This window comes from Juglans microcarpa x Juglans regia, chromosome 6S (genome assembly GCF_004785595.1).
Source record: "Juglans microcarpa x Juglans regia isolate MS1-56 chromosome 6S, Jm3101_v1.0, whole genome shotgun sequence".
Taxonomy (NCBI): Eukaryota; Viridiplantae; Streptophyta; class Magnoliopsida; order Fagales; family Juglandaceae; genus Juglans; species Juglans microcarpa x Juglans regia.
This window is the reverse complement of record NC_054605.1, coordinates 9,205,904-9,277,291: the sequence shown is the minus strand read 5'-3', so window position 1 is coordinate 9,277,291 and position 71,388 is coordinate 9,205,904. Positions and strand designations below refer to the sequence as shown.

The following is a 71,388-nucleotide window of genomic DNA, read 5'->3' as shown; positions in this document are numbered from 1 at the left end:
ACTAGACTCGTCAATAGGGCTAACCTTGGTACGGGAAGGAGGAATTTTAGCGCGAGCCTTCTTTCCCTTCTTGTTCCTGATAGTCAAGGATCATCACCTTTTCTGTCCTCGAGGCAACAATGGAGTGCCCAAAAACTGGTGACCAAACACATGCGCCCTTTTAGGGGAGACCATAAACCTATTAATGTTGGCACAAGTCAAGAGATTTTCTATCAAAGTTAAATGGTCATTTGCTTCCACCCAAGCGTGTATCAAATGAAGACGAGCCTCCTCATAGCCAGAGAGAATAATCTCAAAATTTTGGTCATCGGGAATGTGGCCCTAAGAAGCTCAGATCGGGAATTCACAATGGCTAGCTTCACCTGGGGGAAATTCCTAACCTTCACCAAAAATAGATAAGAACTTTTGTTGCCAATCTTTAGCGTGGAAAAACCGATGCTAAATTTGGGCCACTCGACTATCGGTATGAGCTCGAAAATTGCAAAGATTCCCCCCAGACGATGAATGTCGCGAATATGGAGAAAGTCACAAGCTGTTAAGTTCATATATTCATCGCCCGTGGGCTTAGAACCTACCTCCAGGCAACACAAAAACCCATCAGTATCCTCCAAGCATTGGGCACCAACTGGGCAGGGGCAAGCCCTAAAAAGTCAAGCACATCTCTTACTGGGCGACAAAAGGGCAAGCTAAGCCCCATAAGAAACATAACAGATTAAAGGCGAAAACGGCCAGACCCCCAACATTAACAGCTCCCCTACGTGGCTCAAGTTGGTTTAGCATTACTAAATTTGGGATTCCATAGTGATCTGTCACGGAGTCTAGGTCAGAACGAGTTGTTGTCAAGACCCACTAGTGGCCCTCGAAGACTAAACAACAATTGGCTTCATTTTCCTCAGCACGAGGAGGAGAGTCATGGGGTCGCGAAGAACCGCATGAGAAGCAAATGAATGGGAAGACTTGTGTGAAGCCATTGGAGTGTGGTAAGAAGTAGTAGAAAAGGTAGAGTTGGACGGGAGAGAAGGATGCAGATGAACGAGGAGTAGCAAAGGTAGGAAGTGTGGTAGGAGAAAGAGGGCTTTGAAGACGGAAAAGGCCACAGGTAGTGTAACACCCCTTCCCGTAGGTTAGGAATATTACGAAACATTCATAACATAATGCCCGGTAAAGAAATTCATATCCTAAAGTACCTCATTTATTGAAAAGCATCATTAAAATTGAACTGAGCATGATTGATTTGAAACTGAGCTTAAAGTAAAAAGGACATAAACTAATCCTACGAATGACATAAAAGAAATCTAATTCTTGTGTGAATGACACTTATTCCTTCCTACGTCTTTGTACTAGATCTACTCCTGGCCATCCAGCACTGCATCATCATAACCAGCATCTGAGAGAATTAAACATAGAGGAAAATAGAAAGACAAACAAAAATGAGTCGAATACTCAGTAAGTAGCACATCATACCGTAAAATATATCTTAGCCTAGCATAGACTTAACTTTTGAAAGACTCCTCATACATACATACATCATCATAGATTCACATAGCATATCTATTCATCATTAACATGAGCGGAACAAAAATAATCATGGTAAACATCTAACTTGAATGCATAAATAACTTGTTTATCTTGTCTTTCACTTATCATGTGGTGAAACACGCTTGGGTCCGTGTTTCACTTAACTTGCATAACATGGAGTGAAACATGCTTGGATCCGTGTTTCACTTAACTTGTGATTAACCACGCTTGCGTCCATGTCACCTTCAAGCTTCTTATCTTTCTTAATGCATGAGAATTTATTAGGCTTCATTAACTTTTCTAACATGGCGTATTTTTGTACATGGCATAGCATAACATGGCATATTCTTGTACATGATATAGCATAACATGGCATGACATAACATGATCTAAACATTTTATGACATTTCATGGCATACATGGTCTAAGTATTACATGAACATGGCATACATGATCTGACTATTTTATTACATGGCATACTTAAGTTACTACATGAACATTTCATGGCTTCCATGTGATTTTAGTAACACTCAATCCATCAAACAACAAATTCATCCATACAAGCATAATGTCATAATTCATCAAAGATCAAGAAAGGAATCTAACCTTGCCTTAACTCTTAGCGTAGCAAAAAAAACCATCAAAGCACATCATATTTTCATACATGACAATAATATTTACAGTACACATGCATTTATATGATCATACTAATTACCTGTAACGCCCCAAACCCGGGTGGCTTGGAGAATTACTACCTGTCACTCATAAACATGTCTCCCAACACATCCAAAGGATAATCTCCAACAACTTCATAATGAAAATCAATCTCAAATCTTCTCAATAATCTCATTACAAACTCCACACAATCTTTAATGCAATAATAATAAATCAAAGGGGGTCCATAACTTCCCGATAGTCATAACAAACCAACTAAATATTTCATAAATCCTACTAAACTCAAGACATAAATAAAACCCAAAGATAATAAAACTAAGAACACCAGAAGTCCTTCTTCTACCAACATCTCCTCAGCTTTAGACACAAAGAGCATTCTAATCCAGGTCCTCATTTAGACTCACCACATCATCTGAAAAATATTATAATGAATAGGGGGTGAGTCATCAACAACTCAGTAAGCAGAAATCATATGCTAGCGTGCAAACATGAGCATTTATCAAGGAGAGTATGCAGAACAAAATATTTTTCCAGAGTTATCATGCAGAACAGAACATATTTTCAAAATAACAGAGCGATGGTTTTAAAACAAATAAAACCCATGGTACTTTGGCATAACATAAACTGAGTATCATCATCAAATCAAAACAGAGCATCAAACAGAGCAGAGACCATGTTTCACCCCCATGGTAGGGTTGTGCTAACCCCGGTGGCCAAACCAGGCAGAGACAGAGGTGAAATCTTTCCTTTATTATTCTCGGAGCCCCGAGTGTGCACACAGGAAAGACCACAATAAAATCACTTTGTTTCCAAAGTGGGTGCACTCAGAGACAAAGAAGTTGGTACCAACCCAAACAGAGCAGAGCATAACAGAGCAGAGCAGAGCAAAGCAGAGACAGAGTCAGATACGAAAACCAGTACACCATGCCAAAGGTTTTCAAATGTTATATCAAAATAATACAGAGTACCGAAACAGAACCAGACAGTTTACCGACACTGAACACAAAAGTCAGAACATCTTTCTAAATAAATGTACAACTTTTCATATTCTCAATATCGCTCATTTTTCAGATTTCAGAAACCACATGACAGAATTTAGCTCATGTCTACACAATGCATGCCTGAACATATTTTTCCTTTTTCGTACAGATTTCATGAGTATGCAGATGAGTGACCGAGGTTGATCTTTATTTTCACAAGTTCTCAACACAACACAAAATATGCAAAGTTTTCAGAAAATCAACCTCAGTCTTATTAACTTGTATAAAACCTAGCATAGGAACCCCGCTTACCTGACTCCTGCAGCGTATTATCTATGACTTGAATACGATCTCTATCCGTTTCGCCACCTATTCATAAGATAATATAAACTAAATATTAAAGTCCAACAATACACAATTGGTCTTAAACAACTCGAGAACTCAAACTCTAGACCATAATTCAACGAGTTTAATCAAACTTAACTAGCCAAATAACAATCCGGACAGCCCACACTTCGACCCAAAATATTCTATACTAAACTCAGTACGTTGGCTTTAAGTGGAGACTGATTCGGAACTGAAAAAGTGTTTGCTGAAAGTTGGCTTGACAGTTGGCTCGAGCCAAGTTCGCTCGACAGTCCGCTCGAGCGAAGGCAAGTCAGAGAGGTTCGCTCGAGTCTCGCTCGACACTCCGCTCGAGCTAAAGCAAGACAGAGAGGTTCGCTCGAGTCTCGCTCGACACTCCGCTCAAGCTAAAGCAAGACAGAGAGGTTCGCTCGAGTCTCGCTCGACACTCCGCTCGAGCGGATGCAAGTCAGAGAGGTTCGCTCGAGTCTCGCTCGACACTCCGCTCAAGCCAATGCTCATTTGGCTGTTCGCTCGAATCGCGCTCGACAGTCTGCTCGAGCGAAGTACGCAGATTTTGCCAACAAAACCAGTTTACACTACACAAAGCACTCTTCTTTCCATTCCCAACTCCATAACATAAAGTATAAACTAACACTTCCAAATATTTTCTCCACCACCAGTCCAACAATTCCACTACAATGAAACTTCAAATAATCCAAACCTAGGACAAAACACCAACCCGAAATACTCACCACGCAACAACCAGAAAACTCACAAAAACTACTCAAACTCACAGCCAAAACAGATATTGCATCAAAAAGAAGATAAACCAAACCCAAAACTAAGAAGCAGAAATCGCACGGTTACAGAAGGAGAAACCGATACTTGGATGAGAAAGAAACCCTTACCAATCGAAAATGGAGGGGATGCGAATTGATGCCCGTGAGTTGCAGACGGAAACCAAAATGCAGAAATGGAGGAAAAACAGAGTATAGCAGACGGCAACACTCGGGAAACCAGAAGCAACGCAGCAACAGAAATCCACGTGAGGAGGTCTAGGGCATGGGCTTCGGAAACTCAAACTAATGCCAGTAACCAGAAACAAAGATGAAATCGAAAAGAGAAGAGGGAGACGTGGGAGACGAGAGAGAGTTGCTGGAGAAACTTAAATAATAACTGAAAATGCGAAGAGAAAGGGAGAAAGTGACGGAGATGGAGGAAGAGAACTACTAACCTCCCTAAACGACGCCGCTTGGTGGTCTCACTAAGCACTGAAATGGCTGGGCCATTTCCACGCACGGTTCCAAGCCACTTTGACAAAGAAACTGGGCCTTACATCCTCCTCCCCTTACAAGAATTCCGTCCTCGGAATTTTTTTACAAGCTATAATAATTTCCTTCGAACAAGTGAGGATACTTTACTCTCATCTCTTCCTCGAATTCCCAAGATGCTTCATTGATAGCATGATTATTCCACAATACTTTAACCAAAGCAATAGTTCGATTCCGCAATACTTGCTCTTTCCTGTCCAGAATCTGCAATGGTTCCTCGGTGTAGGTCATGTCCTCTTGAACCTGCAAGGGTTCATGATCTATGATGTGAGTGGGGTCATGGATATACTTTCTCAACATGGACACATGGAACACATCATGCACTCCCGAGAACGCCGGTGGTAGAGCCACCCTGTACGCCACCGGTCCAAACCGATCAAGAATCTCAAACGGCCCAATGTATTTAGGACTCAACTTACCTTTCTTTCCGAATCTCATAACTCCTTTCATTGGTGAAATTCTCAAGAAAACCTTATCTCCCATCGCAAATTCTAACTGACGGCGACGTTTATCTGCATAGCTCTTCTGTCGACTTTGAGCTGCTTTCATTCTAGCCCGAATGATATCTATCTTTTCGGTGGTCTGCTGAATAATCTCTGGCCCTAGAAGTTTCCTTTCACCTACTTCATCCCAATACAATGGAGACCTACATCTCCTGCCATACAAAACCTCGTAAGGTGCCATCCCAATGCTAGCCTGGAAGCTATTATTATATGCAAACTCAACCAATGGTAAATGTTGCATCCAAGATCCCTTGAAATCCATCAAGCATGCCCTCAACATGTCTTCTAAAATCTGAATAGTTCTTTCTGATTGTCCATCTGTCTGAGGATGAAAAGCGATACTGAAACTTAGCTGAGTACCCATTGCCTCCTGTAAGCTTTGCCAGAACTTCGAGGTAAAGCGAGGATCTCTATCCGACACAATGGATACCGGTACTCCATGCAACCTCACTATCTCCCGCACATACAGTTCAACTAGTTTCTCTAGTTTATAAGAAACTTTAATGGGCACAAAACGGGCGGTCTTCGATAAGCGATCCACGATCACCCATATAGCATCTTGCCCGCTTACGGTCCTTGGTAGACCTGTCACAAAATCCATGGAGATATGTTCCCATTTCCACTCTGGAATCTGAAGTGGCTGTAATAATCCTGCAGGTCTCTGATGTTCCGCCTTCACTTGTTGGCAAGTCAGGCATTGTTCTACGAATTTAGCAATTTCCCTTTTCATGTCATTCCACCAAAAGGACTCTCTCAAATCCCGATACATCTTGGTACTCCCTGGGTGAACAGTATACAAAGAACGGTGTGCCACAACGAAAACACAATCCCGCCCCTTTTCTGCACTCTCCGGAGTGCACTTGATTGCATGTCCTACACTGGTAGGGCTGTTGATTACTCTGAACCAGCCTTTTCCCTGAACTACTACCCTCATTCCTCTTTTTCCATGGTCCCTGATCCATGCCAGACTGGTACCCAGTAGGAGTAGTCCTTTTCCTCTGTTCATGCATTGCAACGCTTCTTTGAAGGGTTCTTTAAAAAACTGTTGCTTTATCCACCAATTCTGAGAAGTTCCGAATCTGGAAGCCCACCACACGCACATACAGTTTCTCATTCAGTCCTTGCTCAAATTTCCGTGCCTTCTTTTCCTCATCGGGAATCAAATAAGTAGCAAAACGGGATAACTCAGTAAACTTAGCAGCATACTGATGTACCGTCATTGTCCCCTGAACCAAGGTGGCAAATTCCATAGCCTTGTCCTCACGGAAAGAGCTAGGGAAGAAGCGCTCAAGAAAGATCTGCTTGAAGTGCAGCCAACTGACTATCTCTGTCCCCTCTGCTTCCCTGATAGATCTTTCAGAGATCCACCACCTCTTCGCTTCCCCAGTAAGCTTGAATGTGGCACGCCACTTTTTGCTCCTCAGTACAAGTTAGGACTCGCAAAATCTCCTCAATGTCCTGAACCCAATCCTCCGCCAAAGTTGGATCGCCTCTCCCATCAAATAAAGGAGGGTGCATACGATTGAATTGCTCAACAGTACAACCCCCTTCATTGAAATTACGCTGGCGACCCGTGGGATTTTGCACAAGGTCATCAATTAATTGATGTGCAGCTGCTCGTAACACGTCGGAAGCACTCGGGTTCGCTTCCCTTTCGTTCTCGATCGCATTCAGATCCGACATGCTTCGTTCTCTACGACGAGGTGGCATCCTGACAAAATAACTAGAATTTTAAAAAAAAATCGCTTCGAAAATAGAATTTATAAGAACATAGAAAATTAGTGGTATTTGTAAAAACAAAACGTATATATATATTAGAATTCAAAAATATACGAATATCTATAACAGAGACAAAAGAGGAACGCACAACGGTAGTAATAGTCAATCTCTCCAAATTTAACATCTTACTCCATCTGAGTATTTAAGAAGGCTCCGCCACTAAACTAAACCTTAATCAACATGAATTTAGTTCATAGACCTATGAAATACCACACTTCATAGTTATTCGCAAAGCCTGCGAATTCTAAGACTTCCCACTTCCACAATATTCAATCCTATGCACCCACAGAAATCTAAACCTCCTAGGTTTATAGTATGCAGAATTCTAACCTGTCTCTGATACCAAATGTAACGCCCCAAACCCGGGTGGCTTGGAGAATTACTACCTGTCACTCATAAACATGTCTCCCAACACATCCAAAGGATAATCTCCAACAACTTCATAATGAAAATCAATCTCAAATCTTCTCAATAATCTCATTACAAACTCCACACAATCTTTAATGCAATAATAATAAATCAAAGGGGGTCCATAACTTCCCGATAGTCATAACAAACCAACTAAATATTTCATAAATCCTACTAAACTCAAGACATAAATAAAACCCAAAGATAATAAAACTAAGAACACCAGAAGTCCTTCTTCTACCAACATCTCCTCAGCTTTAGACACAAAGAGCATTCTAATCCAGGTCCTCATTTAGACTCACCACATCATCTGAAAAATATTATAATGAATAGGGGGTGAGTCATCAACAACTCAGTAAGCAGAAATCATATGCTAGCGTGCAAACATGAGCATTTATCAAGGAGAGTATGCAGAACAAAATATTTTTCCAGAGTTATCATGCAGAACAGAACATATTTTCAAAATAACAGAGCGATGGTTTTAAAACAAATAAAACCCATGGTACTTTGGCATAACATAAACTGAGTATCATCATCAAATCAAAACAGAGCATCAAACAGAGCAGAGACCATGTTTCACCCCCGTGGTAGGGTTGTGCTAACCCCGGTGGCCAAACCAGGCAGAGACAGAGGTGAAATCTTTCCTTTATTATTCTCGGAGCCCCGAGTGTGCACACAGGAAAGACCACAATAAAACCACTTTGTTTCCAAAGTGGGTGCACTCAGAGACAGAGAAGTTGGTACCAACCCAAACAGAGCAGAGCATAACAGAGCAGAGCAGAGCAAAGCAGAGACAGAGTCAGATACGAAAACCAGTACACCATGCCAAAGGTTTTCAAATGTTATATCAAAATAATACAGAGTACCGAAACAGAACCAGACAGTTTACCGACACTGAACACAAAAGTCAGAACATCTTTCTAAATAAATGTACAACTTTTCATATTCTCAATATCGCTCATTTTTCAGATTTCAGAAACCACATGACAGAATTTAGCTCATGTCTACACAATGCATGCCTGAACATATTTTTCCTTTTTCGTACAGATTTCATGAGTATGCAGATGAGTGACCGAGGTTGATCTTTATTTTCACAAGTTCCCAACACAACACAAAATATGCAAAGTTTTCAGAAAATCAACCTCAGTCTTATTAACTTGTATAAAACCTAGCATAGGAACCCCGCTTACCTGACTCCTGCAGCGTATTATCTATGACTTGAATACGATCTCTATCCGTCTCGCCACCTATTCATAAGATAATATAAACTAAATATTAAAGTCCAACAATACACAATTGGTCTTAAACAACTCGAGAACTCAAACTCTAGACCATAATTCAACGAGTTTAATCAAACTTAACTAGCCAAATAACAATCCGGACAGCCCACACTTCGACCCAAAATATTCTATACTAAACTCAGTACGTTGGCTTTAAGTGGAGACTGATTCGGAACTGAAAAAGTGTTTGCTGAAAGTTGGCTTGACAGTTGGCTCGAGCCAAGTTCGCTCGACAGTCCGCTCGAGCGAAGGCAAGTCAGAGAGGTTCGCTCGAGTCTCGCTCGACACTCCGCTCGAGCTAAAGCAAGACAGAGAGGTTCGCTCGAGTCTCGCTCGACACTCCGCTCAAGCTAAAGCAAGACAGAGAGGTTCGCTCGAGTCTCGCTCGACACTCCGCTCGAGCGGATGCAAGTCAGAGAGGTTCGCTCGAGTCTCGCTCGACACTCCGCTCAAGCCAATGCTCATTTGGCTGTTCGCTCGAATCGCGCTCGACAGTCTGCTCGAGCGAAGTACGCAGATTTTGCCAACAAAACCAGTTTACACTACACAAAGCACTCTTCTTTCCATTCCCAACTCCATAACATAAAGTATAAACTAACACTTCCAAATATTTTCTCCACCACCAGTCCAACAATTCCACTACAATGAAACTTCAAATAATCCAAACCTAGGACAAAACACCAACCCGAAATACTCACCACGCAACAACCAGAAAACTCACAAAAACTACTCAAACTCACAGCTAAAACAGATATTGCATCAAAAAGAAGATAAACCAAACCCAAAACTAAGAAGCAGAAATCGCACGGTTACAGAAGGAGAAACCGATACTTGGATGAGAAAGAAACCCTTACCAATCGAAAATGGAGGGGATGCGAATTGATGCCCGTGAGTTGCAGACGGAAACCAAAATGCAGAAATGGAGGAAAAACAGAGTATAGCAGACGGCAACACTCGGGAAACCAGAAGCAACGCAGCAACAGAAATCCACGTGAGGAGGTCTAGGGCATGGGCTTCGGAAACTCAAACTAATGCCAGTAACCAGAAACAAAGATGAAATCGAAAAGAGAAGAGGGAGACGTGGGAGACGAGAGAGAGTTGCTGGAGAAACTTAAATAATAACTGAAAATGCGAAGAGAAAGGGAGAAAGTGACGGAGATGGAGGAAGAGAACTACTAACCTCCCTAAAACGACGCCGCTTGGTGGTCTCACTAAGCACTGAAATGGCTGGGCCATTTCCACGCACGGTTCCAAGCCACTTTGACAAAGAAACTGGGCCTTACATTACCTCTTAGAGATGCTTCCTGATTTCCAACTTGTAACGCATTACCTATACGAGGTACTTGACTTTACTAGTATGAATAAAAGTTGTTGGGCTAATATCTTCATCTAATTAAACTAAGCCCAACTTAAAAGTTAAGCTTATCATAGGACAAGGCCCAAGTGGTGGATCAGCCTACTTGACATAAGGTACCAGAGTGTTTTCTGAAAACCAACCCAGCCCAACCTATTATAACATGTAAAACACGTCCAACAAGACTCAGCTTAATAGGAGGGCATTTTGGAAAATAAGCATAACTGGTCAGTGGCATTTTGGGAAGGTTGAAGGCAAAGGAAATAAAAGAAAACACAGGCTTATGGGGAAGACAACAGGTCGAGCAGTTGGGACTTACTGAGAGAGGTGGTTGGGTGCGAAGGTGGCTCTGGGTGTTTGAGGGTGGCCGGCGACGTAGATGGGTGTTTCTGGTGGTGGTGCGACACCGAGAGAGGGAGATAGAGAGAGAGAAGGAATCTGTCAAGCTGAAAGCACTAGGGAGAGAAAATGGTGGCCGACGGTAGTGGGCTTACCGAAAGAGAGTGGGTTCAACGAGGTTGGACTGGTCGGCGATTTCTGTGGCGGTGTGAAAAGTGGTCCGACGAGGTGGCTGTTGGTTGCTGGGAGGAAGGTTGTGGTGGTGTTGTCTGCGACAAGGGGCTTGCTATGAGAGTGGGTTTTTCTCAGTTCTTGGTCGTGGGACTACGGTGGTTTTGATGAGAATATATTGTGTGTTTAATACAGAGGCTTCATGGGGTTTTCTATAGATGATAAGGGGATTTTGTGGTGGGGTTTCTAATATAAGTTGGTCTCCCAATAGGTTTTATTTAATTAGTAGATAACACTGAACTTGGGTGGGGATAGTGGAAGCAACACTGATGTTTAAAAACAAAAGGAAGAGAAGTGGTGGTTGTTGCAAATCTAAAAGGTCAAGAACTGAAGGGTCATTGTAATATTTTAGCAGATGAAAATCTTGGATGTTACAAGTAAAGTTAGAGAGGGAGATGAAGTGTGCAATATGAAATGGCAAGGGTAAAAAGGGAGGAAGCGTATGGAGTACGAAAAATGAGGAAAGAGAGCGTGGGAAATGGAACGACGCCTCCACTAACTGACACATGAGGCTCGAAAGGACAGAGCCCAGATCACGAAGTGACGCACTGAGTACAAGTCCCTTCATGGCACACGTGAAGAGACTCTGTGGGGTAACTGAATGTAACACATTTGCTATTCCATCTTCAGGGCCCATCACCGTTTCTAAGGGCCGAGCCCAAATAATTGGGACTCAGCTAAAGATACCGCATAGGCCATAAATCATGCCCATTGGCTCACTACAGAGAAAGTGAGAAGCTAACAAACTCTCAACGGCCAGAGTGTTACGATAGCCCCCTACTGACTACATAAATCACAAGCAGCAAGAGGTAAATTCAAATAATAGGCCCCAATCTGGTTTCAAACAGGAGATAAGGTTGTTATGCGTCCTTGAAGGATGCCAATGGCCACTCTATATATATCCAATGACTAATACCAAAAAGGTATGCAAACATTTCTATTCTCATCTACAATCAATACCATAGCAATTCCTTTGACTAAAGTATCGGATGTGTCCCTACGCCTTTGAGCGTTTTCCTTTATTCTTATTGCAAGTTGCGAGTGGTGGGAAGTGCGGAACATGTCTATAACAGTTTCATTCAAAGCCATAAATATTTTTATAATGGCATGTACATGTGTGTACACACCAATATTAATATCGTCTGAAAAGAAAGTTGAAATGATAAAAAATGACATTTTAATTCGAATGTACGGCTCCTATTCTAGCTTTCGTGAGCTGATTTTTTCACCATCTGATGTGAAGCTGCTGCTACCTAACCTTTAAAAATATAAGCACCCTTTCCTAGTCAAACCATGCAATGCAGAAACGTTCAATTAGGTGATAAGCAATGCTGCTCCACCATATATGATTTTAACACTAAATAAATAGGAAGAGTAAGTTGATTATTCTATAGTTGGTGGTTTTATTGTCTATATCATAGCAGATAACAGTGTGAAAACTTCTCAGCTACTTTTTGTCGTTGAAAAGAGGCCCATCCGGGGCTATCTGGAAATCTAGTAATTGGTCTTTCCACGTGGAGTGGTTTGGATTTAAAATTTACTCCAACTCATCTTATCTCATCATTACAATTTGTTTAAATTTTCACAAAATATAATAAACAATTTAACTTTTTCAAATCTCAAAACAATAATAATATTAAAAAATAATATTTTAACAATATTTTATTCTACTATTCACAAACCATCTCAATTCATCTATGAATTCAAACCAGTTTCACAATGTTGAGAGGTCAATAAAACTATGCAACAGCAGGAAGAGGTCTGCATGCAACCTTAAATTTCGTGAACTGCTTTCCTTGTTCTTGAGATCATGGCTCACGAACCTGCCCAAGTTATTGAATTCATGAACTTGTCCCAAGAAAATAACCTACATTATCTTTCAACCGACACCTAAGAATTTACTATTTGCATTACAAACAAAAAGAGTTTTGCTATTTACAAGCCTGATGTGTAACATACGACTTGTTATGGAATCCACTAAGTTACAAAAATAATTAGAACACCAATACTTTTCAAATACTTTTCTAATTCAATGGTGTGTCAAATGAGAACTTTTCTGCTACAAGCTCATTTTCTAGTGATCTTCTGGACGTTTTTGTATCCCGTACATCATTTGACTCGGTCGACATGATGTTTGCCTCCGGATAAATTAAAATGATAAAGATGAAGACTTGTGGGGTTTTCAGGAGAGGAAAAGTGCTATATATAGGACCATTATTCCCAACCTCTGGAGTAATATGCCAGCATCTCATCTTCAGAAACGAAAAAAGTAAAACCCCATTACTTCTAAAAACCAAAAGCCGATTCAGCCATGAAGATTCCATCACGTTCACACGTCCACATGCTGTCATACCTCGTCGTGTTGTTGCTTCTCCCCTTGCTTGCCTCCTCAGCCGACCCCGATCCATTACAGGATTTCTGTGTGGCGGATAAAAGTGCCAATTCTATATCAGTTAATGGCTTCCCTTGCAAACCTGCCTCAAAAGTAACTTCAGATGATTTCTTCTTTGATGGGTTGACCAAAGTGGGTGACACATCAAACATCTTTGGCTCAAACGTCACTGGAGGTAATGTCGATAATTTTCCTGCACTCAACACGCTTGGGATTTCAATGAACAGAGTGGACTTTGCTCCGGGAGGAGTTAATCCACCCCACTCTCACCCTCGTGCAACCGAGAGCGGCGTGGTCATCGATGGGCAGGTACTTGTGGGGTTTGTGACAACTGGGAATGTGTATCACTCAAAAGTCTTGTATGCTGGGCAGATGTTTGTCATTCCTAGAGGACTTGTACACTTCCAAAAGAATGTTGGAGTAGGGAAAGCCTTTATTATCACGGCTTTCAACAGTCAGTTACCAGGGGCTGTGGTCCTTCCCTTTACTCTCTTTGCTTCAACACCCTCGATTCCAGATGATGTTCTAACGAGGGCCTTCCAAGTAGAAGAAAAGGTTGTCGAATCTATAAAGTCGAAGTTCAGTTCTTGAGCTAATTAAGACCATCCACTCCAGATAGTTTCCCCTTTATCTGAAAATTGTGTTGTAGTAATGCTTTTGATTGAGGTTGCCTGCCTCCTATTCTTGTATTGTTATTCATTGTGTTGATTTTAAGTTCAGTTCTTGTAATGCTTGTGTTGATATTCAGGTTGTTTATCTTTATAGTCATGGTTGCTTATGATTAAGCAAGGAAATAAAGGCTTTACAGTAGGATGACACAGTACTCTCTGGGTACTCTTATGCAGTAACTGTAAGGTCTATTGTACTAGGAAGTGGAAGGAATTTGCAGGCTAGTTATAACTAATAATCCACTCTTAAACAAGTCTCCATTTGTTTTCTGTTCAAGGAACTCCAAAATCTTTCTTCATTTGAACTTGGTCATAACACTAATAAACAAAAATCTGAATCGGTTAGCGAACATACTAAACAATGAATTAGAAAATGAAGAATCCTCAAACTACACGGTTCAACACCAATTCGTATCAATTAGTGACTTACTGTAACAATGAATAAGAATTTATTTTTTTTTATAAGTAAAAATATTTTATATATATATATATATATATATATATCAATAGAAGTAACCAACTACACTAGATGTATAAAAGAAAATCCCTAACCCATACTAGAGAGCTCCTATTGCCCCAAAAGCCCGTCAAAAACTACCCAACATACATCAAGCCCGAGATAGAATAAATCACACCTCCCCAACCCCAACCCCATGTTTCCCGTAGCCCAACCTCCACCCGAAATACCCTCTATGAGAAAGACTACACAACATACATCAACCTCTATGCCCTCGACTTGAGCTACCGCCCTTACCTCTGTGCCCTCGACTTGAGCTACCGCCCTTAGCGTCATAGCTGATTGCACAAAAAAGACACTTCAACTCCCTGCTTCTCTTAAAGCTTGATTTGGTATCACACGAGTGGCTTGCCTCAATCATAGTGATTAGAGCTTTAAACGGTCTTCACATCTTCTATGTGAGATTTCCACAATATGCTGAATCTCATTAACCTTTTGCAAAATCCAATCTGAAGATGATTCATCTATATTTTTTAATAGTGGAAGAGATACCAAGGGGACAACGTCTTCCCCTGATGTAGCACCCGACGTAGTTCCAAACAGTCCCAACGATAAACCCTTGTTCAAATCCCGTACCTCCTCAACAACACCAATGGTACTCTCCATTGAAGATTCTAGGTTGGCAGCAAGACCCTTCACCTCTGGCGACCTTGTGTGTGCAACTTCGACAGACCCTACTTTAGACATCAGCGTTTCACCATGATCACGTGACGGAACTAGAGCCAAGGGTCCCATCGTTGTTATCTGTGTCTTCCCATCGTGCTCCAAGCCATCCACAGACTTTGCACATGTCGTGGACTTCTCAGATACCCAACCTGTCGTCTTCTCTGCCATTATGACTGGGGACAAGTCAGAAACCTCCTCCAAGTGTTCCGTAGAAGCTTGCATGCATTTCTGCATAGGAGTTGTTTCACCGACAAAGGAATGCCTGCATAGGGGTCGTCGGGATCGACAATGGAGGTTACCGGCCCCAAGATAAGGGTCTCCTCTAGCCCAGGACTTCCGTTGGACCATAAAACTAGCCCAGAAGTGAAGCCCTTCTCAAACACGAGCCAATGGAGCTTCGGCCTCCATTTTGGGTTTGGAAGGCGAAATGTGCTTATGCGGGCAGCCCAAGTTTGGCCTTCCCTTTGTCTGGCCTCAAACTATTATACCCATCAGCCTTCCTTTTTCCAATTTTTAGAGGCCTCATATCTTGGCCCAAGCCCAGGCCCAAACCTTTAATTATTTTAAAAATTCAAGACATTATCTCCTTTCTAAACAATTTCAAGTCCTCCTTCATGCCCATTACCTCCTTTTTCAGACTATGCAGATACCCTTGCAAGTCGTTTTTGTAAGAAAAAGAGAGTAATGCAAACACAGAAATGCAGACTGTATTGGAGTAGATTTCAGTCATCTACCTACTGAAAGATTCATGTATTTATAAAGTTGTAGTTACAAAAGAATTCAGCTTTACAAGGATATCCAACAACTTATCTTAAAAATCGTTGCAATTCAAATTTCAAGTATTTAAAATTTTGTTTTGACATAGTTACACATTCGGCAACTAATCTGATACTGCTACATAATCGGTGATGTTAACACCCCCTACAACCTGATGGGCAGCAAGCAGATCATCAGTTTGGATCTCAAGAATTTAAACCTTAAGGCCGTATGTCCCTTAGTAAACACATCTGCAACCTGGTCCTCTATGGAAATATGACAAATTTGAACATCTTTGTTCACAACTTTCTCTCTTACAAAGTGATAATCTACTTCTATATGCTTTGTTCTAGCATGAAAGACTGGATTAGAAGCTAAGGCAATTGCTCCTATATTATCACACCAAATCACTGGACACTTAGCAAGAGTAATTCGTAATTCTCGAAATAGCATACGCATCCAATAGAGCTCAGCAGTAGCTAAGGCCAGTGATCTATACTCCGCTTCTGTACTTGAACGAAAGACCACATTTTGCTTTTTAGCACTCCAAGAAATCAAGTTTTTGCCTAGAAAAATGCCATATCCACTGCTGCTACGTCTATCATCTGGATTGCCCGCCCAATCAGAATCACAGTATGTATTTAATTCAATCGTTGATGGTGTATAATAAAGACCACAATCAACTGTCCCTTTTAGATATCGTAGAACACGTTTGAGAGCTGTCCAGTGACCTTCACGTGGGCTATGCATAAATTGGCATAGTTGGTTGACAATATAAGAAATATCTGGTCTGGAAATAGTGCAATATTGAAGTGCTCCAACGATCATTCTATATTTACTAGGGTTTGTAAGTAGGTGGCCATCCTGAGATGTTAATTTCCTGCCAGATACCGTCGGTGATGACAGTGGTTTTGCTCCACCCATATCGATTTTATGCAAGAGATCAGCAATATACTTGCCTTGATGCAAGTGAAGACCATTGGAATCATGACATGCTTGGATTCCTAAAAAATAACTCAAATTGCCGAGATCTTTGAGTTGAAATTGAGTTCCAAGTTGAGCAATAAATTTAGTAATAGTCTGCATACTCGATCTTGTCACGATTATATCATCCACGTAAACAAGGACAAATATTTGTAAGCCATCTCAACCATAAAGAAACAAAGAGGAGTCAACTGAAGACTCAATAAAGCCATATTCAAGCAGTTGCTGGGATAGTCTTCGAAACCATGCTCTTGGAGCTTGTTTTAGCCCATAAAGAAATTTATGTAACCTGCAAACAAAATCAGTTTGAGTTTTATCAAGAAATCCCTTTGGTTGATCCATGAATACCTCCTCATCCAAGATGCCATGTAAGAAGGCATTAGAGACATCTAGTTGATGAATAGGCCAGTGAAAATTCACAGCTAGTGCCAAAATTAAACGACTAGTAGATGGTTTAATTACTGGCAAGAATGTCTCATGATAATCCACTCCATCACGTTGATCAAATCCTTTAGTAACCAACCGTGCCTTATATCTCTCAATGCTACCATCCTGCTTCCTTTTAATTTTGTAGACCCATTTGTTACGAACCACAGGTTTATGAAGTGGTCATGAACAAAGAACCATTGGCCATTAAGAGACAGACACAGCCTGTGTATAACAAGTTGGTTCCTGTTCATGATAAATAGTGGACAACACACGAAGTGGATGTTTAGTAGAAAAAAATGTTTTGAAACCAGGGAACTGTTTGGGCTTAAGTTTTCCAGTCTTTGATCTGGTGATCATCTGCTGAATTGGTTGGGGTGGAGGCAAGTGTATAGGCTCAGCTTGAGAACATTGAGGGAGAAGGGATGGCCAAGTGTTAGTACCAGGAGGTTGAGAGGGAGCAGGGTCCATAGAAGTTGAACTAGGAGTGTTGGTGGTGCTGATGGTAGGTGCAGGATTATGAATAGGTAAAGAGTCAGCATTGGTGGAAGGATTAGATACAGGTGGTGGTTGGGGAAAACTGTCAGAATAAATTGGTAATGGAAGAGATGGTGGGAATTGAAATTGAGAAACCTTACCAGAAAGAATAGAATCATTCTTGGTTGAGGAGTTTGAAACTATATCAGCTGCTGGAAATGAGTCCTCGTCAAAAATAACATTGCGAGAAATATAGACTCTACCATTATTTAAATCCAAACATCTATATCCTTTTTGTTGTCCTGAGTATCCTAACAAAACACACTTTTTACTTTTAAAACAGAGCTTATGTTTTTCATATGGTGAGAGCAATGGATAACAGCTACACCCAAAGATGCGTAGATCACTATATCGAGGGACTGATTGGAGAACATAGAAAGGAGATAGATTGTTTAGAACTTTGGTCGGTAGCCTGTTAATTAAATAAACCGTGGTGAGGAAGGAATCAGCCCAATAAGTAGTTGGCAAATGTATTTTGCAAGAAGAGTTAAGCCCATTTCTCTGATGTGTCTATGTTTTCTCTCGGCAATTCCATTTTGTGGAGAAGAATATGGACAAGTTAGATGATGATAAATGCCATTTGAGATTAAAAATTGTTTAAAGTCATTTGAGAGAAATTCACCGCCATTGTTCGTTTGAAATTGCTTAATTTTACAAGAAAATAAATTTTCAACAAGAGCTTTATATTTCTTGAAAACTGCAAAGACATCAGATTTATGAGCTATGGGATACAACCATGTGAAACGCGAAAAATCATCAATGAAAATAATATAAAAACGACATCCACCAACTGAAGTAATGGGAGAGACCCAAACATCATAATGTACAAGAACTAAAGGACCTTGGGTCTGACGTGTGGAATTGTCATATGGAATTTGCTTGGCTTTTCCTAGAGGACAACATTCACAAAACGTAGACTTATTAAAGGACTCAGTACTAGGAAGATATCTAGAGTGAAACAAATTATTCAAGACAAGCTCGGAGGGGTGGCCTAGACGACTATGCCATTGACCTTTGGTTGTCTTAGTTCCTAACTTAGTTGCAAAGCAATGCCTTTTATTGGAGAAGCTCTTGTTGCCAGTAAGAGGATATAGACCATTCTTAGCCCGACCTTGAAAGAGGATTCTGTTGGTCTGGTTCTGTTTCACAAAGAAATGATAACCAATTAGTATAAAATAGCAATCATTATCTAGACAGAATTTGTTGATGGAGAGAAGATTAACATATGCATTAGGGCAATGTAAAATATTTGGCATTTGAAAGGTATGATTATCAACGAGAAGGGAAGTGTGTCCAGTATTTTTAATTGATAAACCTGCCCATTGCCAACTATGATCATGTCTGCTTCTTCAAACGGTTGCTGAGAAGTAAGATTTGCAGCATTACTGGTTATGTGCTCATTAGCCCCACTGCAGCATACCATATTTGGTTATCAAGTGTGGCATTAGATTCAGCTGCCATGGCCACAAGTTCAGCAGGAGGAATCCTACCTTGATATGCATAATTAAACCTCTCATAACAGTCTAAGGCAGTGTGATTTATTTTGCCACATATTTGGCAAGTAGGCCTATTGGAAGAAGTACCTTGCGGACGAGAATTATGCTGTTGGACATAATTGGATCCACGAGGATTGAAGGCAGCTGGAGCTCAATTTTGTCTGAAAGTAGTATTCAGACCAGGCTTTTGAGGTTTTTTGGCAATGTTTGGCATTTTAGATTTGTTAGCAGCAAAGGCATAATGAGTGTCTGCAAAAATATTTTGACGATGCTCGAGCATGGCCTCATAGCTAAGTAGTTCAGCTTGAAAATCTTCTAAGGAGAGCACATTATCTCCTGTGGCAAAAGTATAGGAGGTAATAAAAAGAGTGAAGTTTATCTTAAGACCCCCTAGGATTTGAGCAGCAAGATCTTGATCATCCATAGGCTTGCCAGCTGCAGCTAGTTGATCGGCGAGACACTTAGCTTCATCAAGATAGGCAGTGCATGTTTTGGTACCTTGAGATAGAGTTTGAATCTGCCTCTTCAGTAATGCAACCTGTGATCGGGAAGCTGATGCAAAACGGGTCTGAAGAGAATCCCAGGCTTGCTTTGCAGTTTTAATTCCATAAAGAGAAGCAACCAACTTCTCTGAAATGGAAGCAAGTATCCAACTTTTAACACAATTGTCCTTCTGAAACCATATTGCATAAGCTGGGTTAGGTGCATCCTGAATAATTTCTTCAGGAGCCTTGATTGTGCCATCAATATAACCAATAAGATCATGGCTATTAAGAAAGACCATGAACTGCATACTCCAAGCCATAAAGTTGGGACCAACCAGTTTCTCAATAACTGGCTGAGAAGTGGCATGAAGGTTTGGATTAGGGTGGGGCATATGTTCTGTGTTGCTAGAAGTAGAAGACGTAATGAAAATGTTGATAGGTGAGGAAGCTTGAAAAAAAAAAAGGATCAGGCGTGAGCCGTTTGACTGGCTGATACCATGTAAGAAAAACAGAGTAATGCAAACACAGAAATGCAGACTGTATTGGAGTATATTTCAATCATCTACCTACTGAAAGATTCATGTATTTATAGAATTGAAGTTACAAAAGAATTCAGCTTTACAAGGATATCCAACAACTTATCTTAAGAAATGTTACAATTCCAATTTCAAGTATTTAAAATTCTATTTTGACATAGCTACACATTCGGCAACTGATCTGATACTGCTACATAATCGGTGATGCTAATAGTTTTCTCCTGGACAACTATCCATTTCAGGTCATTAGTTTCTTGGCCCTTCCCTCTTCAGACCAAGTCCCTCCAAAAGTTCCCCTGCCATGCCTCCTTTTTTGTGTTTTTGTTCAACCGCCAGAGGATGACTTGGAACTACATGCGCTGCCACCCTCTTCCCTGCACCACCCACCGCCACCTTTGCATACGACTTGGACTGCCTCTCCTTCCCCTTCTCTACCTCTCTGTTTATTTGTGTTGCAAGGACTGGAGCCTTCTTAGCCAAACTCTATTTTAACTCTATAGAAAAGCTCTTCCAACCCTTTCCTTTCACTCCTTTCGGGATCGCTAAAAGACCACGACCCCCCTATTACCACCACCATAGTCAGTTACTTCCAAAAATGCCCATAAGAATTCGACCTCCTATGAGCAAACAAAGCTTTGATTCCATCCCTATATATCTTGAAGAGGTCTTTCCTTCCCTCCGATCAAACACATTTTTCCACTGTACTGGCCAACCAACAAGCACTGGCATGACTGAGCACCATCTCCATGGTTACCTTCCAGCCCCTTTCTATGATAAGACAATAATTTCCACCCTCCATACACAATAAACACCTTTGATTCTATTAAAAGGTGTTTAAGAGTCCCCATCGTATAAACACCCTCCCAAAGTTGTATAAACACCTTTCACTAGATCAAACTTCCCATCGTTGGTGTGTCGTCGAAAAAAAAAAAAAAGATATGTGGGCCAAAAAAAAAAACCAGACTGCTCAAAACCTCAGTCGCCGGAGATGGTAACGACGTCGAGTCCCTTGTTGGAGTCGTCGTTCTTGTTTGTGTCGGTGGATGTGCTGGAAACACAGATCAGCCGCCTAAGGGATGGCTGATGACTGAACACAAGGAACACAACGCCTGAACACAAATCTAGCAAAACATCGTGTCACCAGAAGCCTGCCAACACTAGACGACCCTCGGCGAAGTCGCCGGTGGCCGATGATCTTTTCTGTGCCGGCGGTGCGAAGACACTAGCCAAACTAGAGTGGGTATCGGGGAGTTATGACTGTGCCGAGAGTGGGTATCTGTGCTGGGAGTTATGACTGAGAGACGGTGGCGAGATCACAAGGATGGAGGGTTTAGAAAGGTCGACGGCGAGAGTGGGACGGCGTTTTCCCAAAAAGTACAGTTCTTTGCTTACATGCCTTAACAACTAATGTTAACCTAGGAGATTTTTTCTGCATACTAAGGTAATTGTCTAATGTTTATCCAGTTAATAATACATGAGAAGATCAATGCATTTTCTACATAATGACATCATATTAGTTCAAATAGACAGGAAACTCATTTCAACACCAGATGATGAGAAACCTAGGCAAAGCTGGCCATTGATTATGGATGACGAACTGAAGTACTAATCCTGCTCCTGATCCAACTCAAACTAATGTATCGCACCCTGCAATCAAATTAGCACCCTCCATTAAGAGTCGATAGTCCAGATTGTGCCATGTCATCTATTTCTCGCCCTCTTAGCGGTCAGAGGTCAGACTTTGATAAAGAATGCAATTCAAGAAAAAGTAATAGTTGGAGCTGGGACCAATATGTCAGTTTCGGTAGTTCAGTGTATCATATACAGCATATCTCCTCAGCGTATCCAACAAGAAACTGTGTAACAAAAATGTCAGGTAACCAAGCAGTGTACATAGGCTTACATCTTTCGGAGCAAATCCCTCAATGGTGGGGTTCGTATTCATCCTTGAATTAACTGCTTCAAGCTTCATTGAGAGGAACTGCAAAACCCAATTAATTACAGCAAAGGTTCAGGATCAGCAATGGAAATTAATATCATAAAGTGGCAATGGAGATACACACCTCAACCTGCTGTTGCAGCGACTGGACATAATTAATAATCTCACCGAGGACAAATGCTTTTCCAATAACCTGTTCAGTGGGGAACTACGCTAAGTCAAGAAAAGCTGAATTTGAACTCGCCTTTAGATTTTTGCAAAGTCATAATTGGTTTAATCTATTCAGGAGGTAAGAAAAGTGAAATATGGCAAACAAATCACACAGAACCCTTAACTTATTTTCACATGATAAATTGTATATCACTAATCAGAGTAATGACAGTAATAGTACCTATATTAAAAACCAACACAAAACATTACATACCTTGTTGCATCCAGGGACCAAATCTTGGAGAATTTTCATCCTCTCACTGATCTTCTCTCTACTTGCCTGCCGATTTGGGTAGGTAAGTAATATGTTTCCAAATATAAATATGTGCTGTTAACCAGCTTTACCACCACACACGTCCTAGACAACAGTGACCCACAGTAAAATACTAAAGACATATCTGGATCTAGAGCTCCTGTAACAGAACGGAAGTCTAGTTTATAATGTTCGGGAATTACGTAATAAATGGAATGCAGAGTTCAAGGAGACTGAACGGGATTACCCTCTCTGCTAGACTCTGGCTATCAGTAGCTTGGCCCCTTCTCGCTCTCACATGAATATAGTCTTGGTTAGGTGGCTCACAAGGTTGAGAGAAGGGTAGGGGTGTAACGGGTCCGGTCCGGTTCGGTTTTGGACAAAATTTAGGACCGAACCGGTATGTACCGGTTTTGTATTTTTCAAAACCGATTATGCACCGATTACCCTCCTAAACCGGTATCTCCAATTTTACCGGTTTCCGGTTCGGTTCGGTCCGGTTTTCCGGTTTTTTAAAATGTAAGTTTATCATTAAAAAATAAAAATCTGTTAATAAAGAAAAAAAAAAACTACTTCAAAAAATATGTTCTAAAAATCTGTTCCTATTACAAAATCTGTACTACTAAAAAAATCTGTTTTAGTAAAAAAATCTGTTTTAGTAAAAAAATTAGTATTAGTTATAAACTTATATATTAGTATAGCTATATAATATATTAGACTATATAATAGTATTAATATTATACTATTAGTATAGTTATATATTAGTATTAGTTATAAACTTATATATTAGTATAACTATATAATATATTAGACTATATAATAGTATTAATATTATACTATTAGTATAGTTATATATTAGTATTAGTCATAAACTTACATATTAGTATAGCCATATAATATATTAGACTATATATGTAACGCCCCATCCCCGAGGGTCAAGAGAATTAACTCAGATTACCTGATAATCAACTCCAACGTTGCTAATACTCTTCCCAAAAGCTCCAAATCCAACGTAAACACTTCAAATTTAATTAACCACACATACTCGTATATAAAATCCTCAATACAGTAACCCCAAAAATTACCAATATTCATCAAAAGCTTTCTATTCTCAATCCACTATTCTTAAATCATCTCACTCAATTCTTCATAGTCCTGATCCTCAGCTGAAATATCCAAAAATCATCTGAAAATATTGGAGATAAGAGAGGGGTGAGTTATCAACAACTCAGTAAGCAGAGAACATATACTAGCGTGCAAACATGAGCATTTTCAGAAAGTTCAGCATGCAGAAACAAAATATTATATTTTTATATGCAGATCTCATAAACGTGTTATCAGAAAATCAGAGCGACTTTTCAATCTTTTCATACTCCAAAATAGTCAACTGTTCATATTTAAAGCTCCATTTCATATTCAAAAACACTTTGGCATAGCATAACCTGAGCATCTTCTTCATATCAAAATAGAGCATCTTACAAAGTAGAGACCATGTTTCACCCCGTGGTAGGGTTATGCTATCCCCGGTGGCCAAACCGGGCAGAGACAGAGGTGAAATCTTTCCCTTATTCTTCTCGGAGTCCCGAGTGTGCACACAGGAAATACCACAATAAAATCACTTTGTTTCCAAAGTGGGTGCACTCAGAGACAGATAAGTTGGTACCAACCCAAACAGAGCAGAGCATAACAAAGAAGAGCAGAGCAGAGCATAGACAGAATCAGATACAAAATCAGTACACCATACCAAAGGTTTTCAGATGCCATATCAAAATAAAACAGAGTACCAAAACATAATCAGATCATTCTCACATACTGAAAATAAAAGTCGGAGCATTTTTCTAAATAAATGCACAATTTTTCAGATTCTCAATATCGCTCTTTTTCAGATTTCAGAGATAACATGACAAAATTTAACTCATATCTACACAATGCATGTCAGAAAATATCTTCTCATTTTCATACAAATTTCATGAGTAATGCAAATAAGCGACTGATGTTGGTTTTTTCCAAGTTCTCATTTCATCACAAAAATATGCAAAGTTTTTAGAAAGTCAACCTCAGTCTCAATAATTCGTGTAAGGTCTAGCATAGGAACCCCGCTTACCTGGAATTCTTAACTTTTCCAGAATTTTCCTCAAAAATGTCGAGTCGACTATAAATCGTCACCTATAAAAATAATCACGTAATTTCCATAAGTTTACAATCAATCACATATTTCGATATTTAAGCCTAAACTTCTAAAATAACCTATTTTAATTCCTCAAAACTTAAAACCCTCATAATTCTAAAATATATCATCACTTTCTAAAATTATCAATATCCACCGTAACCAACGTCAAACTTAAAACACCAATATTTAAACCCGAAACCGCCAATAAATCTTACATCATAAACCAATCACACAAACAACTACATAATCCAATCCAACCGACCCCCTTACTCCTCGGACTCAGTCCGGCACAACCAACCAATTCACAGTAAATATGAGTTAGCGCAAAATACATTTAAATCTCAAAAGTTCTTTGAGAAAATACTTATAATGCTATAATATAATTTTTGAAAGATCACGGAGGTGTTAGAAGTGACGGCACAGCAACAGAACAGTGAAAAAATGCACTGTGGCCATGGGTCTCAAAAACCCACTTTTGAACGGGGACAAACCAAGACCCGAGATTGATAGGGTAAGGCTTAGGGATGTCGGTGAAGCCAATGGTGGTAATGGTTGGCCGTGGGTGGCGGCATAGAGGGCTGTTTAAGGCCAAAATGCCCAAAACGGAAAATGTAGAAGAATGTGCTTCACCGGTAGCGGATCGGAGCCAAGAATGGGTGCATTAGGTTGCTATGAGGTCGATGATGAAGTGGTGAAGAAATGGTGGCCGGAGGTGGCACGACGGCGGCGCGCGAGCACCAAAAGCCGTGTGGCTTGAAGCCACGCATGGGGAGTTTCGCGTCGCGGGAGGGGCTAAAAACACAGGGGTGGGATCGCCGGCAGGAGGGGAAGAGGTTGGGAGGGGCGGTGTCGTCAGACGGAGGCGCACGGTGGCGGGCTGGAGGATGACGCACGGACGCGAGGAGGGAAGGAGAAGACGTCGCGCTCAGGAGAGAAGCAGGGGAGAAATAAGGAGAGAAAGAAAAAGAGGAAAGAAAAATGGAATGAAAGAAATGAGGTCCAATCCTCACATCTTGGGTCACAAAAATGATACAACGGAAAAGATTTCGAAACAACAAATTAAATAAAATAATTTAAACACAGTGACTAAGTAAAATAAAATAATTAAATCCAACAACACAATAATTTTAAAACCCACAAATAACTAATTTAAATTAAGAGAAATTTAAATGCAAAACAATAATTAATATTAATAAAGCATAACAAAATAATTCTCACAACTTAAAAAAAAAAAATCATAGAATAAACCAACGAGAAATCCAATAAATTTTAAAACAAGAGAACTATTATTTAAATTAATTAAAATAATCATTCAGTTAAAATACACTAAAATACGGGTATCACAATATATAATATAATTTAATATATATATTTTATGTTTAAAGCATATGATCAATTAAATTTTCATCTTCAAGATTAAATTTTTATTTTATAAATTATAATAACATCATCTTAAATAACATATAATCAAACAAATTACAAATGTTAATATTTAAGATTAATATTTTATGTTATAATTTATAAATTATAATATGAAATTATTTCATATATGATATATAATTATATATATTATATATAAAAAATTTACATATAATTATATATTATATATAAAACTTATATATAAAATATTAATTTTTTTCCCAACCGGTCCAGTCCAGTTTCGGAAATCGTAGAACCGGAGCGGTTCCAGCCGGTTTGCATAATTCAAAAATCGGTTCCCGAGCAGACCGGTTCAAAACAGATTCAACTGATCCGATTCGGTCCGGTCTAGATCAATTTTTCGATTTAAATTTACACCCCTAGTAAGAGTGACCGGTGCGCGTTGCACTCAATGTACTTTATAGTGTCCATCCGTCACATTCAGAACTTGACTACCGAAGAAGGGAAAAGGGTGGGCCCCATTTCCTACGTAAAGGGGTTTGCTTTCCTATATTTGTCTACATAAAGTAGCCCGAATTTTTTTTTTTTTTAGTGATTAAGAAAATATTTTTTAATGATATTGTAAATTTTTTATTTTTTTTAAATGTTTATGATGATTAAAAAAATACATGAAAAAAATAATTAAAAAATAAAAAAAATAAAATATACTGTTCGAGACCCAAATTTGGGCCACTTTTTAAGTGGCCGCAGTGGAACTCTTTTGTGAGTGATAAATATCCTTTAAAAATATCAAGGAATAAAGTTATAGCAATCGACGAAAGGCATCGATATAGGTGTTTGGATGAAATGAGTTGAGATAAAAGTTAAAAATTTAATAAAATATTATTAAAATATTATTTTTTAATATTATCATTATTTTAAAATTTGAAAAAATTGAATTGTTTATTATATTTTGTGTAAAAATTTAGAAAAATTATAATGATAAGAAAAGATGAGATGAAACACTTTTTATATCCAAATTGAGCGTAGTTGACCGATTAAATTTTTCTTATTTAGTGATTAAAAAAACATTTTTAATACTGTTGTAAATTTTTTTTTAATATTTAAGAATATAAATATGAGATTCATATAAAAAATTATTTTTGTAAAAGTAGATCGTACATTTTCTAAAAAATAATAAGCAAAATTTAGACAGTTTAAAACTATATATATAGCGTTACTCTTGTTTCTTATGACCCTTTGGTCATGTTGGGCAATCTCCAACATGCCAAAGACTCAGGATCGATTGGTCATAACCGTGTATTCAACAGAAATCACATGGCTCTTTTGATATGACTTTCTTATTAGGTACTTCAATGCCGTGTGTCCTCCAGCAGCTAGTTTGGTCGCCATTTCAGTTTAGTGCAAGTACACCCAAAATATAAACAAATTTCTATACTACAACAAGAACATGTTGTGTAACATCTACGTTAGATTCCACTGAAAAATTAGCAGAAGGCGAGGTAAGATGCCACTCTTTAATAACTCTTTTTCCGGCCGGTTTGGTTAACCCAAAAGGATTATGCAACATAAGAACTCCATGGCTGGCTTCTTAGAGAAACGATGTGAAAATATGGTCTTTTTACAGCACGTGTGCTTACAGTTTGTCTGAAAGCAATATCTGAACGTCACCCAAAAGTACAAAGTACAGCTTTTCATTTGTTCAATATAGTGGATCGATGGGTGGGAAGAGATTCTTTCAGTGAAGAGGTAAAGAGGTAAGACTACTTGAGGAGCACATATTTCGAGTCTACCAACAGATTGAACATCAAACATAAAAGTAGAGATCTTTCTTTCTCATAGCTCGGATTACTTGACCACTATCGTCAAACGGTAGACGACAACATAAAATCTGAATACTACAATAAAAGAATAGAGAGAAAATAACCTCAGCCTCGTTTGTTCAACTCTTTAAAATCTTTCTTTTGTACATGTTGAACCTGTGAGGAGTTTTTAGTTATCAGGGATGGGAAAGAATGATACATTGTTGCTCTGATTCAGCATGGATGTTATAAAACATAACTGTCTGATTTTCCCTCCATACCATAGCAATAAACCCTGGATTCCTGAAGAGAGGCTGTAACAGGGCCTCGTGGCAATCAAAACAAAGAGGTGCTTGACCGATCAGAACTTGACATGGTAGCACAGCTCGATCAGAAGATTTTGTATCTAAGTGGGAGCTGAAAACAGAGCTTGACGTCACATGAAGTATGTTGATGGGATACCTTCTAATTCCACGGACTTGGCAGCCGAGCATCTCTAAAAGTGGAGGTACCACCAGAAGCTGCAGGAGAAGGAGAGGATGCCATGTAATTTGTTCCTGATACAGATAATGTGGGCAGGTTTGCAGGGTTCCCCGGGTGCCCTGTGGGAGCAAAGCGTGATGGACTACCAGTTACCCCAAAACTTGGTCGTGAGGGGTGTGACACCTTCATATAAAATTGACATCCAAAAATGAAAATATTGCACTTTCATCATAAGAGACCAAAAACAAAACTCATAAACTAAAAAAAAAAACCACTATCAGCCACCTATATTGGTGATTGCATTGCTTTAGAAAATATTTATCGACTCATTGTAGGTCTTCTAAGATGTATGGAACATGGTCATATGCTTATCCATGACTTATGCTATTGCAAAATATTAAATAGGTATAAAATTGTGCAATAACAATAACTTAAGGTCCTAAAAATGCTGTTTATGCACAAATCCTAATACAATAACATTAGCAATATGTAGACAGATTCTACAAATGAGAAATATGCAGACAGAGGCTTTGTTTCACAATTCTAACGTGCATGCAACACTTCAATACATTGACAAACAATAATGCATCATTAAATGAGCAACTTCACCATAATCACGCTTTTTTAAAGGAGAAATCAATATGTCCTTCCTGCTGGAAGTTTATTTAGAAATTCAAACAGCTGTATCAGCACTTACTTCTTCATCCTTTTTTTCTATTCTAACTCGAGTGGACAAAAACTTATTCAGTTTTTTTTTTTTTTTATGTTGTAAAACCTCACCAAGACAGTCCTTCGGATTCATTCTCCGGGTATAAACCCCATGCCAGAATCATGCATTAATCAAAGGGAACTATCAGTGTGGCAAATATGATAATCTTTATCAAACAACGATTCCTACTGTTTCTTAGCTTCTTTTGAAAAAAAATGTATTAGAACATGGACTGGGCCTTTTACAACTTATTTAGGACCTAACAACTTTTCTAAGACACCTTAAAAGCCCATAAAATAGGCCTAAGACAATTAAAAAAAATCAACAAAATCTCCATTATAAACTGAAGTCTTTTTTCCCCCTTTTGATAAGTAGGGTGGTGTGACACAATATTCTAAACTCACTATAAGGGAACATCTTTGCAAGCATGGCCATTAGACACAAACAAGGTTACTACTTCAAATGCTAGATGTAGAAATAACCTCAAGTCTGAAACTTCTTTTTTTTTTCTCTGTGATTTTTATCTAAGATTCCTTATTTTCTCACTTAGTGACGTTATCAGATCTATTGCAAACATATATACATGTACCATATACCAGACATAACACTGTCCTCTTTCTTCGTATATTTGAAGGAAGTGCCACTCAAACTATAACTCATTGGCTGCTCTAAAACATTATCATTTTTTTTCTATAGTTTCCATTCTTTAATTTCAGACACTAAATTTGGTCAACAGCTCATATCTCTCTGTTTTTTTTTTTTTTGTAAGTAACAGCTCATATCTTACAGGAGCTAAAGGTTGGGCCTGCCATATGGCACTATAGGTTTTAAAAGGAAGAATGAGCTGAAAATGAGAGTAACTTCTTAGCAGAGCTTCTATTAGCATGTGACCAACTCAGCTCAGCCAGCCCTGATTGAAAGTCCAAGCTAAAACCTCCAGATAGTAAATATGTATACTCACTTTAGAAGTTCACACCAAACTCAAAAAAAAATGAAGAAACAATAACGAAAATAAGAAAAGGTTCAAAAAAGTTCGAAAAGAAAACTAGAGTAAATTAAAGCTGATAAAAGGCAACATGCATAAGTACTTTGCCACATGATACATGTGGTAATTAGTACGCAATACCATGTTGTGTTGATTAGAGGCAGGCCTTCTAAGAGGAGACTCTGAAGATGGTGACATACTACTCATCCGAAACGAATGGCGAGGATGACTGTTATGGTTTAAAGGATCATCAGCTTCTCCCCCTTCCATATCTCCAACAAGATTGGTCTCCGAGCCCGTCCTAGGAGTGGGCTGCCTAGTCAATGACCCAGTGTCATTTGCAGCATCCACTTGAAGTGGAACAGACGGACGAATTGTCATTCCTTGCGTGCTATTTCGCCTCTTTAATTCCTCCTCTGCATTCAAGATCTGCCAACCACAGCCAGTTAATTTTTTATTTATGAGAATCATTTTCAGAGAAAATAGAAACGTAAAACACAAGTCTTATACCAACGAAAAGCATATAGGTATGCCCATAACATCTATATATCTCTTGTCCCACGCTTGAGAAGTACAAAACCAAAGCTTACCTGCTTCAGCGCTTGTACAAGATTATGTTTCTTTGCATTCAGACTTTGTAACTTATCCTCAACTTCCCGTTTCCTCTTTTCTCTGCCATTTAACAAATCTACTTTGTTGGTTACCTAGCACGTAAGATTAAAAAAGAATGGTCAACAAGCGTCACTAAGAGCACGGAAGAATCATAAACACGCATTTAAAGAATCAAAATTGATGGTTAGTTAATGTGTCACGACACCTGTAATGCGATCAAGATCTCAAGGTTAATGGTGATGGAAAACATTCGACCTCTCAACCAAGCTAAGCTTCTTAAGATACATGATTGATATTCATCACCTTCTCTGCATTATTCTTTACCAATCCGTACGAATGAACTAATGCATATTTTCCACCGAATTCTAACCAAAATTATAAATGATTCTTTGATTACTTCCACCAAAACGTAATTGGTTTCACTGCACATCTCCTCTAACCAAAATCACCACCACCAATTAATCGTTTCTAAAAATATGACCTTCATCGACGATTCATAACAAACTTATCATAATAACGGCGTTCTCCATTAATATTTCGAAAATCACAAGCGGATTTGGCTAAGACGAAGCATACTGTATAAAATCATTGATAATCCATAAACATAGCATGAACAGTACCTCCAAATTTGGGGTTGCAAGATCAGCCGGTTTTGTTTGGACGGGCAAGGCTTTCTCATTGGCACCACCATCAACCGCACCGGAGCCTTTCTCAGGAAACGCATCAGCTGCATCAACTTTCACAGGGAAATCGCCACCGCCGTCCGATTCTTTCTGGTCTTTCTGGTGTTTTTCCTCACCAGAAGGCCCTTCTCCACAATAACCGGGATTTTTCGCTTCCAGTTTAGGCTCAATAGAAGACTCATTCTCTTTCATGCATTCACTCAGTTGCTTCTGTTCGGAGATGGGGTTGGGGTTGGGGTTGGCGTTGGCGTTGGCGTTGGCGTTGGCAGTGGTACTGGTAGTGGAAGAATGGAGGCGAGAGAGGGCTTTGGAGCGACGCTGAAGGAGGGATTTGAACACTCCGAGGGAGATTTTAGGGGTTGGCATAAGCCATCGACGAGGCACGTCGGGAACTCTGTGGAGGTTCCCTCTGTACAGCGAAATCGCCCCCATTTTCCCGATTCTGCAATCCCTAATCTTCTCTCTGCTTCTAAATACGCAACACTCACATTGTCCTACAAGTCGTTTGACACCGAACTGAATTTGTCGACATGTCGTCTACATGATGAGCTGTACTACGAGTCGTTTATTTGCGGTTGTGCCTCGATTTTAAAGTATTCTGATTCAGTCATTCAGATCATCTGCTTTTTCATAGCTAAATTTTATTATAATATTCAGAGAACTTTAAAATTTATTTCTACCAATTCAACAAAAATTTCGTACAAACGTTAGGTTTGGATTTAGAGATGAATTGAGATGGGTTGAGATAGTTTGTGAATAGTAGAATAAAAGTTAAATTATTTATTATATTTTGTGTTGGAATTTGATAAAATAATTTTGAGATTTGAAAAAGTTAAATTGTTTATTATATTTTGTGTGGAAATTTGAGAAAATTGTAATAATGAAATAAGATGAGTTGAGATGGGTTTTGAATCCAAACCTCTCCTTAAAGGGGTTTTATTCTTATGGAGGTTCATGTGAGAAAAATTCAACTTGCACACAATTGAGTTTCAATTGAGTTTCAATAATTCAGTGGAGTATAGTCTGTTGGGAGAAGATCAAGCAGTGATTCACCCAATTACATGAACTTATTTTCAGGAATAAGCTATTAGATATCCATAATTGAAACACTGCTAAAAATCTAGCCCTGTGCTCATAAAAGGTTTTTCAGAAAGTGTTAGGAGATACACAGACAGTAATAAAATGAAAAATTACAATTAAATAAAAATTCTAAACGAAACCAGTTTGAACTGAGACACGAAAATCTCGCTCTCGTTAAGAAAATTCAAGTTTTTTGCGATATGTAAAGTTTCAATTAAATAGATGCAGCAAACTTCCTCTTGACTTATATCTTTCAAGATACAACAACACAACTGATCGTCGTATAACTCGAATCAATTCTGCAGAAGTTATTGAGTCCAAAGCTCCTCTAAAAATAACATTTCTCTTTTGTCTAGAAAATTCTCAATAATCTCAAAGTAATATTTTTTGTTTTTTTTTTTTACCACACGTACAATGATGAAAAAATGGTTTCAAACCTTTTTATTTTTCTTTTCTCACCTTCGTACGTACCCACAGTACCAGCCTTTTTCTCTCCAAAAACAGTAGGTTGGTTTTTCACGGAACCTGCCACCAGATTGTTGCATGCCATATTTTGCTCCTAGATTTTAGAAACTGAAAAGATGCAAACGGCTAGCTTTTTTTTTTTAAATATAGTTACAGTTATAAGTATCTAAATCTCATGTAATTATTTTAAAAAATGTAAATAAATATTAGACTCATATAAAAATATAATTTTTAAATAATAAATTTCATTTTTCTTCAAAACGATTGTACGGCATTTACACATTCTATAATTCTATGTAACATTACTCTTCTTTTTTTTTCCATCCGTTAAAACCAATTTGACTATGACTATTTTAACGTGTGCACTTTGAAGCTGCCATTTAAAACATCGATCCTAACAAACTGATTCTTAAGAAAACATAGAAAGAATGTAATGTAGGATTACGAGCTCGGGGTTGATCGGAGTCAAAGATATCGAATCCAAATTGATCACACAGTATATTGCAAAACTTGAATGTAAAATACGTATAATGAGAAAAAGACGATGAAAGACGAAGACATTTTAATACTATCTTATTAAAAAATACCAACAGAAAGTCCTTATTTTTAACCTATTATATAGGTTAATCCTATAGTATTAATCTCATCAATCAACTTAGAGGGGACTTTAGTAGTAGAATGGTTCCTCCAAAAGGTTAGGGAAGTCTAAGAACATTCGATATTCTTGATCTAGCATGGCTTCCACAAAAGAGATTTCAGAGGATGATGAGGGTTGAAAGTCATTGCTTAGGATTTCACAATCTGTTCCTTTAGCTTTAATACATTCTTCTATAGCAGCCTCCTTATTTGTCTCATTTTTCTGTATCACATTTTGGTTTTGGCTTGCAAATTCCTTTGATGAATGCGCAGCCATGATTTCTTGTTCTTGAGGATCAGCTGGTAGAAATTCATCGTCGAGAAGAAAGTCATGCCAACTTAAGTCAAGGGGTGAGTTCTCTTGCGCTGCAGTGGAACAGGTTGGAGATGATGATGACGACGATGACAAGGAATCTTCGAGGAAGATTGGTGGTGGGTGGGTATTGTTGTGGCTGCAATTCGAGACCTCCGTGACCAGCTTTATGGTTTGGAGCTCGGCAAGAAGATCAAATGAATGGTCGTTGTTAGCTTGGTTTCTATTAAAAAAGGTGTCTTGGATTGGTGCTGTTTGGGGTGATGTTGTTGAGGGCACCAATTGACTGCTGATGATTGGGAATCCTTGTGGTGGGAACGGATATGTTTCAGATTTCAACATAGTTACATTCTTAAAATCTTTATTGAAAGATCCAATTCTGCTGCCAGGTTTTCGAAGGCCTCCAATGTTTCCATAATCAGCAAGTATTTGAGAGAAAGGCTTATGAGTGACAGGATCGATTCCCATTTCAGAAAGCTTCTTTCTCAACTTGGTATTCCAGTGGTTCTTAACATCATTGTCTGTTCTCCCAGGAAGTTGTTGTGCTATTATGGACCACCTGGACATATAAACCATGAGAGAGAAGCCATTATATCCCCTAGAGTAATGCTACATACAGTCGCAGAGTGCACAAGTACCGTACAGTCGCTTTGAAAAAGAGTGAGGTCCATTATTAATAAATTAATTTTTTTTCATATCAATCTCGTATTTATTCACTTTTTTTAAAATGATTGCACGTCGCTTAAACACTCACGACTGTAACTATCATTTCTCTATCCCTTAACTAGTAACAGAAGCCAAACAACTAAAATGGTTGGTAGTTGTGTTTGGTATGACTTTTGAGTAATGAAACCACTTTCTCCTACTCCATACATAGGAAATGCAAAATAGTTTTAGGCATCCACCCCTCAACAAGAAGAGTGTGCCGCCGTTTGGATTTTTTTTCTAGGTTTAGTGCTCAATGCTCATCATGGAGAGACAAGGCCAAAACTAATCATAGCATAAATATAAGTGTGGGAAAGTAGCTTTATAATATGACGATTGATAAAGACGTGATTATAGATTCTGATGGATAAAACATAATATGGAAGTATTGAAAAGTGGCTTGGTCTCACTGCATCAATATGCAACTCTTTAGAAGAAGTAAGCCTTTACTCATTGTAAGTGCCGGAAAACAAATATGAATGCCTTGGGAACTGCAAGTGAATGCATATGATAGTCTGCTTCAAGACAGACTATTTCTTTCAAAGCAATTAGATCTGAAAAACTTCAGCAAAAAAAATGAAAGGAGAAAGAAAATGTTGGAAGAACAACAGGAAATGGAAAAAAGAAAAAGAAAAAAAAAATTCCTAGATAGATTAGAGAGAGAGAGAGAGCTTGGGTAGAAGTTTGAGACTAGATCACCTGCTGCCTATGGCTGCATGAAGCCTAACAATCATCTCCTCTTCTTGGGGAGTGAAGCTGTCATGCTTAAGATCAGGCCTCAGGTAGTTAGTCCACCTTAGCCTGCAGCTCTTCCCACATCTTTTAAGACCTGTGAAATGTTAAAACCATCACATACAGCACTCTGATCATCACACAATCCAATTACAACCATGTTCATGTAATCCGGCCCATATCACATTAAGCTAACCTGCTTTTTTAGGAACGGCTGTCCAGTTTCCTGTGCCATGCTTTGAGACATATGCAAGTATCTTTGCATCTTCCTGTGCAGTCCAGAGACCCCTTTTAAGGTTCAGCTTGTCACAGCAAGGAGGTCTTACCATCTTATCTGCTCAAAACACATTGAAAAGAAAGAAAGGAAGTTGATTTTGTGAAAGCTAGATGACAGTGATGCAACTTCAAATAATTTCTTTTGCAAAATGCTCTTGAAGAGGAAAGAGAGGATGGAGGAGAGGGGTTTAAAGGTATAACAAGTGTGAAGGCAAGAAAAGCATGGGGCTTGCTCCCATGTTAACTAAATTTGCATGATGAAAATAAAGATCACTCACTTTTCAACCCCTCCATACTCAAATGCTTGGCCTGCAAGAGCATTTTAGTCAGGTTCGAATCAGGTGAATTATTTGGTTAAACCAAAAGATTAATCTAAGTAAGTTCTAATAAAGTACTGATTTGTTTATATTAGTTAGTTCAGAGTGCAAAGGAAATGACATCTGTTTTAGTTTCTAATAATCACAAGTTTGATGAGAAACACTATACCTAATTATAGAAATGGTATTCAAAATCCATACCTGTATCTTTCAACACGCAAGAACCGTGCTTGCATGAGTACCAAATGTTTACAATCCATGATTTTGAGATCTCCATTCATAAGAAAAATAAAAAAAAAAGCATAGAAATTAATTAAGAGACAAAAGATAAAAACCAAAAAAAAATCAGACTTTGAATTATCAACTTGATAGCAAGGTCTGTAACTAATTTAGACATATTGTCGTAAAATGATGATTTTGCTGTTTTTCCCACATCTTCGGGCCTACACGCCATATTCAGGGACTTGAACAGAAGAGAACGCAGCCTTGTGGGGTGGAGACTGGAGACAAGTACTATCTTGCAAACGAACTCTACAGAAGGGAGTGTATGTTGTATGAAAAATTAACTCGTCATCCTTACATCACACAACATACATGATTTTTTTTATTTTTTTATTTTTTTTTCTTGCCAAATGTGTAATTTATAGATGATGAGTAAAATAATTTATTTAGTTTAGCAAGAATGAAATAAAAAAATAAAAATAAAAATCATATAATGTGTAGTGTATAAAATATAAATGATGAGGAGAAGGGCTCATGTTGTATGTAGTATTTATCAGAACGATAGCATATTGTTTTAGAAAAAATATTCATAATTATTGCCCATGGAGTTACAAAAAGAGTTAATCAAAAAATTAGTTTATGTTTGCAAATCACTCTTTTAAATTTTAAATTTTTTTTATTTAGGCTGAGTTTGGATGTTGAGTTAAGTTGAGCTGAGCTGAGTTTTTTATAAATAGTAGTGAGTTGAGATGGTAGAGTGAGTTTTGTGAGGTCCACCTAAGAAGAGTTTAAGGCCCCGTTTGGTTGTTAAACCAATCTGAGTTCAACTCAGTTCATTCTAATTTTAAGCTAAGTCTAACATTCAAATACCCAACTATCAAATTACTAAACACATCTCAACTCAAAACCTCTTTGCACTTGGGACCCACAACCTTTTTCAATTCAACACTTGTTTACACGTAAGACCCACAACATTTTTTAACTTCCTATAAATATATTTAAACTCATCTTAACATCTAAATACATTTAAACTCATCTTAGGTGGACTCCACAAAACTCATTCTACCATCTCAACTCACTACTATTCATAAAGAACTCAACTCAGTTCAACTCAACTCAACATCCAAACATAACCTTATGTATTTGGATGTTAATATGAGTTTAGATGTATTTATGGGAAGTTAAAAAATATTGTGAGTCTCACGTGTTAAAAAATATTGAATTGAAAAAGGTTGTAGGTCTTATGTGTAGAAAAATTTTAAGTTGAGATGAATTTAATCATTTGAGAGTTAAGTATTTAAATATTAAACTTAATTTAAAATTAGATTAAATCGAGTTGGAGTTATGAACCAAACCGAATTCTTACAAATAAATTCTTTGGCCCATCTCGCGTCAATTCATCCAACAGCGAGGTTGTCACATGCCATTATTATCATGTAGCAGCCAATCAGAACTCAACATGTAGCATTCCAATTCCATGTTAGTAACTTTATAAAAAAACTAATTAAAAATCTGAAAAACAAGAATTTAAAATAGATTAAAAAAATAAAAAATGAAGATAAATATATATGTATAAGTGTAAATATTATTTAAAGAAGCTACAAATATTTAAAGAAAATTTCAAAAATCATTAATAAAAGAAGTATTCAAAAGAGTAGGAAAAACAATATATCATAATAACTTATCTTAAATGTATAATCTTTCAACGTATGTTTAAAAATCACCTTTAGAAATTGATAAAAAAAATTATTTGTATAAATTCTAAATAGCGCAATCCTTTGTAAAAAATTAGACTATATCTTGAAAAAATATAAAAAAAAAAACTATTTTTTATTAATAGGACTAACTTTTTTATAAAAAACTTATATCGTATCTGAAACTTATACCTAATATTAAAAAAAAAAAAAAAAAAAAAAAAAAAAAAAAAAAAACTCACCTTTAGAAAGATGTTTAAAAGTTTGTATCAAAGCTTTGAAATATGCTGAGCCAACTTTGTAAGTATATTTAGACGCAAGATTTTCTTGGAAGTTTTGAGAAAACTTTTAGAGATGAGTTTTAAAAATAAATATTTCCATCCATGTACTTTGAATTTAGATCGCTAGGCCCGTTTAGATGTTAAGTTGGATTGAAATAAGTTGAGTTGTTTATGAATAGTAATGAGTCGAGATGGTAGAGTGGATTTTGTAGAGTCTACCTAAAATGAGTTTAGATGTGTTTAGATGTTAAGATGAGTTTAGATATATTTATGAAAAGTTAAAAAAAGTTATGAGTTCTACGTGTAAATAGATTAAGTTGAAAAGAGTTATGGATCTTATGTATAAAGAAATTTTAAATTAAGATGAATTTAATAATTTAAAAATTATGCAATGTCATATATTTGTTGGCAACGACGTGGCTTGTAAGCCACTGTCAAAGATTCCGTTAGAAAAAGATCAAATCGATTGAAGTTGAGAATACAAAAATGAAATATTTCTTTAATTTACCATTTAACGGTTATAAATTTTGTTGGTTTTCAAATTGCTAAGAAATATTGATTTGCTGAATTCCTTAGACTGGATATTATTACCCTTTATTTTAAGAAAAAAAAACAAAGGTTTGAATATACCATTTGATTAAAGACAGTTGGCTTGATTGCCTTGTTTGAACAGATGGCCAAAGTAGGTAGTAACAGTTTTCTATAATTGATTGGCTCAAATTAATTTCTTCAATTTAGGAAGAAATAATTTTTGCATGTGACTGACTCGATAAATTATTTATCCTAGTGGGAGTATAGTTGAGATTAATTTAGAATTAATTTAGAATTAATCTCCTATACAATATTAATTTGTGCAAAAATTAAGTTAGAAATTAATAACTACGCATTGTGGCGCAAGAGATGATTAAAAAGTATAGCGAGTTTTTGATCTTATGACATGTAATAATTAATTTTGTTCTGACTTAGATTAATGCGGCAAATTTCTTATATGTGTGTGTAATTAGACGCGCATAGGTTAGTAACTTTGAGATAATTGAAAATAAAGCCTAGAGATTATGTATGTGACTTAGTTATCACATTAATTTCTTCTATAAGCAGTAGTTGAAAACGAATGAAAATTATTATGAGTGTTAAATTGTCTTAGACCATCATTATTGTGAAACCTGTGAAATGTCTAGAGTAAAATTAGAAGTGCGTGTGGGACGCATGCACTATAATTTTTATAGAAGTTGATGGGATCAACTGTCAGATAGAGCTAAACCACTATTTTACCTTTGAATCTTGTGGGAAATAACAGAAGTTGCGTGTTGTTTTTGTAACGCAAAGATTAATTGTTCCCATATTTGAGATTGAGCATTATAATCTTGAAGCAACTTAGATTAACTCACAGATAAGCACATACCCTCTCTACTTGCTAGTATGTCTGGCAAGTAAGGACATTAAAATTTGAGTGTGCAAGAGTGTTAAGGACATTTTTGATTGGCACATTCATTTTTTAAAAGTTTTTATTAGTGCACCTCTCTATGGTATTAGCACTGGTAATTTTACTTAAGTTTTATTTCTTTCTAACAAGAACAAATATGTTCTTGCAAATATATAAATTTAAGAGCACCCCTTGAGAGTAATACCAAGCAACTTGGAAGTTTGCATGGTAACTGTGGGAAAAAATCTGAACAATTAGGTACGACTTATTTAAGCCTAACCTAAAAGATTTTGCTCGTAGTTGCACTGATTCAAGATAGGTTTTAGGCTAAGATAATTTCTCGCAAAGTTTTTATTTTATCTCCTATAGTGGATTGGAGAATATGAAAAATATTGAGTATGCAAGAAATAAGGATATATCTCTAGTTAGCAGCTAAAACGTCATATACTGCATTTGTTGCACAAAAAGATGTTTTTATTAGCGATTTTAATGTGATATTAGTGAAGTCTATACCTAATTTGATTTAAAACTCATTGAAAATAGTGGTGTTAGTGAGAATCTCTAGAGGTTTTAAAGTTGGATGGTCATTATTTGACTGGGTGATATTATTTCTCAGGTAGAGAGATGATATACTAAAATGTACAGTGGAGGCATAGAATGATGGGTGTGAAGCTTGAAGTTTTTCTCGCTAATTGAGATCCCTCTCCTTGGTTTAGAAGAGTCAAAGAGAAAAGGCAATATGAGCATTTTTTATGTGAAAGTTCCTCCACATGCACACTAAGAACTTGGATAATAAAAATATTGTTTCATCATATAAATACGATTCCAAATTTTTTAAGGAAAATACATTTTTTCAGTTAAAATATTTTTTCAAAATCGAAATCGTATAAGTTATATGATAAGAACAATTATTTCGCAGTTTAATGACTTGCTGAGAATGGAGTTACAAATGAATTCTGGCACAAAACAATTGTTACATCACACTTGGGTTAATGTAATATGAGGTTGCAGCCTTAATTCTTACTTATCATCCTTACTTTGAGTTCATTTGCCTTTGAGAAAGGCTGAGTGACCATTTTGTGAAAAAAGTGAATTCTATTAAAAATCTAGATGATCAAAGTTTGATCATTTTTTGGTTGAGTTAAGAAAATTAATCGTATTTTCGACAAGGGTGGGGAATTGTGGATTTTTTTAAACACTTATTTTTGGAAAGAACATTTCATTACATTTCATTACATATTACGTCTTATTCCACATTATCTTAACTTTAATATTTTCAAAAAAATTTTATAAAATATCGCCAAAAATAGTATGAGTAATTTAACAACTAGTGTGAGTATACATTTGAGTGATGGTATACCACTAGTGATAGTGACTCCCAAAAGTTATAGAATATAAATATCCTCATAAATAAGGTGGAAACAATATATCAATATTATCTCGTCATTTAGAAACTAGAAGAGAATATTTGTAATATAGTTCCGTTAAAAGTATTGAATTCACATAGTATGAATCTCAAATTAGAATCTTATATTCACTGCACATATATGATCCAATCTAGGTTGTTGATCTGATTGACACAGAAAAGTGAAATTGATAGTGTCACAACCCTGCCCAGAAAGGGCAGAATCGCGACGTACATGCCTGTCCTTTTTTTTTTTTCTAATAACATGTGATCGGTATGGACATGACACATGGGTATTCTAAATTTATGATTTAACAAAGGGAACACCTGATAGACATTCTATTTGAACATTCATCCATAAAAGACTCTTAGAATCCATCATACGTTCATAAAAACATAACTGTTCTAGTTAGAAAGAGACTATGTCCCAACATAAAAGCAACACCCATAAACATAACACATCATCCATGTAAAGTCGAACCAACAGGAAATACACTAAGCGTCTGCCTCTCTCTTTACAGTAATGCCTTGCTCCCCATCCTTTTCTTCATTACCTGGACATTTAAAACATTAACACAAAAGTGAGTCGAATACTCAGTAAGCAGTACATCATGTTGTTAACTTATTAACCATGTAATCTTTTCTTTTGAAAACATGCATATATAAACATTTGCTAATCATGACAATGCTTTCATGCATAAACAGTTTAAGAAATAAGCTATACTTTCATGCATAAACATTTTAAGAAATAACTATGCTTTCATGGATAAACATTTTAAGAAATAGCTATACTTTTATTTTCACTTTCTTTGGCCGGTCTACACTATTACGCCCCGTGTGTTAGGGTTAGCGGTCTTCCTTTGGACCTGGATTCCACACATGGCCATAAGTTGGGAATCCCTTTAAGTCAGGGGGCAGCAGTGGGTGCACTACCAATACTACTTACCCGACATTGCAATCTGCTTATTCCTTTGATACCATTTTCATTCATATGGTTGTTACGTATTTTCATATCATAAAACATTCATTCATTCAATCTTTTCTTTCTTTCATTCATGTCAGTCCTTTCAGTCCTTTTCATTTAACAATTCATTCATGGAAGAACATCATTTAAAAGTATGAGCTTAACTTCATCTTTCATGTCATCCATAAAACATCAGTTCATAGGGATATTTTAAAACATTTTCTTTGCGTCATTTAAAGCATGAGTTCATAGGGCCATTTTAAAACATTTTCTTCGCGTCATTTAAAGCATCGCTTAAAGCATAATGCATGAGACATTCATTTCCTTTCCTTTGTAATCAAACATTTTCATCATCTTTCTTGATCCAATGCACATGCATTTTTATGAACAAAATACATTTTCATGCTATACTACATATAGAAACAACCAATAAGTTTCTTGAGAGAGCATGTATGAGAATCTCATGATTTAGGACATTCGTGCATGCATTACCTTATACACATACACACAATTATAATCGATAGGGTGCTTAACAGGGGCTATCAAGAAAGAGCTTGTACATAATATATACATTTACTCTTTCTTTAGAAGAACATTTGAAAAGAGAGAGAGACATTCTTTCATAAAGAAAACTTGGTGTAAGAAGCATAGTCATAGCTACTTACCTCTATGCTCCTTGATACTTCCAACTTCAATATAGGTTATATTTCAATAAATAGCATAAGCGTGTTAATACCCATACAATATTCTTTAGCCCTCCATTTAAAAGAGAAAGCCATGATATTACGATCTAACGTCCATTCCATGCTTAGTATTAACCCAAATGACTACTCATCACCTCAACATACAAGAGAAATAACTTAAATATTAAGACATGCTAACTGTCCATGGAATGATTATTTTAAAAGCTTACATGAAGAATAGTTAAGAATTCATAAGCTTCAAGCAAGGTCTCTTTGGTTCAAGCTCACTTTGGGTTGTAGACATTAGGAGATAAAATCTGAAAATTCTCAACAATGGACTTTAAAATATATTTAGGCATCTCAGGTAGGCTAAACAAGCTTAGGAAACGTGCCATTTAAATTAACTTGTAGTCTCTCTTTATAAAGATGTTAGCTTATTAACATTTTAGACTCTTGGATTAGGTAGAATTTAACCAAACGAGAGACAACATAAATGGGCTATTTTTATATCAAGACATGGCATGATATGGACTTAGAATACTTGGACAGCTTTGCATATCATAATATATCATGCACAATTAATCTTTTATATTTAAACTAACTAAGCTATAACCTATTCACATAAGCAATATTTTCTAGTTTAACTAGCATATCCCATTAAAATTAAACATAACATAAAATATAGCAAAGTTACCCATTAAACAACTTTAAAACCTTTAAATACTCAAGCTTATGATTTACCCACTTAATACCTTTAAAAAGCAAGATATAAAATTATAGAACCAAGCAAAATCTTTGAACAAAACCTCTAGCATCCTAAAAATAGATTATCAATCAAACCTCAACACAAGGCACATAATACCAACATATATAATTTAAAATCACTATAATCATCACATATGATTAAACTAAGTTTAATAACAACATAGTATTTTCGAAATATAGGAAAATACATAGCAAAACAACTATAATACCATTCGGTTTGGGCCAAAAAACAGGGCATACATATTTATTTGCAATATAGGAATTTAACCACATCAAAACACAAGCTAAAACAACTTAATTGGCCTCCAAAATCACACTAAAATCAAATGAGTCAAATTAATATTTTTATCTTAGGTTCTTAGCTCATTTCAAGAGGCAAGATATATGACCAAATAGTGATATAGCCGTGTGGATGAAGAGCCAAAATGATAGAACTGTTTTAACCCCAAAACCGAAACATTATGGATAAGAAAAATAGTGAAACTTGAAACCCACATGTAAATCATACTAGGGAATCAATTAAAAGTTTATTACCTTCAAGATTTCATCATTTAGAAGATGAAATCAAACTTTAGTTTCAAGTTTTGAGGCAAAGCTGAAAATGGATAGAGATGAGGCACACATGGCTTAGAGATGGAGGAAGATGTTTTCTTCCCTTGCTATGGAGTCACAAGTTTGAAGGAGATAAGAGGAACTTGCTTTCTTGAATATGAAAAGGAAAGAGGAAGGAAAGGGATGAAGGTGGCGTTGGCTTTAGCTTGCTTGGAAAGGAAGTGAAATTTTCTCTTTTCCTTGGGTGAGGGTCGACGAGTAGGAGTAGATATACCTTATGATTAGTTTTTATTTTTTCTTCTCTCGTTTGTTACATTAGCCGATGAGTGCAAGGAAAAGAAAAGAATTTTGTGGCTTGCTTAGGAAGCCTACGAGCTCAAGTCCAAGGAAAGAAAAAAGATTTTGTTGCTTATCTTGGAAGCCTACGGGTTAAAAAGGTGGGAGGAACTTTTTGCTTTAGTCAAAACTTATCCCATAAGGTAGGGAGATGGAGGGTGGAGATCTATCCACCTCAAGGATGCTTTTCACCTACCAATCTAATAGTAGAGAATAATTGGGTCATTTCCTAAATGAATAAAATTAAAGGACTTAAGAGAAAATATTTCAAAGTCTAAAAAAAAATAATACCATTGATTTATTTTAATAAATCATATTTTAAAAATAAAGCATATTCATCTTAAAATAAAATAATTAAAAGTAATAAAAATATTTATCTCAAAATACTTAACTTAAAGTATTAATAAAATGACGTAAGGACCTACGTAGTAGAACTCGGGTATTACAAATAGAGCTATAGATCCATCTCTTGGCACTAATTGAGTTGCATTTAGATAATAATTGATTGCATATTTATTGGAATTTTTCTTGAGAGAGTTAAATAGATGATTCTCATAGGATAATTAGATGTTTAACTTTTGTGATGTTTATGCATGAAGTACTTTCAGTGCATGATTGTTGCTAGTACTATTTTGGTACAAAAAGTGAATGAATGTTGTTGGTGCTGTTTAAATGCTGTATAAACAAACCATCTATTCAAAAATGCCCAATGTACCTAGTCGTTTTTTATTAACGATCTATTGAATAAAATGGGATTCTTTGAACGCTGTTGACAATCTTAGAAAAGTATCATCCTAAAAGATATTGCGAACTGGTTGTCTTAGATAATTAATTCTCGCCTAATAAGAGATTTTTCATACTACGAGGTGATGGATATAAGTTTGTGAAAAGTAGTTAAAACTTCACGTCTTGTGAGACTGTGTATAAGAAAAACAATTTCTAGAAGCTTTTGTTCAAAATCCATAGACAATTAATGAGATAGACAGTACTAAATAATCTAGTTTTGCCTATACTATTTGGTGTTTCCATTATGGTTTGCTTATGGGAGTTAGAGGTTAAGATTTTGTTAGAGGTTAAATATGGCTTACTTGATTAAGTGAGTTTGTGATGCGATTGTCGTTAAAGTAATGACTAGACTATTATGATTGTCTTTAGAGACAAAGGCCCTAATTTCTTTACCCTTAATGAAAAATAAATAATGGTTATCTCACATGCTTTTGTTGTATACAAGAGATTTATATGAAATCATGAAGTCACAAATTGAGTTTGTTGAATGACATTTGAGGTCACCTTGTATATTCTTAAAAGTCGCAATAGGACTTACTGACTAGAATATAAGGTTTATATTGTGAGTTTGACCTTAAATGAGATTCGCGATGAGTCATCGCTGACTTCATGGTTGTGCAAAGTACGTTTATATATAAACGTAAGGTCTCTTTGTAGACATATGTTTTGGAAAGTTACTACGCATGAGAATGGACACAGAGAGAAATAGTCCTAAAACTTCACTTGAGAGTTGTGGTTTGATTATTTTTAGTTGACCATGTAATTTCTCTTCGTCATGTTTTTGTTCGTCGTGCACATGACACTGATGTGTTCTATGATCATGTGGCGTGGTTAGAAGCCTTTTTTTTTTTTTTTTTTTTTTTTTTTTGTAAGCACACACAGTCACCATAAATTTGGAAGTTATGGTGAAAAATGTATATCGACAGGCATAGATTGGCTCACTCACACGAGCCATCGCCTTTGACGCTATAAAAGGGTAGCGATCAAAGATGAAACAATGTGTCATTCGGTACTTGTCCAAAGAGGGATAAGTTGTAAGATATAAAATATATGTCGCCTTAGTGAGAGCTAAGATGAAGACCATCACTGCTGGCAAGTTATGTTGCTTTTTGGGAGTTACATCATAACTGTGAGTACATTATGTTTTATGGAGATTGAGCATTGTTCTGAGTCATTTGGACTCGAGAGGGATTAGGGATGCTTAGTCTGATGTAACTAAATGAGTCGGAGCATAACGAGACACTTTTAGGAATGTTGTTATACTGGTCTTCTCTCAGAGAAATTTGTTATAGTGCTCTCATTTTTCTTTTACAACTGTGCTCGATGGTCGCACAGCCTATTTGCCAGTATGAACAAGATTGCAAACATATTGAGGGATGCAGACCTGAGATCTTGCCCACTATGTGTGAGGGAGATGTAAGAAAGGGGCACTCATAGTGGGCACCCCTTCACCTTCACTTGGAGGTTATGAAGTGGCTCTTAAACTACTTCATGAGTCTTGATGGCAGGCCAGATTACGCTTAGAGTGGCTATTTACATAGCCCCCCCTTTGGATAAGACACTTGCATCACAAATAGAAAATCTCTCACAAATAGTTCTCTCTAGTCACGACATTTAAGCTGTGGAATATATGAGTGTTGATCTGGTATTACCATGTAGCATACTTCACCATCACTAAGAGGATTACGGATGAACAACGACGATAATGACGATGGAGAATCTGTGAAACAACCGCACTAGATCTACGATTTATCAACGAGATAATATCACTTCTGCTGTATATTTTAATCTAATTTTTCTAACTGCTCAAATCAGACATTTCACAATGAGGACTAGGAGAAGCTCGTACAGTCACAATAAAAAAGTATTACTACGCTGATCATCCCGCCTCCAAAGAAAAAAAAAATAGCTGTACGTTGTTACTAATTGTACAATATAATTCAAAGTTAGTGCGGTCACCACCTCGTATCTAAACGGAGTTTTTAATGATCTCATGGTGGCATCATGTGTACGATATTATAGAATCCTAATTTTGTCCTATTTTGTTGACAGATTAATTCCACCTTTAATGCCAGAAAAAGATAGAGGTATTTTAAGTTTGTAGAAAGAATATACAAATTGATGTGATTGAATAGAAAATATTTTATTTTTTATAATAAAATAAATTTTACAATATGATATTTGACATCAAATTACATAAATTTTTACTTTTATAAGACCTCTATATAAATTAAATATTTCTCTAAAAAAATTTATCAACCTTAGTATTTATCTCTCTTCTAATCTGTTTACGATGTGTGTATGTTTCACGCTTCCATGCACCGCCTCTGTAACAAGTGCCGCACCTAGGATCTCTTATTTATATAACTATACCACCTCCATCGCACTTTCCAACCTTAACTCCGGTTCGGCTAATCCTCTCAGTCTCACTATCTTCTACTTTTTTCTTTTTTATTAAATATGAAGTTGACATTGAGCTCTTTCACAATTTATCTACAATAATTTCCAAATTATGTCATTTTTTATTAGCAATGGCTGTTTAGGACAAAGTGCTAATTAATTTTTGAAGATGCACATATTCTCGATAAGTTAGTCTATATACAGTCTCCAAATAGGGACTGTTCATGCAAACTCATACAGTTATGTTTAAAAAAAAATTAAAATTACAATAATATCATTTTTAAAATGATTTTTTTTCCTTTTATCTCCATTCATCAATGGGACTGCACACGCAGTCTCCACTCAAGACTGCAAATAGAATTTCTCATTCTCGAGAATGAACTTTTTGCAAGTATACTTCAAATAATTTAAAAATAAGTCTCCTAATCATAAATACAAAATTTTGAATTAGGGCTTTCCGAATTTCAAATTGTACTCTTGTTATTAATGTGGGTACATAGCCAAATATATGTGTTAACAACGTGTTTCACATAATGGTCATCAGGCTCGACGCTTCTACAACACGAAGAATGTGAGGGTTTGGAGGTGGTGAAACACCTGCGATGTCTAAGTCGATTTGTTATCCTTAAAGAGAATTTTCTGTATATAAGAGTACGCGAGGATAAATTCTAACTTAGAATTCAGCTTGAATATTTCCTGTTGAGGTGGCCTCCCGTCTCTTCTGTTAGGGGCATCCGTCTTCTATTCTAGGTATCATGTCGTCGTCTTTAATGCAGCGTGGCTTTCTCGAATTATAAATTATTTTATAAAAATATTATTCAAAAGATGAACAAGAAATTAATGAAATGAAGGAAAAAAAGGGGTCAAAGAAATTAATAATGGCATAAAATTGTGGAAGAAGCTTGCCACTAATATATAGAATTTTTTTACAACTCTTCTAAATAATTATAAAAAAAAAAATGATAAGTGTAGCATTATTCTTAATATATTATACTGGATGAGACTTGAGTCGACATGCAAAGCCTGCAATGATGTTTACCAAAAAATATATTGAAAAAGAAAAACGATACTTTGTCTACTTAATTTGTCTATTTAATTTATTCTTTCATTTTGATATTTCATGTATTTTATTTTTTTTTTATTTTTTTTAATTAATAATTAAGAAAGTGATTATTAATATATTGATATTTTTTTATATTTTTTTAAAAATATTTTAAAATAATAAAAAATATGAATAAAAAAATTAAACAAAAATAAAAAGACCAATTTGGCCTAGTGGTCAAATGGAACGGTACTTGTTGAAAAAAGATAAATAAATAATAATATAATCCAGGGTTGTAATTAGGGGTGTATTATATTATTATAATGTTTTTGAATTTAAAAAAAATGTTCCAAACTTCCAAGCGTGGAATTGTTGAAGAGTCATTATTTGAGTATTTAATATTTATATCATTAGAGAAATTAATACAAATAATAAAATAATAATAAATATTATAAAACTCATTTACAAATATTATTTCCAATAAAAAACCCGAAAAAGAAATTAATTATATTTAAGCTAAAGATAGTTTTGTTTGGTCAAGGCCCAATCAATATTTGAGAAATATATATATATATATATATATATATATATATATATATATATATCTTATATGTAATAAGCGTCAATAAGCAGCTGTCGTCCATCATTTCTCTCGAACTTGCCCCTGCATTTCAGTTCATTTCGCCCCTACATCTCTGCTTTTCGTCGATTGTTTTTCCCAATTTTGTCCATGAATTTCAGTTCATTTCAGTGATGTCTGCCGTCCTATGTTAGTTTTATTTCTTCCTTTTTTGTCCTTCGCTTTCTATCTATTTTCCACATCCGTCCTTGGATTCTGCAGTGATGTATTTTAATTTTTATCTTGCTTTGGCATTTGACTTCTTTGACTTTTATATTTTACAGTTGGGCCCTTGAATTAGTGAGCCTATTTGCCAATTTTGGTGCTGCTGTTCTTATTAAATTACTGTTTAGTTCGGCTCCCCTTTGACAACCGTCTGCACCGAATAAGCTTTTGTGTAAAATCACCTTTTCTTTACAGAAATAACCCTGTAGAGTGGTGTCGGTTTTACAATATATTTTAATCTTATTTTCTTTTTCACTTTTTACAGACTTCTCGTAAGTTCTACTATTTTTCTCTAATTAATTTTTTAATCTATTTTCTTTATTTACTGGATATACTTTCTTTTAATTTTGGATATGCTTTTTTTGCATCCCTGACGAAGCAGTGACCGCTTGGATCGTTTGGCATTTGTTAATCTCGGATTTGTAGAAATTGGATAGTCCTTCACGTCCTCTCCACGTCTACCACCGCTTCGACCGTTTGTAGTATGGTATTATCAAAATAGTAAAAATTGTATAATTTTTACTTTTGTTCTTATCCTTTTGTTCTGCCGGTTTCACCCCTTCTCGATTCATATAAAAGCAAAACTCATTCTTACTTTCTACTCCATTTCCTCTTACGTTCAGCACTTTTAAAATCAAAATCCTCTCACTCACATCGTACAAACTTTCAGTGGCTCAGTGTTGATAGATTAGTTTCTCGCTTTGAAGTTTCAAAAATAACTAGGCATGTAATTCTTTTTCTTCTCCAGTTAATTTTCCCTCTATTTTTAAGTATAATTATATGGGTCTGCTTGTTTTTCTTTCAATTATGCCATATACCATATCTGCTCTTATGGCATGTTTATTGACGTAAATTAAAAAAAAAAATTCCAGACTATAGACCATTTATCACATAGTTGGTACACACAAGTTCACAAACTGAAGACTAAATTGAGAACAAAATTACCATCTGAACAGATATGATATATGGTTTTTACTTTCACAAAATACTGTATGTAATTGTTTGGCTTTTCTTATCAGCTAAATAAAAGGTGCAAGATAAAATTTTGATATAAACAAATGTGCTAAAATGCAAACTACAAACTACATATCAAATGGTTGTTACATATGCAAATTAAAAAATTAGAAACTATAAAATGAAAAATTAAAACTATATATGCACATCGTTAAAAGCTGTAAAATAATATTCTGACTTACACAAATTACACAAATACGCTTGATATTTTACAACTCCACACTTTCAGGCTTAATAATCACATATAGAAAAAAAATAAACACAATCACAAACATGTTATCTGCAAACATTTCTTACCTCCTCTAGAAGAGACAAATTGGAGAAGGAGAACTGCTCCACCAATAAGGAAAAAAAAATCAGATAAGAAGATAAACAAACTAAAAAAAAAAAGAATGTGTTACCCAACAAATTTGCATTAGAAATCAGATTTAGAGTTACAGGTACAAATCTGTTGAGAATTATAAAGATAAAAACAGAAAATTATTGGAGGGAATCTGAGTTTAGACTTCTCGGATCTGGATTTTAATGTCAACATAAGTCCAGATTCTAAAAATAAGAACAAGATTATAGATTCTAAAAAAATATATTTGAAAAAGATCAAACTTTGTAGAATAATATATCTTGGTCAGAGTTTACGAGATGTACAATAAATGTCTACATCTGGTGAGTTCAGGATATAAACAAAAGAGGCCATGTGAAAAATAAAAGCAAATATTTAGTGCAATAAAACTTAAAACTTTTAAAATAAAGTTCTCATCTAAACATGTGTTAAAATCCAAACCACAAACTTCTAAATTAAAAAGTTACAAGCTGCAAACTACATAAAATACGAACCGTAAAATAAGCTTATCATCTAAACATATATGCTAAAATACAAACCATGAAACGTTTATCAGACAGTTGCTATGCGTGCAAGTTAAAAAATTATAGCCTAGAAACTAGAAGAATAAAACTACATATGGTGATCCCTAAAGGTTGTACAAGGAACAAATCCAATAAAGAGTTTCAACTCGACAAATAAAAAAAAAAACAAAAAAATCAAAAGATGTGTTATATGTGTATTTACATATTTGTTAAACTCAGAATGAAACTCATAGTAACAAAAAAGAGGAACAATATGGATCGAAAAGAAATAAACTTTTCAAAACCTACAAATTATAAATGTGTTAAGATCACATCCAAACAAATATTATCCATACCGACTAAGAAAAAGGGTAGAAGAAAAGACATTTCCAAACAAGAAAAAGAAAATAATTATTGCACAAATAGCAAAACATTTCCTCAAGATCTGAGAAATAAACTTTCAGATTTTTTATAAAAAAATGATAATAGTAAAAAAAATAAGATAGAAAACGAAAAAAAAAAAAGAAAGGAAACAAAAATTCAGATCTGAGAAAAAATCTCAGATCTGTGTGAGTTCAGAATAGAAAATGCTAAGAAATAAAGAAACCGATACAAAAAAATATATATGGAAACAAAATAAGGAAATATTAACATTTCCAAAGCAGCAGAACAGATCTACAGATCTGTAGGAATACGAAATAAAAAGTTCCTTCAACGAAACAAATCGCCACTGCAACCAAAAAAAAAAAACAAAATTGCAAAAAAAAAAATGAAATGAAATCAATAAATTCTTATATCTATTGAGAAGAGAAATACCTGCTAGGGAAAAAAACAATCTCAAGAGAAGATCCAAAGAAAAGATCTAGAATCTATATGCATTTGAGGAGAAATAAACCTGCAACCAAAATTAAAAACAAAAAAAAAATAGAAAGAAAAAACAAAATTTGAGAAAAAAAATCTCATATATGAGTTCACAAAAAATTATTTATGCGAAATAAACAAGTGAGCAGAGAAAAAAGTAAAATACAGATCAATAAGAACAAACCAACAGATATCAGCCGAAGGAACGAAAAAAAATAAAAAAAAAACTTAGATCTGAAACATGGAGCTTCAGATTCGTAGCATTTGAAAAAAAAACTTGTAAAATATCGTAAAACACAAATAAAGATAGAGCTGTTGTTTTTTATTTCTCTGTTGAGAGAAGAGGCAGTGAGCGGCAAGAACAAGAAAGGATTTGTGAGAGAAAGATGGGACGCAAATGGAAGAGACGAGGGAAGGAGAAGAAGAAAGCTCAGAAAAAGAAGGAAAAAGAGAGGGCGAGACGGGAAGCTCAATGTCGAGTGGACGAAATGGAGGCGCATGCGGATAATGATGTATTTATAGTGGTGGGTGTAAAATTAGGTTTCTCTCTTGATGGAAACGGCGCCGTTTCTCCATTGGGTGTAATAGTTTGCGTCTTTTATGATGGTCTGCAACGCTGGCGTTTTGAATGACTGTGGGTTTAACAATAATAGTTTTATTAATATAATTACAAACTTTCATTACGTAAAAATATATATTTTATTAATATAGATCTAATATTTTTTTAATGTATTTTTTTTACAGGTTTGTTGCTTTGGTTCTTACTTTACTGTTCCTTGTTGTGGTTGTGGTTGTTGTCAATTTCTTCTATTTCCATTGTACTTTCTGGTATGTTCACTTCTACATCATTTAATCAAATTTTATTCAATTTTTTTTTTAAAATTTATATAAATGTACCTGTAGTCAAAATAAACTGTTCACATTGTATTTTTGTTGTATGAATATTTGTTTTTGTGATCATATTAATATCTTCTAATATATTTGTTCTATTTTAAAATATACTATGTCATTTGATTCATTTAATATAATCTGTATAAAATTATTTGAATATAATTAAATTAGTTAACAGTAGCCAATGTGGATGATTATTTGTATAAAATCATTCCTACATAGAGAACATTACAAATAAGATTCAAGATAAAAAGTGGATGATTGTTTTGGGTGTATCTATGAATGAATTTGAGAAACTGCGCCAAAACAAACTTAACGTATTATCTGTCAATGACATACCTAGGATAGCAGAATAGCCATTTCAAAAATTTTCTTCTAGACTTCCAGTTATTATAATGTATAGCTATAAGAAATTCATATGTAATTATGAGATAACTCTTGCTTTTTATTTGTAATTATGATGATAACGCATTTGTTTCAATAGTTACTTTTTTATCTACAATAGAACATTGTATAATTATAAATATGTTCGTGTAAATTCCTATGTTATAATCATAAATATTCTACAAATTATATATATGATTATTTTTATAATCAATGAGAATCTTAAAATATAAACAAAACTATTACATTTTATAATTATATATATTAACCTTTTTTTTATTATTACATATTTTTAGATTTCATAAATATTATTTTTTTAAATATTTTTTATATTTTTACAATTGGGCACACGTGCAATGCACGTGTTTGCCCTTTACTAGTATATATATATATATATATATATATATATATATATATATATATATATATTATCTTAAATGTTGTTACCACTAGTTACCTGATATATTTTAAATGAATACTATTTAAACAATTAATGTTGATGTAATTTTTAGCGGTGTTTGTAACGCTTTTTCCGATCACCTACAATATCAGAGAGAAGTCATGATCTCATCACATAAATCATTTACAATGCATACCTAATAGTATATTCTAATGATCAATGAGCCTCAACTTTACAATTTAGGATTGAAGGAAAATTTAACGTGGTGACAGTATCCTCTCTTTTCTCTCTAAAAAGAGGTGGAGTGGTGAGTCTTCGTGAGTGGAACGTGAGAGGCGGTTATAACGGCAGAAAAGGAATTTGAAGGTGGTCCCAGCAGTGCGAGGAAGGTTGCTCTGGCTGACAATAGTCGTCAAGTGTCAGAGGAGGACGCAAACCACGACGGAAGGAGTGAAAATCAACCAGGTGACGCCATTTCAGGGGAGACTCTAGTGCCTGTTACATAGGAATGGAAGATTTGGAAGAAAAATGGAAGGAGTTGAGACTACTTGATGAGGAAAGAAAGGAGATCGAGATTGATGATGATGATGTACCAGAGGAGCTGAGAAGGAAGGAACAGAGGTCTATAATGGCGAAACTCTGTTCGGCAAGGCTGATCAACAAGGAAATACTGGAAACCACATTAGGAAAAATTTAGAGAATCAGTAAAGAGGCTGTGTTTACTGAGGTGAGTCCAAATGTTTTCGCTATTGTGTTTGATAATATTACTGACAAACAAAGAGTATGGTCGGGAAGACCATGCTTGTTTGACAACCAGTTGTTGGTCCTAAAAGAGTTTGAAGGGAACACTCCTCTCAAACAAATTGAGTTTCACTCAGAGAGCTTCTGGGTGAGATTTCACAACTTACCACTGTCATGCATGACAGGAAGGAGAGGGAAGCAAATAGGGGATACGGTGGGAAGGGTGGAGAAGGTAGATGTGCAGGAGGATGGAAGTGGATGGGGGAAGTTTTTGAGAGTTCAAATCCACATGGATATAACTCAGCCCTTGGCAAGAGGAAGAACACTCACAGTTAAGGGAAACAATGTCTGGGTTCCCTTTAGCTATGAGAAGATGCCAAGAATATGCTTCTCGTGTGGATGCATATACCATGGTATTTCTGGATGCAAAGGGGAGGGGAACTCGAGAGGAGAAGGCAACCAGTATGGCCAATGGATGAGGGCAGCACAATCTCAAAAAAACAGGCTGCTTAACAATAGTTATAGGAGTAATGAAGAAGGAAGTAGATGGAGAAATGAAAAAGAAAACTTAGAGACAAGAGAGACGGAAACAGTAGAAGAGGGCAGGAAGGAAAGGGAAAGTAATGAGGAAGAGACAAGAGAGAGTGAAAAAAGCCTAGAGAGTGAAAATGGGGTAAGTAAAAAATCAAAGGAGGGAGGAGAGTTAGTGGGTGACAGCTTCTTAGAGGCAAGATGGATTAAACAAGTAGAACTCATTGATAAGGGAGACAAAAACTTGCAAGAAGTTGAAATGCAATTCGAGTCTATAGTGGGGGAGGAAAACCATGAGAAAGAAGTAGAGGAAGAAGGCACCCTAGTGGTAAATAGGGAGGTAGATAAGAGGAGGGTATGGAAAAGGAGGGTTCAAGATAAACACAAACCAGAAGGGGCAGATTCAACAAAGACAACACAAAAGAAAAGGGCTGGAACTATGGTGGAGGGAATGGGTGGAGACAAGTTAGGCAAGAGAAGGAAAGGGTATGGGGTGGTTGCTAAACCTACTGAAGTGGCGGAGGCTGTGATGCAGCCCCGCCAATTATCATGAAACTCTTGAGTTGGAACTGCCATGGGTTGGGGAACCCTTGGACAATTCAAGATCTCTGCTCTATGGCAGAGAAGTCAAAACCCAATATAGTTTTCATCATGAGAACTAAGCTTGATAATAAAAAATGTGATAGAATAAGGAGAAGACTAAGGTGTGATGGATGTTTTGGAGTGGATGCAGTTGGAAAAGGGGGGGGATTGGCTCTATTGTGGAATGATGAAGTGCAATTGGAAATTGTAACCTATTCCCAAAGGCATATCAATGCATGGATTGGAGGGAAATGGGAGATTCGATGGTTGTTAACTTGTTTCTATGGCCCACCTGAAACTGCGAAGAGGAAAGAGGCATGGAGTTTGCTTAAATCCATGAAACCCAGTGGCAATGAAGGCTGGTGCATAGTAGGAGACTTCAATGAGATTATAACTAATGATGAGAAGTGGGGAGGAAAAGCTAGACCTGAAAAATGGAAATGTTTAGAGAATTAATGAGAGATGGAAACCTGTTTGATTTGGGATGGAGGGGCGACAAGTACACTTGGAGCAACTCCCATACAGATGCAACCTTTACGAAAGAAAGGCTAGATAGAGTCGTGGCGAACCCTCAATGGATGAACACTTACACTGAGACTTGGGTGGAAGTGATGGTGGCTAGAACTTATGATCATAAGCCACTATTAGTCCATATTAATGTGCAAAATCCTTCTACAAGGATGCAGGCAAGGCAGAGGAAAAGGGGTTTCAAATATGAGGCTTGTTGGGCCTTAGATGAGGAATGTGAAATGATATTAAAAGAGGCCTGGACAGGTTTCCCAAAGGTTACTGGGTTACTGGATAATAGCAGGAAAGCTCTTCAGAGGTGGAATAAAAACAGGAAGCAAAGGCAAGGGCAGGAAGTTGAGGAAACCAAGATCTTACAAAATTTACAAGCTATGGAAAATGGGAGTAATGTGGAGGAAATCAGAAAGGTCACTAAAGAGCTACACCTAGCACTAGAGAAGGAGGATCTTTGGTGGAAGCAACGTGCAAAGAGGAACTGGTATAAGCATGGAGATAGAAATACTAAGTATTTCCATGCTTGTGCCAAGGAGAGAAGGAAAAGGAATTTTATTAATGAAGTGGAAGATGAAGACAACATGAATTTTATTGGTTTTCAGAAGGTGGAAGAAACATTTAGAAGGTTTTTTGGCAAGTTATTTCAAACCACTAACCCAAGCCAGGATGAGATAGATGTCTGGTGGGAATGAGTGAGAAGGTAACTATAGAAATGAATGCAAGGCTGTCAAGAAGGTTCACATCAGTAGAAGTGGAGGAAGCTGTGAAACAAATGGCCCCGTTAAAAGCCCTTGGTCCAAATGGGTTTGGACCATGTTTCTATCAAAACCATTGGGGTGTAGTTTCAGATGAAGTGTGTAGAGCCGCACTTGATATTCTGAATGGTAACCCTATTGATCCTTGCCTTCCTCCGAGAATATGGTTCTTATTATTGATTCATCCCACTCTCCATTCTGACTGTCAATCAATTCTGCAACTTTGGCATCCTTCTGCGGTAGAGATACTGGGGACTGTACAGCAAAGGAAGTGGGTCTAGGCAACCATTTAGATCCCCATATATTAATCTCCTTCTCATCTCCTACTTTCCAACTAAGTCCTTCTCTCAAGAGGTCCCTAGCTGACCATATGCTCCTCCATACCAGAGAGGGTTGAGTACCCAGCTTAGCCTCCAAAAAATTTTCAAATCTAAAGTACTTTTCTTTGAGTAACACTGCTGCCATGGACATTGGATATTTGAGTATCCTCCATCCTTGTTTAGCAAGGAGTGCAGTATTAAAGCTCTCCAAGTCCCTAAACCCCATTCCCCCTCTACCTTCCTAGATACTCATGTTTTCCCATTTCCTCCAAACCATCCCTCTCCCCTCTTGCTGACTTCCCCACCAGAACTTAGAGAACATAACGTTGATTTCCTTGCACAATTTAATTGGGAGTTTAAAAACCCCCATGGTGAAAGTTGGGATAGATTGTAGAACAGCCTTGATAAGAACTTCTTTTCCAGCTTGAGTCAAGAAGGTGTTTTTCCAACTAGAGACTTTTTGCCATATCTTCTCCTTTAAGTTTCTGAAGGTGTTGAACTTTGATCTCCTTACCATAGCAGGAAGTCTAAGATATTTTTCATATGTGCCACATACAAAGGAATTTCCAGCTTTCTTGATAGCTTGCTTGTCTGTCAACTGAGTATTACTGCTGGAAAAAAACAGAAGTTTTTCCTTTGTTAAGGAACTGTCCCGAGGCCTTTCCATAAACTAGTAGGATTTCTTGGATTTTCCTCCATTCTCCAATGTTAGCTCTTCCAAATAAGATACAATCATCTGCAAACAGCAGATGATTGATACTAGTTCCTCCTCTAGCCACTTGTACCCCTCTTATGAGTTTACTCTTCTCATAATGATCAAGCAAACTGCTCAGTCCCTCAGCACAGACAATGAATAAATAAGGTGACAAAGGGTCACATTGTCTCAAGCCTCTCGATGGCAAAAATTTATGGCCTGGTACCCCATTGATCAAAACTGAGTATGAAATAGATTTAACACATTTCATCATCAAATCTATCCACTGTTTACAGAATCCAAGCTTAGTCAAAATAGCCTCCAAAAAATACTCCACACGATCAAAGGCCTTAGACATGTCTAACTTCATGGCCATACTTCCTACTTTCCCTTTCGTTCTACTCTTCATGGAATGCAATAACTCGTAGGCTACTATGACATTATCATTAATAAGTCTACCAGGCAGGAAGGCACTTTGAGAGGGGGAAATAACTTCAGATAAAACAAGTTTGAATATGTTGGAGATGGCTTTTGAAACTATTTTATACATTACATTACACAGACTAATAGGTCTGTATTCAGTAACTTTTTTGGGGTTCACGGTTTTAGGGATCAAGGCTAAGAACAAGATATTTTGGGGGCTAGCCAAGAAGGGTCTCTTCACGGTCAGAAGTGCATATTTCTTGCACTTGGAATTAAAAGAAAGAAGCAAAGGGGAGAGTTCATCAAAGAAGAAAGTAGGTGACATATGGAAGAACATTTGGGACCTTGAGGTACCAGGTGTGACAAAGCTTTTCTTATGGAAAGTTGCAAACAATTTGCTGCCAACAAAAGTATACATGTACAAAAGGAAGATTACAATTGACAAGAGATGCCCTATATGCAATGTAGAAGAAGAGACTCTTATACATGTTCTGTGGGAGTGTCCTGCAACAAATGATTTATGGGGTAATGATGCAAGCTTTGTCAAGAAATGGACAAGATCAGAGGTGGATTTCCTTAAACTTTGGGAGCAACTCAGATGCAAACTCAACAAGAACCAGCTAGAAGAGGTGGCAGTGATGCTAAGGAAGCTCTGGCTCAGGAGGAATGAATGGATCTTTGCAAAGAGATGGGATTGCCCCAGGAATTCATTCATTGCCATGAGAGCAGCCTTGCAAGAATTTCAGGAGGCACAAGCTCTAGCTCATCAAAGCTAGCAGAATAAGGCACAACAGCTATTGGGGACTTGGGAGAAACCAGAAAGGGGATTTGTTAAGGTTAATTGGGACGCCTCTTTGGATGTAAAAAGAAAAAGAATGCGGATTTGTATCATTATAAGAGATGAAGAAGGAGAGGCTTTGGTGGCTGAGTGTGATATCAAAAATAATGTGGTAAATGCAACTGTTGCAGAAAGCTTGGCCTTGAGGAAAGCAGCTGAATTGTGCTCAGATCTCAATATTCAAAAAGCTATCTTTGAGGGCGATGCAAAGGAAGTAGTTGAGGCTGTACTGAGTGAGGAAGAAGATATTCTTGACCTTAGTTCCATCATTGATGATGTTAAGTTTCACTTCAGAAATAGGACTCATTGGTTTATTCAATTTGCTAGTAGGAAAAAGAACACAGTAGCTCATACTTTAGCAAAGAAAACATTAGAGTTAGGAAGAGAACTAGTTTGGATAGAAGAGGTCCCGGAATTCATTGTGGGATGCCTTCTTGATGATACAAGTTGTAACACGTAATTTCAATGAAAAGTTTCTGAGGTTATTTTAAAAAAAAAAAGATCAATGAGCCTCACATAATAAAGTCTTTCTCGAAGATACAATACTGAAGTTGATAGTGCCCGGTCGGCGAATTAGGTATCTCTATGAGATTTATCTCATCATCGTAAGAGAAATACTTGGAATTTCGAAAATGGGTCCCGAATATTTCTCTCCAAACTTTTTTTAATTTTTTTTAATTTTTATTTTTTTACTTAATGATTAATGAAGTATTTTTTAATACTATTGTGAATTTTTTTATTTTTTATTTTAAATATTTATGATGATTAAAAAAATACATGAAAGAAAAGAAAAAAAATAAAATGTACTATTCGAAACAATGTTTTGAATACCATACCGAATGTCGTACCGGTCAAGGTACTGGAACGAAATATTTCAGTACCGGTACCATTTCGTGTACCGTTTCGAGATAGTCGATATATGAATAAATTATATATATAAATTATATTCCAAAATAATAGTCTATCTATGAATAAATTATATATAAATACATATTTATATAAATTATAAATAGTCTAGTCTGAATTATTTGTCAAAAAATTAACTTGTAATTTGAAAAAATAAAATAAAAAATTAAAAGTCGGTACAGGCCGATACAGCCGGTATTGAGGCCTGTACAAAATATATATGATACCTATACCGACTTAGTGGGATGCGGTAAATACCGACTATACCGACCAGTACAGTACGAGATTAAAAAATAATGATTCAAAACATCCTTCGAGACAATTTTTCGGTAGTTGCTGTGCCACTCATCAGCGTAAACCTCAGACGAGATAAGTCTCGTTCCAAACGATGCATTTTACTTAGCTTCAACCATCCCATACCTCTGAACTTCTGGTGATCATTCCTTTAATCGCTTGGTGACCACATTGATAAATAAGATAAGAAAATAAAAAATTATTATTAAATCAAGAATAAAATTTATATCCAAGCACTTTTGACAGATTTTATCTTCTTCGAAACACTTTGCTTACTCTAAAGAAAATAATTTGTACATGATGAAGGCATTGCAAACTTCAATCATATCCTTTGAAAACAAGTAAAACAATTTAAAATTTTTGAAAAATGATGTTTACACTTTTAAAATATACAAATCTCGCGCATTCTTTTAAAAAATAATGAATAAATTTTGATTGGATTCAAAACTCATTTCAACTTATTTTATCTTATCATTACAACTTTCTCAAATTTTTACATAAAATATAATAAATAATTCAATCTTTTTAAATTCTAAAATAATAATAATATTAAGAATACTATTTTATTCAATTCATCTAAAATCATCTCAACTTATCTCTAAATTAAAACAAAGTCGATTTACATTTAAAAAAAAATAAGTTATTTTAATAGTAAAATCTAATAATTAGATTAGACGCACAAAAGTTATAGTTATGGTTTGAGGTCCTCATAAACACCGACTAATAAGTCGAGTCCATTGAATAGTTTTGAATTTTGATCGGAGAGGCGGAGCTTTCGAGTAACATTTCACAATATTAATGCCCTTTTGATTCCCACTCGCTAGAGTAAGTACCAAAGTAGGTACTTGCCTGGTTACTTTGCCGTCTGGCAATTTAGCTAAGCTACATAGGAAATTTTCTCTTTTGGCATATTGTATTATTTGCAATCTACATTAGATGGAGGTTAATAAATTCTTGCACTGCCCTTTTAGAGCACTGATATCTGTCTTTTCAGGAGCTGCTTTTCATCAAAATTTGAAAGGTTTGTTTTTTAAATCAATGTATTAGATTTGTTATACACATAAATCTATTCATATTTTATAACTATTATTTTATTTATTTAAATTATTATTTTTTAATTTTAAACTACAGTATATTTAAATTAAATATCAAATGTAGAGTTATGACTAGGAAGGTTTTAGATTTATAGAAAACATTTACTTTTCATTAAATTTGATTAAACCAATGTCAATGCTCATATTAAGCTTGAGTTGACTTTGGTATATATGATGAAATAAAATAATTTATTTTTTAAAAATATTTTCCCCAAATTTTAAGATTTAGCTCATATATATATATAAGTATTGCTACAACCACAAAGAGATTATATAAAAGTAATTCTACAAATTGATGTGATTTTATAAACTGACGTGGCTTCATGTAGTCTGTTAGATCTACTTTACAATAAAAATAACTTTACAATCTGACGAACCACATCATATCACATCAGTTTGTAGAATTACTTTTGTATAATCTATTTGTGATTATAGTCTCTCTCTCTATCTCTCTCTCTATATATATATGATAGATTCTAGGATATTTATTAAGTAAATAAAGATGCCCACAAAATTCTTAAAATTTGTTTTTGTTGTAGTATTCATTTTTGTATATACATTTTTTTTTCCATTCTAAATTTTAAAATTTGGACACAAACTCTTAGGTTTGGTTTGGATAGTGAGAATACCTGAGGAGTGTTGAGAATATTTGTGAATAATAGTAAAAAAGTAATGAAAAAGTAATAATAAAATATTAAAAAGTAGGTGAAAAGTATTGAATAGTAGAAAAGTAGGTAAAAAGTAATAATAAAGTAAAGAATAATAGTGAGAGTACCTTAAGTACTCTCACTTGCCAAACACACTCTTAAAAATCTTATCCGAGATAAAAGATAAAGCTTTTTTTTTTTTTTTTTATCAATTTTGATTTTTCTAGCGATGAATCTTGATTTTTATGATATTAAAGTTTATACATAAAAGACTAACCTCTAAATTCATTACATTACATTAGTTTAGAATCATCTTGTCTACAAAGGAGTATGATCAATTGACAAAAAAAGTAAAATCAGTAGACACGATTCCAAGTGTTGCCAAAGATTGTAATGGACATTATCAAGAAATAAAGAGACATCTCTTTTATCGCAGAGTTAAAAAAAAAAAAAATTAATACTGGATACAGTTTTATATTGTGTTTAACTCTACCACTTGTTTGAATATATATAAAGTTTATCTTTTTTTACATAGAGCACATATAAGCAAAAATGTAGGTTATAAAAATAATTCATATTCACATCTCTTTATTTTCACTTTTTCATGTGGTAAATAATTTGGCATCGTGTTAAATAGACATATTTTTATTCTTATCTTAAGTTGGTTATAAATTAGGATCCATGTAAGTAAATAGTTATGCTCTATATATACTCTTATTTTATTATCATTATACCATATTTATAAGGGGATTTTTCTCATTTCACAAGCCCGCTGGGCTTTGACCCGATACTCGACCCCAGGGTTTAAACCTACCCATGAATCAAGTCGCCTACAAGGAAAAGTAAACAATGATGACAGATGGGACGAACAAGCGTGACGTCGCTTGGCCACACTCTCCTCATGGAGACTTGTACAGGGCAGAACAAGAAAGACGGAGAACTTTTGATCTTCTGACATGGGGATATTGACAGACTACTGAAGGTAAACAAATCAAGAAACCACGCCACATTAAATAACTTTGACAAAATGAACAGTACAAAGGACATAGACTCCATAAGGGCAGACAAGATCTGTCCCCCCAGACTTTCGGTATAAATAGCAACCTCTAGATACGAGAAACTCTCTATGATCCCTAAACTCTTTCATTATTTACAAACTTCCAAAACATGATACTAATTTTGGCATCGGAGACTCCCCAGTCCCAAGAACCCCTTTCCAGTTGCATTCTTCTCTATTTTCGTAAGTCCAATTCTAAAGACCTAATTTGTTAGAACCTGGCTCAAAAGCATACGAAACATGACGTTAACAATATTGATGTTGTATCTTCCGTCAACCTTTATTTTTTTAAATAATAAGTTTGAAAATTGATAAATAATATTATATCAATTCAATAATATGTGAGTTGAACAAAAAAAATATAAAGTAATTAAAGATACATATTCATGTTTACAACTTTTTTACAATTTTATGACACTAGTTTTTGTAAAGTAAGGACACTCTCACAACCCTATTTTAGTTTTTGTAAAGTAAGGACACTCTCACAACCCTATTTTACAAAAATACTCTAAATTTAAAATAAGATCGTAAAAAAGTTGTTATTTTTCGAAAATATAGCCATGTTTATTTCAACCAATCTTCAAAATCTTAGGAAAAGAAAGTTAAGGAAATTGCTATTCGTATTTACAATTTTTACTTACATAATAATATGTGCTGATATGTCAGTTATTGATATGTTAAAAATTATGAAATTTTAAACTTGAATTTTAAAAGAAAACTGATAAAATAGGTCTTATACATAAAAATTTACTACTTCAACATTTTCATCCAATAATCTACTTAAATCCAAGTTAAAACTTAAAATATATAAAAACCAACATAACTTTTACAGACAACTAAAGTAGAAATATCTTAAAAAACCCAATTCTTCACATTCATTTTCACAAATTTTAAAATAAAATGTATTCAAAGAGACATATTCAAATTTTCTTATTTATATTGAAAATCTAAATAAAAAAAATTACATATCAAAATTTTTCAAGAAAGAGTCTTAAAACTTCATTAACACAGTATATATAATAGTTTCCAATTTCCATTGGAAAATGACAGTCAATTAAGTGCCAGTAGTCACTTTAGCCAGCTCGGTCAAACGATAGAGAAAAAATAAATAACATTGATAGTTTTAAAGTGTGTAAGATGTAGTTCTTTTAAAAAAATAAATAAATTTGTGATCTATATAAAAAATTATATTTTTAATAACAGATTTTATTTTATTTTTTTTTAAAGAAGTGCGCAAAATTTACATAATTTTATAATCGTACCGGATATAACTCTAGAAAAAATATAGATAATGATATAACTTTAGTTATTTTATAACTATTTTATCATTTATTTTATAATTAATTAATATAATTGTGCCACTTATTAAAAATAACATCAATTTTAGAGTAACTTTATAGACAATATTGTTTTTATTTTATAAATGTACTTTTTATTATTCTTGAATTATCACTTGATTTAAATAAAAAAAAAACAAAAGTAAGAAATTGATAAACTAAGCTACCTTATCATAGTAGTAGAAGTTACGTGCTGGTTTGGACATATGAAGTATATTTGAATTTTGTGAAAAGTAATAAAATGGTTAGAGTTAAGATGTTTAATTAAATTTTAGAAAATAATAATAAAAAAAGTTGAATAAAAAAATTATATAATTTAAAAATTATTTGAATATAATTTTTATTTTAAAATGTTGTATTGATTTTTTTGTTTTGTTTTGAAGTTTTTAAAAATTGAAACAATTAAATAAAAAAAGTAGAAAATTTTAAAATTAAAATATATTTTAGTTTTGAGAAATAATTAAAAAAATTGTATAGAAGTCTCAAATGTACAAATCTCGTATAAACCCTTTATAAAAAGTATAATATACCATAAAAAATATGAAAAACTAAATTTTCCTCAATAAAACTCATATTTTTAATATCTTTAAACATTTTTAAAAAATAAAAAAATATTAATACACTAATAATTATTTCTTTAATCAGTAAATAAAAAAAATTTTAAAAAAATTAAACACGTAAACGATCAAAATAAAAGAAATAAATAAGATTACATTCTAACATTATTCTTATTCTTATATTTTATGCCTAACATTAGTATTAGCATATTCTCGTTTAATCTTGTTCATTTACCAAATGTACTACGCATTCATTGCCAAAAATATATAAATAAGAAGTACCACCTTGATGCGAGTGTATTCTCCGTCTACGTCTCTTTTCTTGATTTCTTCAGCATCCTCTTGCTTTTCCCATTTGAAAAGTCTCAGGACTCCATCCCAATTCTCTCGAAGCCCTTGGAACTTCTTCTCTATTTCCCTCAAGTCTGCGCGCTTCTGCCCATTGCTACTAACCTACCTCTCTTTACTTTCCTTGTAGTTTTTCATATATGTGTGTATATATATATATATATATATGTATATCGTTCTGTGATTTTTTTCTCGTATTAAAAAATCCGGACTTCAACCCAGTGGAGTATTGGGGATCCCCTCTGGGTTCCGGGGCTTAGTTGTGTTAAAAAATGGGGATGAAGAGGGGAAAACTGGAAAAGTTCGACATGGTCGTGTCTCTGAGCAGGCAAAGATTGGTGCAGATTGTGATCGGAGTGGGGCTTTTGTATATTCTTATGGTCTTCCTAGAAATCCCCTTTGTGTTCAGGACTGGGTTTGGTGCTGTGTCTCAGGAGGCTCTCTCTCGGCTCTCTCGGCTCGAGTCCGAGGAGGACTTGGAAGAACGAGATGCCCCGACTCGCCCCAATAAACTTATCTCCCTTAACTCTCCTCAGCCTAGTCAGTCTCAACCTCTCGAGTACAGAATGTTATCCGGCTTGGCGTTCGACCCCAAAACTTTCATTTCGGGTCGTGGGGACGGGGCTTCGGCACTTTACAAGTCGGCGGGGGCGGCCTGGGAAGTGGGGAAATCGTTCTGGGCAGATATGCAATCGGGAAAAACAAAAGTTACCGTCAAAAAGACAGAGAACCGGTCGGTGGAGCGGTGCCCGCATTCAGTTTCGTTATCCGAGTCGGAGTTCTTGACCTGGAAGCAAGTCGCAGTGCTACCGTGCGGCCTCACATTGGGGTCGTACGTGACTTTGGTTGGGAAGCCAAGGCCGGCGCATGTCGAACACGAACCGAAGATAGCGATGGTGAAGAACGACAGAGACTCGGTGATGGTGTCGCAATTCATGGTGGAATTGCAGGGCTTGAAGACTGCTGAGGGCGAGGACCCATCTAGAATTTTGCATTTCAACCCGAGGTTGAAAGGGGACTGGAGCGGGAAGCCCGTGATTGAGCTCAATACTTGCTATAGGATGCAGTGGGGGTCAGCGTTAAGGTGCGAGGGGTGGAAGTCCAGGGCTGATGAAGAAACCGGTGAGTGATTGGTAAAGATTTTGTTGTTGATTGCACGTAGTATTTGAAATTGAACTGCTTTTGTTTGAGTTTTATTTCCTGCATCTTCTTGATTTATTGGGTCAATTGAATTAAGTCATTTTGACGCAAAAGACTGTAATAGTGTGGTGGTTGCTTGTTAAGGATCCCTACCACTGGTGAAGAATTTATGGATGGTAAAGAAACCACAGGTGATTGGTTGAGATATTCGTCGGAAGATTGTTTTATGTTTTGAAACTAAATTGTTTCTTGTTGCGGCTTTGAAACCCGATTTTGAAAATTGAACGGACCTAAGCATTTGTAGAAAGATTTTTTTTTTTTGTCTCAGCATAATGTGTTGTGTCTTGCTGTTTTGTCATAATGTTTTTTGTAAATTGTTCAGTTTTCTAGCGTTTAATGGTTGGAGATCAGTATTCATGAGAATTTTTTAAAAGAGAGATGCTAAATGACCCCATCATTTTGCCGCCTCATTTTGACCGCTCCTTATTTTATCTTTTCTATTTATTATTATTTTTAATGGTTAAGGAGGTAACTACTAGTGAATTTGTATATTTATTTTTATTTTTTTTAAATGTTTAAAGATGTTTAAAAAATGTTTGAAAAAAAAGTGCAATTGCACTAGTAGTAACTTTGAAGGGGCAAAATGATGGGGCTGAGTGGCATTGCCCTTTTTAAAAACTACCCCGTACATTACAATTCCTCATGATTCTGTTGTTTTCTTTTCCCAAAAAAAGAAGAATTGATCAGTTGTTCTTAGTAAATTTTCAGGAAATGAATTTAGCTCACTTCATTTATAATCTGGACTCTCCCCAATTAAACTTTGTGAACCTCTCAATAGACATGCAATCAAACCTTGCCCACGCTAGGGAGTGGCCACCAGGTGGACCGATGGGGAAGGGCAACTGGGTTTGTATCCTGCATCCCCAGGTGGCCTTCAGAATATTGCCCATGAGAATGCAGCAGAAGTATTTTCACACGTTGATAATTAAATTAAAGCAGAAACATGCGTCTCTGTAACATGATGCTTATATTGGTTATAGGGAAGATGGGGAAAAATAATAGGTTACTTGGTATTGGAAAACTGTTCTGGGTTGGCATGGTGGTCGCAAGATTCGACCATATATTTCTATCATGTTAGCAACTCTAAAGCATTATTGGGGGAAAAATATTCCATACTGAGGATTTTGTGGGGGTTCTGTTCTTTGATAATGTTTTTATTACTATTTTTTTAATCATATTGGCCATTTGCTCTCTGCAAATTTGCATTATCCCCTTTGTATTCTAAATCTTTTCCTAAAACAACCAAATAATGGCACTTTATACTCGGGAAAATATTCTCTTGCCTCATCCGTTTTCATACTGGTAGCAACAAATTCCTTTGACTGGCTGCAGTTGATGGTCAGGTGAAGTGTGAGAAGTGGATTCGAGATGATCACCACGGAACAGAGGAGTCTAAGGCAACATGGTGGTTGAATCGGCTAATAGGCCGAACAAAAACAGTTACTGTTGACTGGCCATACCCATTTGCAGAGGGCAAGCTATTTGTTCTAACTCTTAGTGCTGGATTGGAGGGTTATCATGTTAATATTGATGGGAGGCATGTCACCTCTTTCCCTTATCGTACAGTGAGTATTTTCCTGCAACTTGCTTTTCTCCGGATGAATGCGAATTTATTCTAAGATTGTCTGTTCACTGAAACAGGGATTTAGTATGGAGGATGCCACTGGGCTATCAGTGATTGGGGATGTTGATATCCACTCTGTATACGCTGCCTCTTTACCTAGTTCACATCCGAGTTTTTCTCCACAGCGACATCTTGAGTTTTCAAACAGATGGAAGGCTCCACCACTTCTAGATGAGGATGCAGAGCTTTTCATTGGTATTCTTTCTGCTGGCAACCATTTTGCTGAGCGGATGGCTGTAAGGAAGTCTTGGATGCAGCATAAGCTTATCAAGTCTTCAATTGTGGCAGCTCGCTTCTTTGTAGCATTGGTAATTCTTGACAATTCTCTTATAAAAAAAAAAAAAAAAAATTCTTGACAATTTTGGCACTTGTAGTTTTGATGGTTTTGGTTTGATGTACGAGATTCAAGTTTGAGATTATTAAATACCTTTTGAATTGATATTCTGACAGCACACAAGAAAGGAAGTGAATATCGAACTGAAGAAAGAAGCAGAGTTCTTTGGAGATATTGTTATTGTCCCGTACATGGATAATTATGATCTTGTTGTGTTGAAAACTGTTGCCATCTGTGAATATGGGGTGAGTTATGGGAAAAATAAAAAATAGAGATTGAAGAATTTAATATTAACTTGTAGGTTATTCTCCAAAGATCATTACACTTAGTGTCGTTTTCTGTTCACAGGTTCGCGCAGTTTCTGCTAAGTATATCATGAAGTGTGATGATGACACATTTGTGAGAGTCGATGCAGTTTTTAATGAAGCAAAGAAAGTGCCTGAGGGTAGGAGCTTGTACATTGGAAACATAAATTACTACCATAAGCCCTTGCGCTATGGCAAATGGGCAGTAGCATACGAGGTAGGAAGAAACCATTGGTTCTGTAGTGTGCATAATTTAACTTGTATGTTCACTTAATGCATTCTTATTTGGATGCTATTTTTTAATTTCATTTAAGTTCTCTGCATTTCAATGCAATACAGCAACACTCTCTATCTCTGGCACAGTCAGGTTCTTCTACGGGTTATAGCATCCAATTGTTCCGTGACTTGCCCTGTTTTTCTTGTAGAACTGGTTGGAGACGGAAAGTTCATGACTTCAATTTTTGGGTTTTCCATTTTTTTCCTGGGTTTTGTTTGTGAGGAGGAGATTTCAATCATGTTTCACACAAGTATTGTTCTAGTTGTAGTTTGGAGTTGTGAGAATTACTTGTGTTACGATTGTACACTACATTATATGTTATTACTTTGTTGAGATTTTTTTAACGCACTTTCAATATTGACTCTCTTACCCAATCTCTGTCATTTGGTGTTGGTTTCAGGAGTGGCCAGAAGAAGATTATCCGCCCTATGCAAATGGACCAGGCTATATTTTGTCATCTGACATTGCACACTTTATTGTATCTGAATTTGAGACACATAAATTAAGGGTACTCGACTCTCTCTCTCCATGACACGTGACTGAAATCACGCCGATTATGAAGAGTGTGTGTGTGTGTGTTTTTTTTTTTTTGCTTGCTGATTCTTGATATAGTTACAACTTGGTGTAGATTTTTAAAATGGAAGATGTGAGCATGGGAATGTGGGTGGAGCAATTCAACAGCTCAAAACCGGTTGTGTATGTGCATAGTTTGAAGTTCTGCCAGTTTGGTTGCATGGAAGATTATTATACGGCCCATTACCAGTCTCCAAGGCAGATAATGTGCATGTGGACCAAATTGCAATTGCATGGAAGGCCTCAGTGCTGCAACATGAGATGATGAATGACTGTGGTGTGTGACCTATCATCTTCAGAATCCAGTATAGAAAAAGGAAAGAAACAAGTACAAGTTTTGCAGTTGGCATAATGTTATTGTATATCCTGTGGAGGTACCGTATAAATACCCTTCAAATTCTTTCATTTTTTCTTGTTCTTTGTTCCGGTTTTCTTTTTCGTCTTCCTCCTTGCTTGGAGGGCCTGGTGTTTGAAGGTGATGAGATTAGATGTGGAGGGAACAAATTCAAAAGGATCCAAGTTCTGTAATTTACAATAGAACCACAGCTAATGGAAATGATTATCATTTAGATTCAGTACGTACTTCTATTCTTGTGTACTTAATATTGTTTGGATTTATTTTAGGTTTGCTTTTTATTTTTTCCTACTCCATTTTCTTTCTCGAGGTCTGCCGTCTGATAAAACCCATACATTTATAGTCCTGCCTATCTTCCTTTCTATCTGCTATTATTGGAAAATTTTATGTATCACTCTTTCATCCTACTATAATTAGGTGTCATTGTTCATCAACTTTTGATTTTTCTTAAAAATAAAAAATGATCAACAGTGATAAAAGTGCGTGAGAATAAAGTGAGATGAGAGTATGATGTGTAACGATACCAGTTATAATTTAGAGCTAATTGGAGTAGAATTTTGAATTCTATTTATTTTCACCAGTGTCATACTTCTTTTCTTCCAAGTCAGAATGCGGCATAATCACATCTTGTTTTATTTTTTATTTGTGGAATAAATCAAGGGGTACAGTTCTGAATTAAGGCCTCTTCATACTTACTGGTTGTAAGGGACTTCCTAGAACCTCACTGCAATCACTCAGAATCACATAGAGGAAATCAACAAATCACATAGAGAGAACTCACTCTCTCTCGTAGAAGAATGATCAAGATTCCTTAGTGAATCTTTTAGAGAATCTTCGAGAGATTCTCAACCTCCAAAAATGATCTCACTAAAATCTTCAATGCCCAAGTACATGATCACTCATGCTTTTATAGAAGCAGTTGTGGAGAAGAAAAACAGTGTAATGTTTTAATACTCAAAACGCGAGTTACAAAGAGCTAAATGCAAAGCATGAAATACAACAAATGACAAAATGCACCGTTTCACTTATTCCTTACAATAGACCAAAACGCGTCGTTCACTTAAAGACTTCATTTCGTTATTTCTGTTATTCTCATTCTGTTAATTTTGTTATTCACCTTCTGCACTTCCATTCTTCTATTCCACCTCCTCACGCCTTGCCCACTGCACCCGTGAGAATCCCTACCCCTTCAAGGCCTGCCCACAAGGCACCCATGACACATCACATAACTGTGCCCACCAAATGTGGATATGAAGCTCGAAGGTCCCTGAGCAACTTCCATGAACTATCTTAAATGGTAGCCCCTACCCATTTAACTAACACTT

The 71,388-nt window shown here is 35.9% G+C and overlaps 7 protein-coding genes and 1 long non-coding RNA gene across 9 annotated transcripts; 4 read left to right on the top strand and 4 right to left on the bottom strand.

Annotated features, from left to right (window-relative positions):
- The first annotated feature begins 12,908 nt into the window (after positions 1-12,908).
- Positions 12,909-14,083, top strand: LOC121237743 (germin-like protein subfamily T member 1). The gene has a single exon (XM_041134607.1). The coding sequence runs from the start codon at positions 13,058-13,060 to the stop codon at positions 13,727-13,729; it is 672 nt and encodes a 223-aa protein (XP_040990541.1). The 5' UTR covers positions 12,909-13,057; the 3' UTR covers positions 13,730-14,083.
- Positions 14,084-21,592: 7,509 nt separating this feature from the next.
- On the bottom strand, positions 21,593-22,951 carry LOC121237745 (transcription factor BPE-like). Its single transcript, XM_041134609.1, has 5 exons — positions 22,859-22,951; positions 22,573-22,638; positions 22,273-22,341; positions 22,108-22,190; positions 21,593-21,856 (listed from the first exon to the last, which is right to left on the bottom strand). Exons 2-5 carry the CDS (start codon positions 22,609-22,611, stop codon positions 21,793-21,795), a joined length of 255 nt encoding a protein of 84 aa, XP_040990543.1. The 5' UTR covers positions 22,612-22,638; positions 22,859-22,951; the 3' UTR covers positions 21,593-21,792.
- Positions 22,952-27,975: 5,024 nt separating this feature from the next.
- Positions 27,976-31,902, bottom strand: LOC121237737. The gene is made up of 4 exons (XM_041134594.1): positions 31,373-31,902; positions 30,731-30,844; positions 30,282-30,569; positions 27,976-28,629 (listed from the first exon to the last, which is right to left on the bottom strand). Exons 1-4 carry the CDS (start codon positions 31,865-31,867, stop codon positions 28,429-28,431), a joined length of 1,098 nt encoding a protein of 365 aa, XP_040990528.1. The 5' UTR covers positions 31,868-31,902; the 3' UTR covers positions 27,976-28,428.
- A 1,745-nt stretch (positions 31,903-33,647) lies between these two features.
- Positions 33,648-36,460, bottom strand: LOC121237763 (transcription factor MYB35-like). Its single transcript, XM_041134637.1, has 3 exons — positions 35,563-36,460; positions 35,334-35,463; positions 33,648-34,488 (listed from the first exon to the last, which is right to left on the bottom strand). The coding sequence occupies exons 1-3, from the start codon at positions 35,693-35,695 to the stop codon at positions 33,648-33,650; spliced, it is 1,104 nt and encodes a 367-aa protein (XP_040990571.1). The 5' UTR covers positions 35,696-36,460.
- A 13,073-nt stretch (positions 36,461-49,533) lies between these two features.
- On the bottom strand, positions 49,534-57,726 carry LOC121237953. Its single transcript, XR_005935019.1, has 4 exons — positions 57,715-57,726; positions 54,654-54,659; positions 54,237-54,244; positions 49,534-50,089 (listed from the first exon to the last, which is right to left on the bottom strand). It is a non-coding gene; the product is annotated as an uncharacterized LOC121237953 (long non-coding RNA).
- A 692-nt stretch (positions 57,727-58,418) lies between these two features.
- On the top strand, positions 58,419-59,093 carry LOC121236596. Its single transcript, XM_041133039.1, has one exon. The coding sequence runs from the start codon at positions 58,419-58,421 to the stop codon at positions 59,091-59,093; it is 675 nt and encodes a 224-aa protein (XP_040988973.1).
- A 99-nt stretch (positions 59,094-59,192) lies between these two features.
- Positions 59,193-59,615, top strand: LOC121236595. Its single transcript, XM_041133038.1, has one exon. The coding sequence runs from the start codon at positions 59,193-59,195 to the stop codon at positions 59,613-59,615; it is 423 nt and encodes a 140-aa protein (XP_040988972.1).
- A 5,729-nt stretch (positions 59,616-65,344) lies between these two features.
- LOC121237255 (hydroxyproline O-galactosyltransferase GALT6-like) lies at positions 65,345-70,283 on the top strand. Of its 2 annotated transcripts, XM_041133919.1 has the most exons (7): positions 65,346-66,517; positions 67,928-68,160; positions 68,237-68,527; positions 68,670-68,798; positions 68,902-69,075; positions 69,536-69,643; positions 69,764-70,283. In XM_041133919.1, exons 1-7 carry the CDS (start codon positions 65,668-65,670, stop codon positions 69,971-69,973), a joined length of 1,995 nt encoding a protein of 664 aa, XP_040989853.1. In that variant the 5' UTR covers positions 65,346-65,667; the 3' UTR covers positions 69,974-70,283. The 2 variants fall into 2 exon arrangements, with proteins under 2 accessions (XP_040989854.1, XP_040989853.1); XM_041133920.1 differs by lacking the exons at positions 68,670-68,798; positions 68,902-69,075 and having other exon boundaries at positions 65,345-66,517.
- The last annotated feature ends 1,105 nt before the right edge of the window (positions 70,284-71,388 follow it).

Bases quoted from the DNA above. Each gene is read 5' to 3' on its own strand.
- LOC121237745 (XM_041134609.1), bottom strand. From the start codon at position 22,611: ATGAAAATTCTCCAAGATTTGGTCCCTGGATGCAACAAG. The intron at 22,342-22,572 runs GTATGTAATGTT...CCCACTGAACAG, and splicing joins TGGTCCCTGGATGCAACAAG to GTTATTGGAAAAGCATTTGT. The intron at 22,191-22,272 runs GTGTGTATCTCC...TGGGTTTTGCAG, and splicing joins CGCTGCAACAGCAGGTTGAG to TTCCTCTCAATGAAGCTTGA.
- LOC121237763 (XM_041134637.1), bottom strand. From the start codon at position 35,695: ATGGTAAGACCTCCTTGCTGTGACAAGCTGAACCTTAAAAGGGGTCTC. The intron at 35,464-35,562 runs GTTAGCTTAATG...AACATTTCACAG, and splicing joins AGCCGTTCCTAAAAAAGCAG to GTCTTAAAAGATGTGGGAAG. The intron at 34,489-35,333 runs GTGATCTAGTCT...TTATATGTCCAG, and splicing joins CATGCAGCCATAGGCAGCAG to GTGGTCCATAATAGCACAAC.
- LOC121236595 (XM_041133038.1), top strand. From the start codon at position 59,193: ATGCGGATTTGTATCATTATAAGAGATGAAGAAGGAGAGGCTTTGGTG.
- LOC121236596 (XM_041133039.1), top strand. From the start codon at position 58,419: ATGGCTTTTGAAACTATTTTATACATTACATTACACAGACTAATAGGT.
- LOC121237737 (XM_041134594.1), bottom strand. From the start codon at position 31,867: ATGGGGGCGATTTCGCTGTACAGAGGGAACCTCCACAGAGTTCCCGAC. The intron at 30,845-31,372 runs GTACTGTTCATG...CTTACGTGCTAG, and splicing joins TTGCAACCCCAAATTTGGAG to GTAACCAACAAAGTAGATTT. The intron at 30,570-30,730 runs GTAAGCTTTGGT...TGTGGTTGGCAG, and splicing joins TTGTACAAGCGCTGAAGCAG to ATCTTGAATGCAGAGGAGGA.
- LOC121237743 (XM_041134607.1), top strand. From the start codon at position 13,058: ATGAAGATTCCATCACGTTCACACGTCCACATGCTGTCATACCTCGTC.
- LOC121237255 (XM_041133919.1), top strand. From the start codon at position 65,668: ATGGGGATGAAGAGGGGAAAACTGGAAAAGTTCGACATGGTCGTGTCT. The intron at 68,161-68,236 runs GTGAGTATTTTC...TCACTGAAACAG, and splicing joins CCTCTTTCCCTTATCGTACA to GGATTTAGTATGGAGGATGC. The intron at 69,644-69,763 runs GTACTCGACTCT...AACTTGGTGTAG, and splicing joins TTGAGACACATAAATTAAGG to ATTTTTAAAATGGAAGATGT.